This window comes from Gorilla gorilla, chromosome 19, assembly GCF_029281585.2.
Source record: "Gorilla gorilla gorilla isolate KB3781 chromosome 19, NHGRI_mGorGor1-v2.1_pri, whole genome shotgun sequence".
NCBI classification, from domain to species: domain Eukaryota; kingdom Metazoa; phylum Chordata; class Mammalia; order Primates; family Hominidae; genus Gorilla; species Gorilla gorilla.
In genome coordinates this window covers 114299359-114371447 of record NC_073243.2, presented here as the reverse complement: position 1 = coordinate 114371447, position 72089 = coordinate 114299359, and positions in this window count along the sequence as shown.

Genomic DNA, 72089 nt, shown 5'->3' with positions numbered 1-72089 from the left:
GCCTTGCATTTGTTTATTTGCTTTTAAGAACCTTTAGAGAACAATAATTACTAATACAATATGCAGTAGCACAGCATAAACGAGGGAAGCTAACTCTCTCCCTTTTCCCAGGACCTGGAACAGCTAAAGATCCTAAGCATTGTCAGCTTTGGTATCTGACATAGTTTGGATGTTTGTCCCCTTCAAATCTCACGTTAAAATGTGATCCCCAATGTTGGAGACAGATGCCTCCTGAATGGCTTGGTGCTGTCCTCTTGGTAATGAATGAGTTCTTACCCTGTGAGTTCATGCGATATCTGGTTGTTTAAAAGAGACTGACATCTCCTCCTTGTCTCTCTTGCTTCCTCTCACACCATGTGATATGCTGGTTTCCCTTCACCTTCCACCATGCTTGGAAGGTTCCTGAGGCCCTCCCTGGAAGCAGGTGCCAGTACTATGCTTCATGTACAGCCTTCAGAACAAGGAGCCAAATAAACCTCATTTCTTTATAAACCACCCAGCCTCAGGTATTTCTTTATGACAATGCAAATGGGCTAACAGAGAATCATTCATGGACAGTGAGTGTATAGGTCAATTTTCATGCTGCTGATAAAGATATACCCAAGACTGGGTAATTTATAAAGAAGAAGAGGTTTAATGAATTCACATATCTGCACCGCTACCTGTATAAATATGGAAATGTCTTCACCGCTACCTGTACAAACATGGAAATATCTACACCGCCATCTCTATAAAAATGGAAATATCTACACCGCAATCTGTATAAACATGGAAATATCTATACCGCCATCTCTATAAACATGGAAATATCTAAACCGCCATCTGAAGGAACATGGAAACATCTACACCGCTATCTCTATAAAGGTTGAAATATCAACACTGCCATCTGTATAAACATGGAAATATCTACACAGCTATCTGTATAAAGATGGAAATATCTACACCACCATCTCTATAAACGTGGGAATATCTACACCGCTATCTGTATGAACATGGAAATATCTACACCGCCGTCTGTATGAACATGGAAATATCTACACTGCCATATCAAGGAATATGGAAATATCTACACCGCCATCTGTATGAACATGAAAATATCTACACTACTATCTGTATGAACATGGAAATATCTACACCGCTATCTGTACGAACATGGAAATATCTTCACCGCCATCTGTATGAACATAGATATATCTACACTGCCATCCATACGAAAATGGAAATATCTACACCGCCATCTGTATGAACATGGAAATATCTACACCGCCATTTGTATGAACATGGAAATATCTACACCGCCATCTGTACGAACATGGAAATATCTACACCGCCATCTGTATGAACATGTAAATATCTACACCGCCATCTGTATGAACATGGAAATATCTACACCGCTAACTGTATGAACATGGAAATATCTACACCGCTATCTGTATGAACATGGAAATATCTACACCGCTATCTGTATGAAAATGGAAATATCTACACCGTTATCTGTATGAATATGGAAATATCTACACCGCTATCTGTATGAACATGCAAATATCTACACAGCTATCTGTATATCAATGGAAATATCTACACTGCTATCTCTATAAACATGGAAATATCTACACTGCTATCTGTATAAACATGGAAATATCTACACCGCCACCTGTATGAACATGGAAATATCTACACTGCCATCTGTACGAACATGGAAATATCTGCAGAGTCATCTCTATGAACATGGAAATATCTACACTGCCATCTGTATGAACGTTTAAATATCTACACCGCTAACTTTATGAACAGGGAAGTACCTACACCTCTATCTGTATGACCATGGAAATATCTACACCGCTATCTGTACGAACATGGAAATATCTACACCGCTATCTGTATGAACATGGAAATATCTACACCGCTATGTGTATGAACATGCTAATATCTACACAGCTATCTGTATACAAATGGAAATATCTACACTGCTATCTCTATAAACATGGAAATATCTACACTGCTATCTCTATAAACATGGAAATATCTACACCACCATCTCTATGAACATGGAAATACCTACACCGCTATCTGTATGAACATGGAAATATCTACACCGCTATCTGTATGAACATGGAAATATCTACACCGTTATTTGTATGAACATGGAAATATCTACACAGCTATCCGTATATCAATGGAAATATCTACACTGCTATCTCTATAAACATGGAAATAACTACACTGCTATCTGTATAAACACGGAAATACATACACCGCCAACTGTATGAACATGGAAATATCTACACTGCCATCCGTACGAACATGGAAATCTCTACACCGCCATCTGTATGAACATGTAAATATCTGCACCGCTAACTGTATGAACATGGAAATATCTACACCGCCATCTGTATGAACATGGAAATATCTACACCGCTATCTGTATGAACATGGAAATATCTACACTGCTATCTGTATGAACATGGAAATATCTACACTGCTCTCTGTATGAACATGGAAATATCTACACCACTATCTGTATGAACATGCAAATATCTACACAGCTATCTGTATATCAATGGAAATATCTACACTGCTATCTCTATAAACATGGAAATAACTACACTGCTATCTGTATAAACTTGGAAATATCTACACTGCCACCTGTATGAACATGGATATATCTACACTGCCATCCATACGAACATGGAAATATCTACACCGCCATCTCAATGAACATGGAAATATCTACACTGCCATCTGTATGAACCTGGAAATATCTACAACGCTAACTGTATGAACACGGAATTACCTACACCGCTATCTGTATGAACATGGAAATATCTACACCGCTATCTGTATGAACACGGAAATATCTACACCGCTCTCTGTATTAACATGGAAATATCTACACCGCTCTCTGTATGAACATGGAAATATCTACACCGCTATGTGTATGAACATGCAAATATCTACACAGCTATCTGTATATCAATGGAAATATCTACACTGCTATCTCTATAAACATGGAAATACCTACACTGCTATCTGTATAAACATGGAAATATCTACACCACCATCTCTATGAACATGGAAATACCTACACCGCTATCTGTATGAACATGGAAATATCTACACCGCTATCTGTATGAACACGGAAATATCTACACCGTTATCTGTATGAACATGGAAATATCTACACCGCTATCTGTATGAACATGGAAATATCTACACAGCTATCTCTATATCAATGGAAATATCAACACTGCTATCTCTATAAACATGGAAATATCTACACTGCTATCTGTATAAACATGGAAATATATACACCGCCACCTGTATGAACATGGAAATATCTACACCGCCATCTCTATGAACATGGAAATATCTACACCGTTATCTGTATGAACATGGAAATATCTACACCGCTATCTGTATGAACATGGAAATATCTACACCGCCATCTCTATAAACGTGGAAATATCTACACCGCTATCTGTATGAACTTGGAATTATCTACACTGCCCTCGGTATAAATTTGAAATTATCTACACCACTATCTCTATAAACATGGAAATAACTACACTGCTATCTGTATAAACATGGAAATATCTACACTGCTATCTGAATAAACATGTAAATATCTTCACCGCTATCTGTATAAAAATGGAAATATCTACAACGCTGTCTCTCTAAACTTGGAAATAACTACACCGCTATCTCTGTAAACATGGAAATATCTAGACAGCCATCTCTACAAACATGGAAATATCTACACCACCATCTGTATAAACATGGAAATATCTATACCGCTATCTGCATAAACATGGAAATGTCTACACCGCCATCTCTATGAACATGGAAATATCTACACCGCCTTCTGTACAAACATGGAAATATCTACACCGCCATCTCTATGAACGTGTAAATATCTACACCGCCATCTGTATGAACTTGGAAATATCTACACCGCTAACTGTATGAACATGGAAATATCTACACCACTATTGGTATGAACATGGAAATATCTACACCGCCATCTGTATGAACATGGAAATATCTACACAGCTATCTGTATGAACATGGAAATACCTACACCGCTATCTGTATGAACATGGAAATATCTACACCGCCATCTGTATGAACATGGAAATATCTACACCGCCATCTGTATGTACATGTAAATATCTACACCGCCATCTGTATGAACATGGAAATATCTACACCGCTAACTGTATGAACATGGAAATATCTACACCGCTATCTGTATGAACATGGAAATATCTACACCGCTATCTGTATGAACATGGAAATATCTACACCGTTATCTGTATGAATATGGAAATATCTACACCGCTATCTGCATGAACATGCAAATATCTACACAGCTATCTGTATATCAATGGAAATATCTACACTGCTATCTCTATAAACATGGAAATAACTACACTGCTATCTGTATAAACATGGAAATATCTACACCGCCACCTGTATGAACATGGAAATATCTACACTGCCATCCGTACGAACATGGAAATATCTACACCGCCATCTCTATGAACATGGAAATATCTACACTGCCATCTGTATGAACCTGGAAATATCTACACCGCTAACTGTATGAAACGGGAAATAGCTACACCGCTATCTGTATGAAAATGGAAATATCTACACCACTATCTGTACGAACATGGAAATATCTACACCGCTATCTGTATGAACATGGAAATATCTACACCGCTATGTGTATGAACATGCAAATATCTACACAGCTATCTGTATATCAATGGAAATATCTACACTGCTATCTCTATAAACATGGAAATATCTACACTGCTATCTGTATAAACATGGAAATATCTACACCACCTTCTCTACGAACATGGATATACCTACACCGCTATCTGTATGAACATGGAAATATCTACACCGCTATTTGTATGAACATGGAAATATCTAGACCGTTATCTGTATGAAAATGGAAATATCTACACCGCTATCTGTATGAACATGGAAATATCTACACCGCTATCTGTATAAACATGGAAATATCTACAACGCCGTCTCTATAAACTTGGAAATAACTACACCACTATCTCTATAAACATGGAAATATCTAGACCGCCATCTCTATAAACATGGAAATATCTACACCACCATCTGTATAAACATGGAAAAATCTATACCGCTATCTGCATAAACATGGAAATATCTACACCGCCATCTCTATGAACTTGGAAATATCTACACCGCCATCTGTAAGAACATGGAAATATTTACACCGCCATCTGTATGAACACGTAAATATTTAAACCGCCATCTGTATGAACATGGAATTATCGACCCCGCTATCTGTATATCAATGGAAATATCTACACTGCTATCTGTATAAACATGGAAATAACTACACTGCTATCTGTATAAACATGGAAATATCAACACCGCCATCTCTATGAACATGGAAATATCTACACCGTCATTTGTATGAACATTGAAATATCTACACCGCCATCTCTATGAACATGGAAATATCTACACCGCCATTTGTATGAACATGGAAATATCTACACCGCCATCTGTATGAACATGGAAATATCTTCACCGCCATCTGTATGAACATGGATATATCTACACCGGCATCGGGATGAACATGGAAATATCTACACCGCTTTCTGCATGAACATTTAAACATCTACACAGCTATCTGCATATACATGGAAATATCTACAGAGCTTTCTCTATAAATATTGAAATAACTACAGCCCTATCTCTATAAACTTCGAAATATCTACACCGCCATCTCTATGAACATGGAAATATGTACAACGCCATCTGTACGAACATGGACATATCTACACCGCCATCTGTATTAAGATGGAAATATCTACACCGCTATCTGTATAAACATGGAAATATCTGCCCAACTATCTGTATAAACAAGGAAATATCCGCACCGCTATCTGTATAAACATGGAAATATCTACACCGCTATCTCCATAAACATGGAAATATACACACCGCTATCTGTGTAAACACGGAAATGTCTACACCGCTATCTGTGTAAACACGGAAATATCTACACCGCCATCTGTGTAAACATGAAAATATCTTCACCGCCATCTCTATAAACATGGAAATATCTACACCGCCATCTGTATGAACATGGAAATATCTACACCGCCATCTCTATAAACGTGGAAATAACTTCACCGCTATCTGTATAAACATGGAAATATCTACAACGCTGTCTATATAAACTTGGAAATAACTACACCACTATCTCTATAAACATGGAAATATCTAGGGCGCCATGTCTATAAACATGCAAATACCTACACCACCATCTGTATAAACATGGAAATATCTATACCGCTATCTGCATAAACATGGAAATATCTACACCACCATCTCTATGAACATGGAAATATCTACACCGCCATCTGTAAGAACAAGGAAATATGTACACCGCTATCTGTATGAACATGCAAATATCTACACAGCTATCTGTATATCAATGGAAATACCTACACTGCTATCTCTATAAACATGGAAATAACTACACTGCTATCTTTATAAACAGGGAAATATCTACACCGCCATCTGTATGAACATGGAAATATCTACACCGCTAACTGTATGAACATGGAAATATTTACACCGCTATTGGTATGAACATGGAAATATCTACACCGCTATCTGTATGAACATGGAAATATCTACACCGGTATCTGTATGAACATGGAAATATCTACACCGCTAACTGTATGAACATGGAAATATCTACACCGCTATCTGTATGAACATGGAAATATCTACACCGTTATCTGTATGAACATGGAAGTATCTACACCGCTATCTGTAGGAACATGGAAATATCTACACCGCTATCTGTACCAACATGGAAATATCTACACCGATATCTGTATGAACATGGAAATATCTACACCGCTATCTGTACCAACATGGAAATATCTACACCGCTATCTGTATGAACATGCAAATATCTACACAGCTATCTGTATATCAATGGAGATATCTACACAGCTATCTCTATAAACATGGAAATAACTACACTGCTATCTGTATAAACATGGAAATATCTACACCGCCACCTGTATGAACATGGAAATATCTACACTGCAATCCGTACGATCATGGAAATATCTACACCGGCATCTGTATGAACATGTAAATATCAACACCGCCATTTGTATGAACATGGAAATATCTACACCGCTAACTGTATGAACATGGAAATATCTACACCGCTATTGGTATGAACATGGAAATATCTACACCGCTATCTGTATGAACATGGAAATATCTACACCGTTATCTGTATGAATATGGAAATATCTACACCGCTATCTGCATGAACATGCAAATATCTACACAGCTATCTGTATATCAATGGAAATATCTACACTGCTATCTCTATAAACATGGAAATAACTACACTGCTATCTGTATAAACATGGAAATATCTACACCGCCACCTGTATGAACATGGAAATATCTACACTGCCATCCGTACGAACATGGAAATATCTACACCGCCATCTCTATGAACATGGAAATATCTACACTGCCATCTGTATGAACCTGGAAATATCTACACCGCTAACTGTATGAAACGGGAAATAGCTACACCGCTATCTGTATGAAAATGGAAATATCTACACCACTATCTGTACGAACATGGAAATATCTACACCGCTATCTGTATGAACATGGAAATATCTACACCGCTATGTGTATGAACATGCAAATATCTACACAGCTATCTGTATATCAATGGAAATATCTACACTGCTATCTCTATAAACATGGAAATATCTACACTGCTATCTGTATAAACATGGAAATATCTACACCACCTTCTCTACGAACATGGATATACCTACACCGCTATCTGTATGAACATGGAAATATCTACACCGCTATTTGTATGAACATGGAAATATCTAGACCGTTATCTGTATGAAAATGGAAATATCTACACCGCTATCTGTATGAACATGGAAATATCTACACCGCTATCTGTATAAACATGGAAATATCTACAACGCCGTCTCTATAAACTTGGAAATAACTACACCACTATCTCTATAAACATGGAAATATCTAGACCGCCATCTCTATAAACATGGAAATATCTACACCACCATCTGTATAAACATGGAAAAATCTATACCGCTATCTGCATAAACATGGAAATATCTACACCGCCATCTCTATGAACTTGGAAATATCTACACCGCCATCTGTAAGAACATGGAAATATTTACACCGCCATCTGTATGAACACGTAAATATTTAAACCGCCATCTGTATGAACATGGAATTATCGACCCCGCTATCTGTATATCAATGGAAATATCTACACTGCTATCTGTATAAACATGGAAATAACTACACTGCTATCTGTATAAACATGGAAATATCAACACCGCCATCTCTATGAACATGGAAATATCTACACCGTCATTTGTATGAACATTGAAATATCTACACCGCCATCTCTATGAACATGGAAATATCTACACCGCCATTTGTATGAACATGGAAATATCTACACCGCCATCTGTATGAACATGGAAATATCTTCACCGCCATCTGTATGAACATGGATATATCTACACCGGCATCGGGATGAACATGGAAATATCTACACCGCTTTCTGCATGAACATTTAAACATCTACACAGCTATCTGCATATACATGGAAATATCTACAGAGCTTTCTCTATAAATATTGAAATAACTACAGCCCTATCTCTATAAACTTCGAAATATCTACACCGCCATCTCTATGAACATGGAAATATGTACAACGCCATCTGTACGAACATGGACATATCTACACCGCCATCTGTATTAAGATGGAAATATCTACACCGCTATCTGTATAAACATGGAAATATCTGCCCAACTATCTGTATAAACAAGGAAATATCCGCACCGCTATCTGTATAAACATGGAAATATCTACACCGCTATCTCCATAAACATGGAAATATACACACCGCTATCTGTGTAAACACGGAAATGTCTACACCGCTATCTGGGTAAACACGGAAATATCTACACCGCCATCTGTGTAAACATGAAAATATCTTCACCGCCATCTCTATAAACATGGAAATATCTACACCGCCATCTGTATGAACATGGAAATATCTACACCGCCATCTCTATAAACGTGGAAATAACTTCACCGCTATCTGTATAAACATGGAAATATCTACAACGCTGTCTATATAAACTTGGAAATAACTACACCACTATCTCTATAAACATGGAAATATCTAGGGCGCCATGTCTATAAACATGCAAATACCTACACCACCATCTGTATAAACATGGAAATATCTATACCGCTATCTGCATAAACATGGAAATATCTACACCACCATCTCTATGAACATGGAAATATCTACACCGCCATCTGTAAGAACAAGGAAATATGTACACCGCTATCTGTATGAACATGCAAATATCTACACAGCTATCTGTATATCAATGGAAATACCTACACTGCTATCTCTATAAACATGGAAATAACTACACTGCTATCTTTATAAACAGGGAAATATCTACACCGCCATCTGTATGAACATGGAAATATCTACACCGCTAACTGTATGAACATGGAAATATTTACACCGCTATTGGTATGAACATGGAAATATCTACACCGCTATCTGTATGAACATGGAAATATCTACACCGGTATCTGTATGAACATGGAAATATCTACACCGCTAACTGTATGAACATGGAAATATCTACACCGCTATCTGTATGAACATGGAAATATCTACACCGTTATCTGTATGAACATGGAAGTATCTACACCGCTATCTGTAGGAACATGGAAATATCTACACCGCTATCTGTACCAACATGGAAATATCTACACCGATATCTGTATGAACATGGAAATATCTACACCGCTATCTGTACCAACATGGAAATATCTACACCGCTATCTGTATGAACATGCAAATATCTACACAGCTATCTGTATATCAATGGAGATATCTACACAGCTATCTCTATAAACATGGAAATAACTACACTGCTATCTGTATAAACATGGAAATATCTACACCGCCACCTGTATGAACATGGAAATATCTACACTGCAATCCGTACGATCATGGAAATATCTACACCGGCATCTGTATGAACATGTAAATATCAACACCGCCATTTGTATGAACATGGAAATATCTACACCGCTAACTGTATGAACATGGAAATATCTACACCGCTATCTGTATCCACATGGAAATATCTACACCGCTATCTGTATGAGCATGGAAATATCTACACCGCTATCTGTATGAACATGGAAATATCTACACTGCTATCTGTTTGAACATGGAAATATCTACACCGCTGTCTGCATGAATATGGAAATATCTACACAGCTATCTGCATACACATGGAAATATCTACACAGCTATCTCTTAACACATGGAAATAAGTACTCCGCTATCTCTATAAACATGGAAATATCTACACCGCCATCTGTATGAACATGGAAATATCTACACTGCAATCCGTACGATCATGGAAATATCTACACCGGCATCTGTATGAACATGTAAATATCAACACCGCCATTTGTATGAACATGGAAATATCTACACCGCTAACTGTATGAACATGGAAATATCTACACCGCTATTGGTATGAACATGGAATTATCTACTCCGCTATCTGTATGAACATGGAAATATCTACACCGCTATCTCTATGAACATGGACATATCTAAACCGCTATCTGTATGAACATGGAAATACCTTCACCGCTGTCTGTATGAACATGGAAATATCTACACCATTATCTGTATGAACATGGAAATACCTACACCGCTATCTGTATGAACATGCAAATATCTACACAGCCATCTGTATATCAATGGAAATATCTGCACAGCTATTTCTACTAACATGGAAATAACTACACTGCTATCTACATAAACATGGAAATATCTACACCGCCATCTCTATGAACATGGAAATATCTACATTGCCATCCGTACAAACATGGAAAGACCTATACCGCCATCTGTATGAACATGGAAATATCTACACCGCTTAATGTATGAACATGGAAATGTCTACACCGCTATCAGTATGAACATGGAAATATCTACACCGCCATATCTATGAACATGGAAATATCTACACCGCTATCTGTATGGACATGGAAATATCTACACAGCTATCTGTATGAACATGGAAGTATCTACACTGCCATCTGTATGAACATGGAAATATCTACACCGCTATCTGTGAACATGGAAATATCTACACCGCTATCTGTATGAACATGGAAATATCTACACCGCTATCTGTATGAACATGCAAATATCTACACAGCTATCTGTATATCAATGGAAATATCCACACTGCTATCTCTATAAACATGGAAATAACTGCACGGCTCTCTGTATAAACATGGAAATAACTACACCGCCACCTGTATGAACATGGAAATATCTACACTGCCATTCGTACGAACATGGAAATATCTACACCGCAATCTGTATGAACATGTAAATACCTACACCGCCATCTGTATGAACATGGAAATATCTACACCGCTAACTGTATGAACATGGAAATATCTACACCGCTATCTGTATGAACATGGAAATATCTACATCGCTATCTGTATGAACATGGAAATATCTACACCGCTATCTGTATAAACATGGAAATATCTGCACGCCTATCTGTATAAACATGGAAATAACCGCACCGCTATCTGTAGAAACATGGAAATATCTACAATGCTGTCTCTGTAAACTTTGAAATAACCACACCACTATCTCTATAAACATGGAAATATCTAGACCGCCATCTCTATAAACATGGAAATATCTACACCACCATCTGTATAAACATGGAAATATCTTTACCACTATCTACATAAAAATGGAAATATCTACACCGCAATCTCTATGAACATGGAAATATCTACACCGCCATCTGTAAGAACAAGGAAATATGTACACCGCCATCTGTATGAACATGGAAATAACTACACCGCTATCTGTATGAACATGCAAATATCTACACAGCTTTCTGTATATCAATGGAAATATCTACACTGCTATCTCTGTAAACATGGAAATAAGTACACTGTTATCTGTATAAACATGGAAATATCTACACCGTCACCTGTATGAACATGGAAATATCTACACTGCCATTCGTACGAACATGGAAATATCAACACCGCTATCTGTATGAACATGGAAATATCTACACCGCCATCTGTATGAACATGGAAATATCTACACCGCTAACTGTATGAACATGGAAATATCTACACCTCTATCTGTATGAAAATGGAAATATCTACACTGCTGTCTGTATGAACATGGAAATATCTACACCGCTATCTGTATGAACATGGAAATATCTACACCGCTATCTGTATGAACATGGATTTATCTACAACGCCGTCTCAATAAACTTGGAAGTAACTACACTACTATCTCTATAAACATGGAAATATCTAGACCGCCATCTCTATAAACATGGAAATATCTACACCACCATCTGTATAAACATGGAAATATCTACACCACCATCTGCATAAACATGGAAATATCTACACCCCCATCTGTATGAACATGGAAATATCTACACCGTTATCTGTATGAACATGGAAATATCTACACCGCTATCTGTACGAACATGGAAATATCTACACCGCTATCTGTATGAACATGCAAATATCTACACAGCTATCTGTACATCAATGGAAATATCTACACTGCTATCTCTATAAACATGGAAATAACTGCACTGCTATCTGTATAAACATGGAAATATCTACACCGCTATCTGCATAAACATGGAAATACCTACACCGCTATCTGTATAAACATGGAAATATCTACAATGCTGTCTCTATAAACTTGGAAATAACTACACCACTATCTCTATAAACATGGAAATATCTAGACCGCCATCTCTATAAACATGGAAATATCTACCCCACCATCAGTATAAACATGGAAATATCTATACCGCTATCTGCATAAAAATGGAAACACCTACACCGCCTTCTCTATGAACATGGAAATATCTACACTGCCATCTGTACGAACATGGAAATATCTACACCGCCATCTGTATGAACATGTAAATATCTACACTGCCATCTGTATGAACATTGAAATATCTACACCGCTAACTGTACGAACATGGAAATATCTGCACCGCTATCTGTATGAACATGGAAATATCTACACCGTTATCTGTATGAACATGGAAATATCTACACCGCTATCTGTATGAACTTGGAAATATCTACACCGCTATCTGTATAAACATGGAAATAGCTACACTGCTATCTGTATGAACATGCAAATATCTTCACAGCTATCTGTATATCAATGGAAATATCTACACTACTATCTCTATAAACATGGAAATATCTACACTGCTATCTGCATAAACATGGAAATATCTACACCGCCATCTCTATGAACATGGAAATATCGACACCGCCATTTGTATTAACATGGAAATATCTACACCGCCATCTCTATGAACATGGAATTATCTACACCGCCATTTGTATGAACATGGAAATATCAACACCGCCATCTGTATGAACATGGACATATCTTCCCCGCCATCTGTATGAACATGGATATATCTAAACCGGCATCTGGATGAACATGGAAATAACTACACCGCTATCTGCATGAACAGGGAAATATCTACACAGCTGTCTGCATATGCATGGAAATATCTACACACATTTCTCTATAAATATGGAAATAACTACAGCGCTATCTCCATAAACTTCGAAATATCTACAACGCCATCTGTATCAACATGGAAATATCTACACCGCCATCTGTACGAACATGGACATATCTACACCGCCATCAGTATTAAGATGGAAATATCTACACCGCTATCTTTATAAACATGGAAATATCTGCACCACTATATGTATATACATGGAAATACCCGCACCGCTATCTGTATATACATGGAAATATCTACACGGCTATCTGCATAAACATGGAGATATCCACACCGCTATCTGTGTAAACATGGAAATGTCTACACCGCTATCTGTATAAATATGGAAATATCTAGACCGCTATCTCTATAAACATGGAAATATCTACACCACCATCTGTATAAACATGGAAATATCTACACCGCTATCTGCATAAACATGGAAATACCTACACCGCTATCTGTATAAACATGGAAATATCTACAATGCTGTCTCTATAAACTTGGAAATAACTACACCACTATCTCTATAAACATGGAAATATCTAGACCGCCATCTCTATAAACATGGAAATATCTACCCCACCATCTGTATAAACATGGAAATATCTATACCGCTATCTGCATAAACATGGAAATATCTACACCGCCTTCTCTATGCACATGGAAATATCTACACCGCCATTTGTATGAACATGTGAATATCTACACCGCCATCTGTATGAACAAGGAAATATCTACGCCGCTAACTGTATGAACATGGAAATATCTACACCACTATCTGTATGAACATGGAAATATCTACACCGTTATCTGTATGAACATGGAAATAACTACACCGCTATCTGTATGAACATGGAAATAACTACACCGCTATCTGTATGAACATGGAAATATCTACACCGCTATCTGTATGAACATGCAAATATCTACACCGCTATCTGCATGAACATGGAAATATCTACACCTCTATCTGTATGAACATGGAAATCTCTACACCGTTATCTGTATGAACATGGAAATAACTACACTGCTATCTGTATGAACATGGAAATATCTACACCGCCATCTGTATGAACATGGAAATATCTACACCGCCATCTGTACAAACATGGACATATCTACACCGCCATCTGTATTAAGATGGAAATATCTACACCGTTATCTGTATAAACATGGAAATATCTGCCCATCTTTATAAACATGGAAATATCCGCACCGCTATCTGTATAAACATGGAAATAACTACACCGCTATCTGTATGAACATGGAAATGTCTACACCGCTATCTGTATGAACATGGAAGTATCTACACCGCTCTCTGTATGAACATGGAAACATCTACACCGCTATCTGTATGAACATGGAAATATCTACACCGCTATCTGTATGAACATGCAAATATCTACACATCTACCTGTATATCAATGGAAATATGTACACTGCTATCTCTGTAAACATGGAAATAACTACACTGTTATCTGTATAAACATGGAATTATCTACACCGCCATCTCTATGAACATGGAAATATCTACACTGCCATCTGTATGAACATGCAAATATCTTCACCGCCATCTGTATGAACATGGATGTATCTACACCGGCATCTGGATGAACATGGAAATAACTACACCGCTATCTCCATGAACATGGAAATATCTACACAGCTATCTGCATATACATGGAAATGTCTACACAGATTTCTATATAAATAAAGAAATAACTACAGCGCTATCTCTATAAACCTCGAAATATCCACAACGCCATCTGTATGAACATGGAAATATCTACACCACCATCTATATAAACATGGAAATATCTATACCGCCATCTGCATAAACATGGAAATATATACACCACCATCTGTATAAACATGCAAATATCTATACCGCTATCTGCATAAACATGGAAATATCTACACCGCCATCTGTATTAAGATGGAAATACCTACACCGCTATCTGTATAAACATGGAAATATCTGAACCACTATCTGTATAAACATGGAAATTTCCGCAACGCTATCTGTATAAACAAGGAAATATCTACACCGCTATCTGCATAAACATGGAAATATCCACACCGCTATCTGTGTAAACATGGAAATGTCTACACCGCCATCTGTGTAAACGTGAAAATATCTACACTGCCATCTCTATAAACATGGAAATATCTACAACGCCATCTCTATAAACGTGGAAATATCTACACCACTATCTCTATCAACATGGAAATATCTACACCGCTATCTGTATCAACATGGAAATATCTACACCGCTATCTGTATAAACCTGGAAATATCTTCACCGCTATCTCTATAAACATGGAAATAACTACAACGCTGTCTCTATAAACATGGAAATATCTACAACGCTGTCTCTATAAACTTGGAAATAACTACACTACTATCTCTATAAACATGGAAATATCTAGACCGCCATCTCTATAAACATGGAAATATCTACACCACCATCTGTATAAACATGGAAATATCTATACCGCTATCTGCAAAAACATGGAAATATCTACATTGACATCTCTATGAACATGGAAATATCTACACCGCTATCTGTATGAACATGGAAATATCTACACCGCTATCTGTATGAACATGGAAATATCTACACCGCAATCTGTATGAACATGGAAATATCTACAACGCTGTCTCAATAAACTTGGAAATAACTACACCACTATCTCTATAAACATGGAAATATCTAGACCGCCATCTCTATAAACATGGAAATATCTACACCACCATCTGTATAAACATGGAAATATCTATACCGCTATCTGCATAAACATGGAAATATCTACACCGCCATCTCTATGTACATGGAAATATCTACACCGCCATCTGTAAGAACATGGAAATATCTACACCGACATCTGCATGAACATGTAAATATCTATACCGCCATCTGTGTGAACATGGAAATATCTACACCACTAACTGTATGAACATGGAAATATCTACACCGCTATCTGTATGAACATGGAAATATATACACCGCTATCATTATGAACATGGAAATATCTACACCGCTATCTGTACGAACATGGAAATATCTACAGCGCTATCTGTATGAACATGCAAATATCTACACAGCTATCTGTATATCAATGGAAATATCTACACTGCTATCTCTATAAACATGGAAATAACTACACTGCTATCTCTATAAACATGGAAACATATACACCGCCACCTGTATGAACATGGAAATATCTACACTGCCATCTGCACGAACATGGAAATATCTACAGCGCTATCTGTATGAACATGGAAATATCTACAACGCTATCTGTACGAACATGGAAATATCTACACCGCTATCTGTATGAACATGCAAATATCCACACAGCTATCTGTATTTCAATGGAAATATCTACACTGCTATCTCTATAAACATGGAAATAACTACACTGCTATCTGTATAAACATGGAAATATCTACACCGCCATCTCTATGAACATGGAAATGTCTACACCGCCATTTGTATGAACATGGAAATATCTACACCGCCATCTCTATGAACATGGAAATATCTTCACCGCCATCTGTATGAGCATGGATATATCTACAGTGGCATCTGCATGAACATGGAAATATATACACCGCTACCTGTATGAACATGGAAATATCTATACCGCTATCTGTATGAACATGCAAATATCTACACCGGCATCTGGATGAACATGGAAATATCTACACCGCTATCTGCATGAACATGGAAATATCTACACAGCTATCTGCATATACATGGAAATATCTACACAGATTTCTCTATAAATATGGAAATAACTACAGCGCTATCTCTGTAAACTTCGAAATATCTACACCGCCATCTGTATGAACATGGAAATATCTACACCGCCATCTGTACGAACATGGACATATCTACACCGCCATCTGTATTAAGATGGAAATATCTACACCGCTATCTTTATAAATATGGAAATATCTGCACCACTATCTGTATAAACATGGAAATACCCGCACCGCTATCAGTATATACATGGAAATATCTACACCGCTATCTGCATAAACATGGAGATATCCACACCGCTATCTGTGTAAACATGGAAATGTCTACACCGCTATCTGTATAAATATGGAAATATCTAGACCGCCATCTCTATAAACATGGAAATATCTACACCACCATCTGTATAAACATGGAAATATCTACACCGCTATCTGCATAAACATGGAAATACCTACACCGCTATCTGTATAAACATGGAAATATCTACAATGCTGTCTCTATAAACTTGGAAATAACTACACCACTATCTCTATAAACATGGAAATATCTAGACCGCCATCTCTATAAACATGGAAATATCTACCCCACCATCTGTATAAACATGGAAATATCTATACCGCTATCTGCATAAACATGGAAATATCTACACCGCCTTCTTTATGCACATGGAAATATCTACACCGCCATATGTAAGAACATGGAAATATCTACACCGCCATCTGTATGAACATGTGAATATCTACACCGCCATCTGTATGAACAAGGAAATATCTACGCCGCTAACTGTATGAACATGGAAATATCTACACCACTATCTGTATGAACATGGAAATATCTACACCATTCTCTGTATGATCATGGAAATAACTACACCGCTATCTGTATGAACATGGAAATAACTACACCGCTATCTGTATGAACATGGAAATATCTACACCGCTATCTGTATGAACATGCAAATATCTACACGGCTATCTGTATGAACATGCAAATATCTACACAGCTATCAGTATATCAATGGAAATATCTACACTGCTATCTCTATAAACATGGAAATAACTACACTGCTATCTGTGTAAACATGGAAATATCTACACCGCCATCTCTATGAACATGGAAATGCCTACACCGCCATTTGTATGAACATGGAAATATCTACACCGCCATCTCTATGAACATGGAAATATCTACACCGCCATTTGTATGAACATGGAAATATCTACACCGCCATCTGTATGAACATGGAAATATCTTCACTGCGATCTGTATGAGCATGGAAATATCTACACCGATATCTGTATGAACGTGGAAATATCTACACCGCTATCTGTATGAACATGGAAATATCTACCCCGCTATCTGTATGAAGATGGAAATATCTACACCGCTATCTGTATGAACATGCAAATATCTACACTGCTATGTGTATATCAGTTGAAATATCTACACTGGTATCTCTATAAACATGGAAATCACTACACTGCTATCTGTATAAACATGGAAATATCTACACCGCCATCTCTATGAACATGGAAATATCTACACCGCCATTTGTATGAACATGGAAATATCTACACCACCATTTCTATGAACATGGAAATATCTACACCGCCATTTGTATGAACATGGAAATATCTACACCGCCATCAGTATGAAGATGGAAATATCTACACCGCCATCTCTATAAACGTGGAAATATCTACATCGCTATCTGTATGAACTTGGAAATATCTACACTGCTCTCGGTATAAAATTGAAATTATCTACACCACTATCTCTATAAACACGGAAATACCTACACTGCTATCTGTATAAACATGGAAATATCTACACAGCTATCTGTATAAACATGGAAATATCTTCACCGCTATTTGTATGAACATGCAAATATCTACACCGGCATCTGGATGAACATGGAAATATCTACACCGCTATCTGGATGAACATGGAAATATCTACACCGCTATCTGAATGAACATGGAAATATCTACACATCTATCTGCATATACATGGAAATATCTACACAGATTTCTCTATAAATATGGAAATAACTACAGCGCTATCTCTATAAACTTCGAAATATCTACACCGCCATCTGTATGAACATGGAAATATCTACACCGCCATCTCTATGAACATGGAAATATCTACACCGCCATTTGTATGAACATGGAAATATCTACACCGCCATCTCTATGAACATGGAAATATCTACACCGCCGTTTGGATGAACATGGAAATATCTACACCGCCATCAGTATGAACATGGAAATATCTACACCGCTATCTCTATAAACGTGGAAATATCTACACCGCCATCTCTATAAACGTGGAAATATCTACATCGCTATCTGTATGAACTTGGAAATATCTACACTGCTCTCGGGAAAATTGAAATTATCTACACCACTATCTCTATAAACATGGAAATATCTACACTGCTATCTGTATAAACATGGAAATATCTACAACGCTATCTGTATAAACATGGAAATATCTTCACCGCTATCTGTATATACATGGAAATATCTAGACCGCCATCTCTATAAACATGGAAATATCTACAACACCATCTATATAAACATTTAAATATCTATACCGCTATCTGCATAAACATGGAAATACCTACACCGCTATCTGTATAAACATGGACATATCTACACCGCTATCTGTATAAACATGGAAATATCTACACCGCCATCTCTATAAACGTGGAAATATCTACACCGCTATCTCTATGAACTTGGAAATATCTACACTGCTATCTGTATAAAATTAAAATTCTCTGCACCACTGTCTCTATATACATGGAAATAACTACACTGTTATCTGTATAAAAATGGAAATATCTACACAGCTATCTGTATAAACATGGAAATATCTTCACCGCTATCTCTATAAACATGGAAATATCTACAACGCTGTCTCTATAAACTTGGAAATAACTACACCACTATCTCTATATACATGGAAATATCTAGACAGCCATCTGTATAAACATGGAAATACCTACACCACCATCTGCATAAACATGGAAATATCTATACCGCTATCTGCATAAACAAGGAAATATCTACACTGCCATCTCTATGAACATGGAAATATCTACACCGCTATCTGTATGAACATGGAAATAACTTCACCGCTATCTGTGTGAACATGGAAATATCTACACCGCTATCTGTATGAACATGGAAATATCTACACCGCTATCTGTATAAACATGCAAATATCTACACAGCTATCTGTATATCAATGGAAATATCTACACTGCAATCTCTATAAACATGGAAATAACTACACTGCTATCTGTATAAACATGGAAATATGTACACCGCCATCACGATGAACATGGAAATGTCTACACCGCTATCTGTGTAAACACGGATATACCTACACCGCCATCTTTGTAAACATGAAAATACCTACACTCCCCTCTCTATAAACATGGAAATATCTACACCGCCATCTGTATGAACATGGAAATATCTACACCGCCATCTCTATAAACGTGGAAATATCTACACCACTATCTCTATCAACATGGAAATATCTACACCGCTATCTGTATCAACATGGAAATATCTACACCGCTATATGTATAAACATGGAAATATCTTCACCGCTATCTCTATACACATGGAAATATCTACAACGCTGTCTCTATAAACATGGAAATATCTACAACGCTGTCTCTATAAACTTGGAAATAACTACACTACTATCTCTATAAACATGGAAATATCTAGACCGCCATCTCTATAAACATGGAAATATCTACACCACCATCTGTATAAACATGGAAATATCTATACCGTTATCTGCATAAACATGGAAATATGTACATCGCCATCTCTATGAACATGGAAATATCTACACCGCTATCTGTATGAACATGGAAATATCTACACCGCTATCTGTATGAACATGGAAATATCTACACCGCTATCTGTATGAACATGGAATTATCTACAACGCTGTCTCAATTAACTTGGAAATAACTACACCACTATCTCTATAAACATGGAAATATCTAGACCGCCATCTCTATAAACATGGAAATATCTACACCACCATCTGTATAAACATGGAAATATCTATACCGCTATCTGCATAAACATGGAAATATCTACACCGCTATCTGTATGAACATGGAAATATCTACAACGTTATCTGTATGAACATGGAAATATCTACACCGCTATCTGTATGAACTTGGAAATATCTACACCGCTATCTGTACGAACATGGAAATACCTACACCGCTATCTGTATGAACATGCAAATATCTACACAGCTATCTGTACATCAATGGAAATATCTACACTGTTATCTCTATAAACATGGAAATAACTGCACTGCTATCTGTATAAACATGGAAATATCTACACCGCTATCTGCATAGACATGGAAATACCTACACCGCTATCTGTATAAACATAGAAATATCTACAATGCTGTCTCTATAAACTTGGAAATATCTACACCACTATCTCTATAAACATGGAAATATCTAGACCGCCATCTCTATAAACATGGAAATATCTACCCCACCATCAGTATAAACATGGAAATATCTATACCGCTATCTGCATAAACATGGAAACATCTACACCGCCTTCTCTATGAACATGGAAATATCTACACTGCCATCTATACGAACATGGAAATATCTACACCGCCATCTGTATGAACATGTAAATATCTACACTGCCATCTGTATGAACATTGAAATATCTACACCGCTAACTGTACGAACATGGAAATATCTGCACCGCTATCTGTATGAACATGGAAATATCTACACCGCTATCTGTATGAACTTGGAAATATCTACACCGCTATCTGTATAAACATGGAAATATCTACACTGCTATCTGTATGAACATGCAAATATCTTCACAGCTATCTGTATATCAATGGAAATATCTACACTACTATCTCTATAAACATGGAAATATCTACACTGCTATCTGTATAAACATGGAAATATATACACCGCCATCTCTATGAACATGGAAATATCGACACCGCCATTTGTATGAACATGGAAATATCTGCACCGCCATCTCTATGAACGTGGAATTATCTACACCGCCATTTGTATGAACATGGAAATATCTACACCGCCATCTCTATGAACGTGGAATTATCTACACCGCCATTTGTATGAACATGGAAATATCTACACCGCCATCTGTATGTACATGGAAATATCTTCCCCGCCATCTGTATGAACATAGATATATCTAAACCGGCATCTGGATGAACATGGAAATAACTACACCGCTATCTGCATGAACAGGGAAATATCTACACAGCTGTCTGCATATGCATGGAAATATCTACACAGATTTCTCTATAAATATGGAAATAACTACAGCACTATCTCTATAAACTTCGAAATATCTACACCGCCATCTGTATCAACATGGAAACATCTACACCGCCATCTGTACGAACATGGACATATCTACACCGCCATCTGTATTAAGATGGAAATATCTACACCGCTATCTTTATAAACATGGAAATATCTGCACCACTATCTGTATAAACATGGAAATACCCGCACCGCTATCTGTATATACATGGAAATATCTACACCGCTATCTGCATAAACATGGAGATATCCACACCGCTATCTGTGTAAACATGGAAATGTCTACACCGCTATCTGTATAAATATGGAAATATCTAGACCGCCATCTCTATAAACATGGAAATATAAACACCACCATCTGTATAAACATGGAAATATCTATACCGCTATCTGCATAAACATGGAAATAACTACACCGCTATCTGTATAAACATGGAAATATCTACAATGCTGTCTCTGTAAACTTGGAAATAACTACACCACTATCTCTATAAACATGGAAATATCTAGACCGCCATCTCTATAAACATGGAAATATCTACCCCACCATCGGTATAAACATGGAAATATCTATACCGCTATCTGCATAAACATGGAAATATCTACACTGCCTTCTCTATGCACATGGAAATATCTACACCGCCATATGTAAGAACATGGAAATATCTACACCTCCATCTGTATGAACATGTGAATATCTACACCGCTATCTGTATGAACAAGGAAATATCTACGCCGCTAACTGTATGAACATGGAAATATCTACACCACTATCTGTATGAACATGGAAATATCTACACCATTATCTGTATTAAGATGGAAATATCTACACCGTTATCTGTATAAACATGGAAATATCTGCCCATCTTTATAAACATGGAAATATCCGCACCGCTATCTGTATAAACATGGAAATACCTACACCGCTATCTGTATGAACATGGAAATATCTACACCGCTATCTGTATGAACATGGAAGTATCTACACCGCTCTCTGTATGAACATGGAAATATCTACAACGCTATCAGTATGAACATGGAAATATCTACACAGCTATCTGTATGAACATGCAAATATCTACACAGCTATCTGTATAACAATGGAAATATGTATACTGTTATCTCTGTAAACATGGAAATAACTACACTGTTATCTGTATAAACATGGAAATATCTACACCGCCATCTCTATGAACATGGAAATATCTACACTGCCATCTGTATGAACATGCAACTATCTTCACCGGCATCTGTATGAACATGGATGTATCTACACCGGCATCTGGATGAACATGGAAATAACTACACCGCTATCTCCATGAACATGGAAAAATCTACACAGCTATCTGCATATACATGGAAATGTCTACACAGATTTCTATATAAATATAGAAATAACTACAGCGCTATCTCTATAAACTTCGAAATATCCACAACGCCATCTGTATGAACATGGAAATATCTACACCACCATCTATATAAACATGGAAATATCTATACCGCCATCTGCATAAACATGGAAATATCTACACCACCATCTGTATAAACATGGAAATATCTATACCGCTATCTGCATAAACATGGAAATATCTACACAGCCATCTGTATTAAGATGGAAATATCTACACCGCTATCTGTATAAACATGGAAATATCTGAACCACTATCTGTATAAACATGGAAATATCCGCAACGCTATCTGTATAAACATGGAAATATCTACACCGCTATCTGCATAAACATGGAAATATCCAAACCGCTATCTGTGGAAACATGGAAATGTCTACACCGCTATCTGCGTAAACACGGATATAACTACACCGCCATCTGTGTAAATGTGAAAATATCTACACTGCCATCTCTATAAACATGGAAATATCAACACTGCCATCTCTATAAACCTGGAAATATCTACAACACTATCTCTATCAACATGGAAATATCTACACCGCTATCTGTATCAACATGGAAATATCTACACCGCTATCTGTATAAACCTGGAAATATCTTCACCGCTATCTCTATAAACATGGAAATAACTACAACGCTGTCTCTATAAACATGGAAATATCTACAACGCTGTCTCTATAAACTTGGAAGTAACTACACTACTATCTCTATAAACATGGAAATGTCTAGTCCGCCATCTCTATAAACATGGAAATATCTACACCACCATCTGTATAAACATGGAAATATCTATACCGCTATCTGCATGAACATGGAAATATCTACATCGCCATCTCTATGAACATGGAAATATCTACACCGCTATCTGTATGAACATGGAAATATCTACACCGCTATCTGTATGAACATGGAAATATCTACACCGCTATCTATATAAACATGGAAATATCTACACGGCTATCTGTATAAACATGGAAATAACTTCACCGCTATCTGTATAAACATGGAAATATCTACAACGCTGTGTCTATAAACTTGGAAATAACTACACCACTATCTCTATAAACATGGAAATATCCAGACCGCCATCTCTATAAACATGGAAATACCTACACCACCATCTGTATAAACATGGAAATATCTTTACCGCTATCTCCATAAACATGGAAATATGTACACCACCATCTCTATGAACATGGAAATATCTACACCGCCATCTGTACGAACTTGGAAATATCTACACCGCCATCTGTATGAACATGTGAATATCTACACCGCCATCTGTATGAACATGGAAATATATACAACGCTAACTGTATGAACATGGAAATATCTACACCGCTATCTATATGAAAAGGGAAATATCTACACCGTTATCTGTATGAACATAGAAATATCTACACTGCTATCTGTATGAACATGGAAATATCTACACCGCTATCTGTACGAACAGGGAAATATCTACACCGCTATCTGTATGAACATGCAAATATCTACACAGCTATCTGTATATCAACGGAAATATCTACACTGCTATCTCTACAAACATGGAAATAACTACACTGTTACCTGTATAAACATGGAAATATATACACCGCCACCTGTATGAACATGGAAATGTCTACACTGCCATCTGTACGAACTTGGAAATATCTACACCGGCATCTGTATGAACATGTAAATATCTACACTGCCATCTGTATGAACATGGATATATGTACACCGGCATCTGGATGAACATGGAAATATCTTCACCGCTTTCTGCATGAACATGGAAATATCTACACAGCTATCTGAATATACATGGAAATATCTACACAGATTTCTCTATAAATATGGAAATAACTACAGCGCTATCTCTATAAACTTCGAAATATCTACACCGCCATCTGTATGTACATTGAAATTCCTACACCGCCATCTGTACGAACATGGACATATCTACATCGCCATCTGTATTAAGATGGAAATATCTACCCCACCATCTGTATAAACATGGAAATATCTATACCGCTATCTGCATAAACATGGAAATAACTACACCGCCATCTGTGTAAACGTGAAAATATCTACACTGCCATCTCTATAAACATGGAAATATCTACACCGCCATCTCTATAAACGTGGAAATATCTACACCACTATCTCTATCAACATGGAAATATCTACACCGCTATCTGTATCAACATGGAAATATCTACACCGCTATCTGTATAAACCTGGAAATATCTTCACCGCTATCTCTATAAACATGGAAATAACTACAACGCTGTCTCTATAAACATGGAAATATCTACAACGCTGTCTCTATAAACTTGGAAATAACTACACTACTATCTCTATAAACATGGAAATGTCTAGACCGCCATCTCTATAAACATGGAAATATCTACACCACCATCTGTATAAACATGGAAATATCTATACCGCTATCTGCATGAACATGGAAATATCTACATCGCCATCTCTATGAACATGGAAATATCTACACCGCTATCTATATGAACATGGAAATATCTACACCGCTATCTGTATGAACATGGAAATATCTACAACGCTGTCTCAATAAACTTGGAAATAACTACACCACTATCTCTATAAACATGGAAATATCTAGACCGCCATCTCTATAAACATGGAAATATCTACCCCACCATCTGTATAAACATGGAAATATCTATACCGCTATCTGCATAAACATGGAAATATCTACACCGCCTTCTCTATGCACATGGAAATATCTACACCGCCATATGTAAGAACATGGAAATATCTACACCTCCATCTGTATGAACATGTGAATAACTACACCGCCATCTGTATGAACAAGGAAATATCTACGCCACTAACTGTATGAACATGGAAATATCTACACCACTATCTGTATGAACATGGAAATATCTACACCGTTATCTGTATGAACATGGAAATAACTACACTGCTATCTGTATGAACATGGAAATATCTACACCGCCATCTGTATGAACATGGAAATATCTACACCGCCATCTGTACAAACATGGACATATCTACACCGCCATCTGTATTAAGATGGAAATATCCACACCGTTATATGTATAAACATGGAAATATCTGCCCATCTGTATAAACATGGATATATGTACACCGGCATTTGGATGAACATGGAAATACCTACACCGCTATCTGTATGAACATGGAAATATCTACACCGCTATCTGTATGAACATGGAAGTATCTACACCGCTCTCTGTATGAACATGGAAATATCTACAACGCTGTCTCAATAAACTTGGAAATAACTAACCCACTATCTCTATAAACATGGAAATATCTATACCGCTATCAGCATAAACATGGAAATATCTACACCGCCATCTCTATGTACATGGAAATATCTACACCGCCATCTGTAAGAACATGGAAATATCCACACCGACATCTGCATGAACATGGAAATATCTACACCGCCATCTGTATGAACATGGAAATATCTACACCGCTAACTGTATGAACATGGAAATATCTGCACCACTATCTGTATGAACATGGAAATATCTACACCGTTATCTGTATGAACATGGAAATATCTACACCGCTATCTGTATGAACATGGAAATATCTACACCGCTATCTGTACGAACATGGAAATATCTACACCGCTATCTGTATGAACATGCAAATATCTACACAGCTATCTGTATATCAATGGAAATATCTACACTGCTGTCTCTATAAACATGGAAATAACTCCACTGGTATCTGTATAAACATGGAAATATCTACACCGCCCCCTGTATGATCATGGAAATATCTACACTGCCATCCGCACGAACATGGAAATACCTACAACGCCATCTATATGAACATGTAAATATCTACACCGCCATCTGTATGAACATGGAAAAATCTACACCGCTAACTGTATCAACAGCGAAATACCTACACCGCTATCTGTATGAACATGGAAATATCTACACCGCTATCTGTATGAGCATGGAAATATCTACAACGTTCTCTGTATGAACATGGAAATATCTACACCGCTATCTGTGTGAACTTGGAAATATCTACACCGCTATGTGTATGAACATGCAAATATCTACACAGCTATCAGTATATCAATGGAAATATCTACACTGCTATCTCTATAAACATGGAAATAACTACACTGCTATCTGTGTAAACATGGAAATATCTACACCGCCATCTCTATGAACATGGAAATGTCTACACCGCCATTTGTATGAACATGGAAATATCTACACCGCCATCTCTATGAACATGGAAATATCTACACCGCCATCTGTATGAACATGGAAATATCTTCACTGCGATCTGTATGAGCATGGAAATATCTACACCGTTATCTGTATGAACGTAGAAATATCTACACCGCTATCTGTATGAACATGGAAATATCTACCCCGCTATCTGTACGAAGATGGAAATATCTACACTGCTATCTGTATGAACATGCAAATATCTACACTGCTATGTGTATATCAGTTGAAATATCTACACTGCTATCTCTATAAACATGGAAATCACTACACTGCTATCTGTATAAACATGGAAATATCTACACCGCCATCTCTATGAACATGGAAATACCTACACCGCCATTTGTATGAACATGGAAATATCTACACCACCATTTCTATGAACATGGAAATATCTACACCGCCATTTGTATGAACATGGAAATATCTACACCGCCATCAGTATGAAGATGGAAATATCTACACCGCCATCTCTATAAACGTGGAAATATCTACATCGCTATCTGTATGAACTTGGAAATATCTACACTGCTCTCGGTATAAAATTGAAATTGTCTACACCACTATCTCTATGAACACGGAAATACCTACACTGCTATCTGTATAAACATGGAAATATCTACACAGCTATCTGTATAAACATGGAAATATCTTCACCGCTATTTGTATGAACATGCAAATATCTACACCGGCATCTGGATGAACATGGAAATATCTACACCGCTATCTGGATGAACATGGAAATATCTACACCGCTATCTGAATGAACATGGAAATATCTACACATCTATCTGCATATACATGGAAATATCTACACAGATTTCTCTATAAATATGGAAATAACTACAGCGCTATCTCTATAAACTTCGAAATATCTACACCGCCATCTGTATGAACATGGAAATATCTACACCGCCATCTCTATGAACATGGAAATATCTACACCGCCATTTGTATGAACATGGAAATATCTTCACCGCCATCTGTATGAACATGGATGTATCTACACCGCCATGTGGATGAACATGGAAATATCTACACCGCTATCTGTATGAACATGGAAATATCTACACAGCTATCTGCATATACATGGAAATAACTACACCGCTATCTGTATAAACATGGAAATATCTACAATGCTGTCTCTGTAAACTTGGAAATAACTACACCACTATCTCTATAAACATGGAAATATCTAGACCGCCATCTCTATAAACATGGAAATATCTACCCCACCATCTGTATAAACATGGAAATATCTATACCGCTATCTGCATAAACATGGAAATAACTACACCGCCATCTGTGTAAACGTGAAAATATCTACACTGCCATCTCTATAAACATGGAAATATCTACACCGCCATCTCTATAAACGTGGAAATATCTACACCACTATCTCTATCAACATGGAAATATCTACACCGCTATCTGTATCAACATGGAAATATCTACACCGCTATCTGTATAAACCTGGAAATATCTTCACCGCTATCTCTATAAACATGGAAATAACTACAACGCTGTCTCTATAAACATGGAAATATCTACAACGCTGTCTCTATAAACTTGGAAATAACTACACTACTATCTCTATAAACATGGAAATGTCTAGACCGCCATCTCTATAAACATGGAAATATCTACACCACCATCTGTATAAACATGGAAATATCTATACCGCTATCTGCATGAACATGGAAATATCTACATCGCCATCTCTATGAACATGGAAATATCTACACCGCTATCTATATGAACATGGAAATATCTACACCGCTATCTGTATGAACACGGAAATATCTACAACGCTGTCTCAATAAACTTGGAAATAACTACACCACTATCTCTATAAACATGGAAATATCTAGACCGCCATCTCTATAAACATGGAAATATCTACCCCACCATCTGTATAAACATGGAAATATCTATACCGCTATCTGCATAAACATGGAAATATCTACACCGCCTTCTCTATGCACATGGAAATATCTACACCGCCATATGTAAGAACATGGAAATATCTACACCTCCATCTGTATGAACATGTGAATAACTACACCGCCATCTGTATGAACAAGGAAATATCTACGCCACTAACTGTATGAACATGGAAATATCTACACCACTATCTGTATGAACATGGAAATATCTACACCGTTATCTGTATGAACATGGAAATAACTACACTGCTATCTGTATGAACATGGAAATATCTACACCGCCATCTGTATGAACATGGAAATATCTACACCGCCATCTGTACAAACATGGACATATCTACACCGCCATCTGTATTAAGATGGAAATATCCACACCGTTATCTGTATAAACATGGAAATATCTGCCCATCTGTATAAACATGGATATATGTACACCGGCATTTGGATGAACATGGAAATACCTACACCGCTATCTGTATGAACATGGAAATATCTACACCGCTATCTGTGTGAACATGGAAGTATCTACACCGCTCTCTGTATGAACATGGAAATATCTACAACGCTGTCTCAATAAACTTGGAAATAACTAACCCACTATCTCTATAAACATGGAAATATCTATACCGCTATCAGCATAAACATGGAAATATCTACACCGCCATCTCTATGTACATGGAAATATCTACACCGCCATCTGTAAGAACATGGAAATATCCACACCGACATCTGCATGAACATGGAAATATCTACACCGCCATCTGTATGAACATGGAAATATCTACACCGCTAACTGTATGAACATGGAAATATCTGCACCACTATCTGTATGAACATGGAAATATCTACACCGTTATCTGTATGAACATGGAAATATCTACACCGCTATCTGTATGAACATGGAAATATCTACACCGCTATCTGTACGAACATGGAAATATCTACACCGCTATCTGTATGAACATGCAAATATCTACACAGCTATCTGTATATCAATGGAAATATCTACACTGCTGTCTCTATAAACATGGAAATAACTCCACTGGTATCTGTATAAACATGGAAATATCTACACCGCCCCCTGTATGATCATGGAAATATCTACACTGCCATCCGCACGAACATGGAAATACCTACAACGCCATCTGTATGAACATGTAAATATCTACACCGCCATCTGTATGAACATGGAAAAATCTACACCGCTAACTGTATCAACAGCGAAATACCTACACCGCTATCTGTATGAACATGGAAATATCTACACCGCTATCTGTATGAGCATGGAAATATCTACAACGTTCTCTGTATGAACATGGAAATATCTACACCGCTATCTGTGTGAACTTGGAAATATCTACACCGCTATGTGTATGAACATGCAAATATCTACACAGCTATCAGTATATCAATGGAAATATCTACACTGCTATCTCTATAAACATGGAAATAACTACACTGCTATCTGTGTAAACATGGAAATATCTACACCGCCATCTCTATGAACATGGAAATGTCTACACCGCCATTTGTATGAACATGGAAATATCTACACCGCCATCTCTATGAACATGGAAATATCTACACCGCCATCTGTATGAACATGGAAATATCTTCACTGCGATCTGTATGAGCATGGAAATATCTACACCGTTATCTGTATGAACGTAGAAATATCTACACCGCTATCTGTATGAACATGGAAATATCTACCCCGCTATCTGTACGAAGATGGAAATATCTACACTGCTATCTGTATGAACATGCAAATATCTACACTGCTATGTGTATATCAGTTGAAATATCTACACTGCTATCTCTATAAACATGGAAATCACTACACTGCTATCTGTATAAACATGGAAATATCTACACCGCCATCTCTATGAACATGGAAATACCTACACCGCCATTTGTATGAACATGGAAATATCTACACCACCATTTCTATGAACATGGAAATATCTACACCGCCATTTGTATGAACATGGAAATATCTACACCGCCATCAGTATGAAGATGGAAATATCTACACCGCCATCTCTATAAACGTGGAAATATCTACATCGCTATCTGTATGAACTTGGAAATATCTACACTGCTCTCGGTATAAAATTGAAATTGTCTACACCACTATCTCTATGAACACGGAAATACCTACACTGCTATCTGTATAAACATGGAAATATCTACACAGCTATCTGTATAAACATGGAAATATCTTCACCGCTATTTGTATGAACATGCAAATATCTACACCGGCATCTGGATGAACATGGAAATATCTACACCGCTATCTGGATGAACATGGAAATATCTACACCGCTATCTGAATGAACATGGAAATATCTACACATCTATCTGCATATACATGGAAATATCTACACAGATTTCTCTATAAATATGGAAATAACTACAGCGCTATCTCTATAAACTTCGAAATATCTACACCGCCATCTGTATGAACATGGAAATATCTACACCGCCATCTCTATGAACATGGAAATATCTACACCGCCATTTGTATGAACATGGAAATATCTACACCGCCATCTCTATGAACATGGAAATATCTACACCGCCGTTTGGATGAACATGGAAATATCTACACCGCCATCAGTATGAACATGGAAATATCTACACCGCCATCTCTATAAACGTGGAAATATCTACACCGCCATCTCTATATACGTGGAAATATCTACATCGCTATCTGTATGAACTTGGAAATATCTACACTGCTCTCGGGAAAATTGAAATTATCTACACCACTATCTCTATAAACATGGAAATATCTACACTGCTATCTGTATAAACATGGAAATATCTACAACGCTATCTGTATAAACATGGAAATATCTACAACACCAACTGTATAAACATTTAAATATCTATACCGCTATCTGCATAAACATGGAAATACCTACACCGCTATCTGTATAAACATGGAAATATCTACACCGCTATCTGTAAAAACATGGAAATATCTTCATCGCTATCTCTATAAACATGGAAATATCTAAAATGCTGTCTCTATAAACTTGGAAATAACTACACCACTATCTCTATGAACATGGAAATATCTAGACCGCCATCTCTATAAACACGGAAATATCTACACCACCATCTGTATAAACATGGAAATATCTGTACCGCTATCTGCATAAACATGGAAATATCTACACCGCCTTCTCTATGAACATGGAAATATCTACACCGCCATCTGTACGAACATGGAAATATGTACACCGCCATCTGTATGAACATGTAAATATCTGCACTGCCATCTCAATGAACATTGAAATATCTACACCGCTAACTGTACGAACATGGAAATATCTGCACAGCCATCTGTATGAACATGGAAATATCTAAACTGTTATCTGTATGAACATGGAAATATCTACACCGCTATCTGTATGAACATGGAAATATCTAAACCGCTATCTGTATGAACATGGAAATATCTACAATGCTATCTGTATGAACATGCAAATACCTTCACAGCTATCTGTATATTAATGGAAATATCTAAACTGCTATCTCTATAAACATGGAAATAACTACACTGCTATCTGTATAAACATGGAAATATCTACACCGCCATCTCTATGAACATGGAAATATCTACACCGCCATTTGTAAGAACATGGAAATATCTACACCGCCATCTCTATGAACATGGAATTATCTACACCACCATTTGTATGAAAATGGAAATATCTACACCGCCATCTGTATGAACATGGAAATATCTTCCCCGCCATCTGTATGAACATGGATATATCTACACCGGCATCTGGATGAACATGGAAATAACTACACCGTTATCTGCATGAACATGGAAATATCTACACAGCTGTCTGCATATGCATGGAAATATCTACACAGATTTCTCTATAAATATGGAAATAACTACAGCGCTATCTCTGTAAACTTCGAAATACCTACACCGCCATCTGTATGAACATGGAAATATCTACACCGCCATCTGTACGAACATGGACATATCTACACCACCATCTGTTTTAAGATGGAAATATCTACACCGCTATCTTTATAAACATGGAAATATCTGCACCACTATCTGTATAAACATGGAAATACCAGCACCGCTATCTGTATAAAGATGGAAATATCTACACAGCTATCTGCATAAACATGGAAATATCCACACCGCTATCTGTGTAAACATGGAAATGTCTATACAGCTATCTGTGTAAAGATGGAAATATCTACACCGCCATCTGTGTAAACATGAAAATATCTACACCGCCATCTCTGTAAACATGGAAATATCTACACTGCCATCTGTATGAACTTGGAAATATCTTCACTGCTATCTGTATGAACTTGGAAATATCTACACTGCTATCTGTATGAACTTGGAAATATCTACACTGCTATCGGTATAAAATTGAAATTATCTTCACCACTATCTCTATAAACATGGAAATATCTACATTGCTATCTGTATAAACATGGAAATATCTACACCGCTATCTGTATAAACATGGAAATACCTTCACCGCTATCTGCATAAACATGGAAATAACTACCACACTGTCTCTATGAACTTGGAAATAACTACACCACTATCTCTATAAACATGGAAATATCTAGACCGCCATCTCTATAAACATGGAAATATCTACACCACCATCTGTATAAACATGGAAATACCTATACCGCTATCTGCATAAACATGGAAATATCTACACCGCCATCTCTATGAACATGGAAATATCTACACCGCCATCTGTATGAACATGGAAATATCTACACCGCCATCTGCATGAACATGTAAATATCTACACGGCCATCTGTATGAACATGGAAATATCTACACCGCTAACTGTTTGAACATGAAAATATCTACACCGCTATCTGAATGAACATGGAAATATCTACACCGCTATCTGTACGAACATGGAAATATCTACACCTCTATCTGTATGAACATGCAAATATCTACACAGCTATCTGTATATCAATGGAAATATCTACACTGCTATCTCTATAAACATGGAAATAACTACACTGCTATCTGTATAAACATGGAAATATCTACACCGCCATCTCTATGAACATGGAAATATCTACACCGCCATTTGTTTGAACATGGAAATATCTACACTGACATCTCTAAGAACATGGAAATATCTACACCGCCATTTGTATGAACATGGAAATATCTACACCGCCATCTGTATGAACATGGAAATACCTTCACCGCCATCTGTATGAACATGGAAATATCTACACCGGCAACTGGATGAACATGGAAGTATCTACACCGCTATCTGCATGAACATGAAAATATATACACAGCTATGTGCATATACTTGGAAATATCTACACATATTTCTCTATAAATATGGAAATAACTACCGCGCTATCTCTATAAACATCGAAATATCTACACCACCATCTGTATGAACATGGAAATATCTACACCGCCATCAGTACGAACATGGACATATCTACAGCGCCATCTGTATTAAGATGGAAATATCTACACCGCTATCTGTATAAACATGGATATATCTGCCTATCTGTATAAACATGGAAATATCCGCACCGCTATCTGTATAAACATGGAAATATCTACACCGCTATCTGCATAAACATGGAAATATCCACAATGCTATCTGTGTAAAGATGGAAATGTCTACACCGCTATTTCTGTAAACATGGAAATATCTACACCGCCATCTGTGTAAACATGAAAATATCTACACCGCCATCTCTATAAACATGGAAATATCTACACCGCCATCTGTATGAACATGGAAATATCTACACCGCCATCTCTATAAACGTGGAAATATCTACACCGCTATCTGTATGAACTTGGAAATATCTACACTGCTATCTGTATAAAATTGAAATTCTCTACACCACTGTCTCTATATACATGGAAATAACTACGCTGTTATCTGTATAAAAATGGAAATATCTACACCGCTATCTGTATAAACATGGAAATATCTTCACCGCTATCTCTATAAACATGGAAATATCTACAACGCTGTCTATATAAACTTGGAAATAACTACACCACTATCTCTATAAACATGGAAATATCTAGACAGCTATCTCTATAAACATGGAAATACCTACACCACCATCTGTATAAACATGGAAATATCTATACCGCTATCTGCATAAACAAGGAAATATCTACACCGCCATCTCTATGAACATGGAAATATCTACACCGCTATCTGTATGAACATGGAAATATCTTCACCGCTATCTGTATGAACATGGAAACATCTACACCGCTATCTGTATGAACATGGAAATATCTACACCGCTATCTGTATAAACATGCAAATATCTACACAACTATCTGTATATCAATGGAAATATCTACACTGCTATCTCTATAAACATGGAAATAACTAAACTGCTATCTGTATAAACATGGAAATATGTACACCGCCATCTCTATCAACATGGAAATACCTACACCGCCATTTGTATGAACATGGAAATATCTACACTGCCATTTCTATGAACATGGAAATATCTACACCGCCGTCTGTATGAACATGGAAATATCTTCACCGCCATCTGTATGAACATGGATATATGTACACCAGCATCTGGATGGACATGGAAATATCTACACCGCTATCTGCATAAACATGGAAATATCCACACCGCTATCTGTGTAAACATGGAAATGTCTACACCGCTATCTGTGTAAACATGGAAATATCTAAACCGCCATCAGTGTAAACATGAAAATATCTACACCGCCATCCCCATAAACATGGAAATACCTACACCACCATCTGTATAAACATGGAAATATCTATACCGCTATCTGCATAAACTTGGAAATATCCACACCGCCATCTGTATGAACATGGAAATATCTAAACTGCCATCTGTACGAACTTGGAAATATCTACACCGCCATCTGTATGAACATGTAAATATCTACACCACCATCTGTATGAACATGGAAATATCTACACTGCTAACTCTATGAACATGGAAATATCTACACCGCTCTTGGTAGGAACATGGAAATATCTACACCGCTAACTGTATGACCATGGAAATATCTACACCGCTATTGGTAGGAACATGGAAATATCTACACCGCTATCTGTATGAACATGGAAATATCTACACCGCCATCTGTATGAACATGGAAATATCTACACCGCCATCTGTACGAACATGGAAATATCTACACCGCTATCTGTATGAACATGCAAATATCTACACAGCTATCTGTATATCAATGGAAATATCTACACTGCTATCTCTATAAACATGGAAATAACTACACTGCTATCTGTATAAACTTGGAAATATCTACACCGTCATCTCTATCAACATGGAAATATCTACACCGCCATTTGTGTGAACATGGATATATCTACACCAACATCTCTATGAACATGGAAATATCTACACCGCCATTGGTATGAACATGGAAATATTTACACCGCCATCTGTATGAACATGGAAATATCTTCACCGCCATCAGTATGAACATGGGTATATGTACACCGGCATCTGGATGAACATGGAAATATCTACACCGCTTTCTGCATGAACATGGAAATATATACACAGCTATCTGAATATACATGGAAATATCTACACAGATTTCTCTATAAATATGGAAATTTCTACAGCTCTATCTCTATAAACTTCGAAATATCTACACCGCCATCTGTACAAACATGGACATATCTACACCGCCATCTGTATTAAGATGGAAATATCTACACCACTATCTGTATAAACATGGAAATATCCGCACCGCTATCTGTATGAACATGGAAATATCTACACTGCTATCTGCATAAACATGGAAATATCCACACCGCTATGTGCGTAAACATGGAAATGTCTACACCGCTATCTGTGTAAACATGGAAATATCTACACCGCTATCTGTATGAATATGGAAATATCTACACCGCTATCTGTATGAACATGGAAATATCTACAACGCTATCTGTATGAACATGCAAATATCTGCACAGCTAACTGTATATCAGTGGAAATATCTACACTGCTATCTCTGTAAACATGGAAATAACTACACTGCTATCTGTATACACATGGAAATATCTACACCGCCACCTGTATGAACATGGAAATATCTACACTGCCATCCGTACGAACATGGAGATATCTACACTGCCCTCTGTATGAGCATGTAAATATCCACACCGCCTTCTGTATGAACACGGAAATATCTACACCGCTAACTGTATGGACATGGAAATATCTACACCGCTATCTGTATGAAAATGGAAATATCTACACCGCTATCTATATGAACATGGAAATATCTACACCGCTCTCTGTATGAACATGGAAATATCTACACCGTCATCTGCATAAACATGGAAATATCTACACCACCATCGGTATAAACATGGAAATATCTATACCGCTATCTGCATAAACATGGAAATATCTACACCGCCATCAGTATTAAGATGGAAATATCTACACCGCCATCTGTATAAACATGGAAATATCTGCACCAATATCTGTATAAACATGGAAATATCTATACCGCAATCTGCATAAACATGGATATATCCACACCACTATCTGTGTAAACATGGAAATGTCTACACCGCTATCTGTGTAAACATGGAAATATCTACACCGCCATCTGTGTAAACATGAAAATATCTACACCGCCATCTCTATAAACATGGAAATATCTACACCGCCATCTGTATGAACATGGAAATATCTACACCGCCATCTCTATAAACGTGGAAATATCTACACCGCTATCTGTATGAACTTGGAAATATCTACACTGCTATCTGTATAAAATTGGAATTATCTACACCACTATCTCTATAAACATGGAAATATCTACACCGCTATCTGTATAAACATGGAAATATCTACACCTCTATCTGTATAAACATGGAAATATCTTCACCGCTAACTCTATAAACATGGAAATATCTACAACGCTGTCTCTATTAACTTGGAAATAACTACAACACTATCTCTATAAACATGGAAATATCTAGACCACCATCTCTATAAACATGGAAATATCTACACCGCCATCTGTATGAACATGTAAATATCTACACCGCCATCTGTATGAACATGGAAATATCTACACCGCCATCTGTATGAACATGTAAATATCTACACCGCCATCTGTATGAACATGGAAATATCTACACCGCTTACCGTATGAACATGGAAATATCTGCACCGCTATCTGTATGAAGATGTAAATATCTACACCGTTATCTCTATGAACATGGAAATATCTACACCGCTATCTGTATGAAGATGTAAATATCTACACCGTTATCTCTATGAACATGGAAATATCTACACCTCTCTCTGTATGAACATGCAAATATCTACACAGCTATCAGTATATCAATGGAAATATCTACACAGTTATCTCTATAAACATGGAAATAACTACACTGCTATCTGTATAAACAAGGAAATATCTACACTGCCATCTTTATGAGCATGGAAATATCTACACCGCCATCTGTATGAACATGGAAATATCTTCACCGCCATCTGTATGAACATGGATATATCTACACCGGCATCTGGATGAACATGGAAATATCTTCAACGCTATCTGCATGAACATGGAAATATCTACACAGATATCTGCATATACATATAAATATCTACACAGATTTCTCTATAAATATGGAAATAACTACAGCGCTATCTCTATAAACTTCGAAATAACTACACAGCCATCTGTATGAACATGGAAATATCTACACCACCATCTGTATAAACATGGAAATATCTATACCGCTATCTGCATAAACATGGAAATATATACACCGCCTTCTCTATGAACATCGAAATGTCTACACCGCCATCTGTACGCACATGGAAATATCTACACCGCTATCTGTAGGAAGATGGAAATATCTACAAAGCTATCTGTATGAACGTGGAAATAGCTACACCGCTATCTGTACGAACATGGAAATATCTACACCGCTATCTGTAGGAACATGCAAATATCTACACAGCTATCTGTATATCAATGGAAATATCTACACTGCTATCTCTATAAACATGGAAATAAATACACTGCAATCTGTATAAACATGGAAATATCTACACCACCACCTGTATGAACATGGAAATATCTACACTGCCATCCCTACGAACACGGAAATATCTACACCGCCATCTGTATGAACATGTAAATATCTACACCGCCATCTCTATGAACATGGAAATATCTTCACCGCTATTGGTATGAACATGGAAATATCTACAACGCTATCTGTATGAACATGGAAATATCTACACTGCTACCTGTATGAACATGGAAATATCTACACCGCTATCTGTATGAACATGCAAATATCTACACAGCTATCTGTATATCAATGGAAATATCTACACTGCTATCTCTATAAACATGGAAATAACTACACTGCTATCTGCATAAACATGGAAATATCTACACCGCCATCTCTATGAACATGGAAATATCTACACCGCCATTTGTATGAACATGGAAATATCTGCACCGCCATCTGTATGAACATGGAAATATGTTCACCGCCATCTGTATGAACATGGATATATCTACACCGGCATCTGGATGAACATGGAAATATCTACACCGCTTTCTGCATGAACATGGAAATATCTACAGAACTATCTGCATATACATGGAAATAGCTACAGAGATTTCTCTATAAATATGGAAATAACTACAGCGCTATCTCTATAAACTTCGAAATATCTACACCGCTATCTGTATGAACATGGAAATATCTACACCGCTATCTGTATGAACATGGAAATATCTACACCGCTATCTGTATGAAATTGGAAATATCTACACTGCTATCTGTATAAAATTGAAATTATCTACACCACTGTCTCTATAAACATGGAAATAACTACACTGTTATCTGTATAAACATGGAAATATCTACACCGCTATCTGTATAAACATGGAAATATCTTCACCGCTATCTGTATAAACATGGAAATATCTACAACGCTGTCTCTATAAACTTGGAAATAACTACACCACTATCTCAATAAACATGGAAATACCTACACCGCTAACTGTATGAACATGGAGATATCTACACCGCTATCTGTATGAACATGGAAATATCTACACCGCTATCTGTATGAACATGCAAATATCTACACAGCAATCTGTATTTCAATGGAAATATCTACCCTGCTATCTCTATAAACTTGGAAATAACTACACTGCTATCTGTATAAACATGGAAATATCTACACCGCCATCTCTATGAACATGGAAATATCTACACCGCCATTTGTATGAACATGGAAATATCTACACCGCCGTCTCTATGAACATGGAAATATCTACACCGCCATTTGTATGAACATGGAAATATCTACACCGCCATCTGTATGAACATGGAAATAACTTCACCGACAACTGTATGAACATGGATATATGTACACCGGCATCTGGATGAACATGGAAATATCTACACCGCTAACTGCATGAACATGGAAATATCTATACAGCTATTTGAATATACATGGAAATATCTACGGAGATTTCTCTATAAATATGGAAATAACTACAGCGCTATCTCTATAAACTTTGAAATATCTACACCGCCATCTGTATGAACATGGAAATATCTACACCGCCATCCGTACAAACATGGTCATATCTACAAAGCCATCTGTATTAAGATGGAAATATCTACACCGCTATCTGTATAAACATGGAAATATCTGCCCAACTATCTGTATAAACATGGAAATATCCGCACCGCTATCTGTATAAACATGTAAATATCTACCCCGCTATCTGCATAAACATGGAAATACCTACACCGCCATCTGTGTAAACATGAAAATATCTACACCGCCACCTCTATAAACATGGAAATATCTACACCGCCATCTGTATGTACATGGAAATATCTACACCGCCATCTCCATAAACGTGGAAATATCTACACCGCTATCTGTATGAACTTGGAAATATCTACACTGCTATCTGTATAAAATTGAAATTATCTACACCTCTATCTCTATAAACATGGAAATATCTACACTGTTATCTGCATAAACATGGAAATATCTACACCGCTATCTGTATAAAGATGGAAATACCTTCACCGCTATCTGTATAAACATGGAAATATCTTCAACGCTGTCTCTATAAACTTGGAAATAACTACACCACTATCTCTGTAAACATGGAAATATCTAGACCGCCATCTCTATAAACATGGAAATATCTACACCACCATCTGTATAAACATGGAAATATCTATACCGCTATCTGCATAAACATGGAAATATCTACACCGCCTTCTCTATGAACATGGAAATGTCTACACCGCCATCTATACGCACATGGAAATATCTACACCGCTATCTGTAGGAAGATGGAAATATCTACAAAGCTATCTGTATGAACGTGGAAATAGCTACACCGCTATCTGTACGAACTTGGAAATATCTACACCGCTATCTGTAGGAACATGCAAATAACTACACAGCTATCTGTATATCAATGGAAATATCTACACTGCTATCTCTATAAACATGGAAATAAATACACTGCAATCTGTATAAACATGGAAATATCTACACCACCACCTGTATGAACATGGAAATATCTACACGGCCATCCGTACGAACACGGAAATATCTACACCGCCATCTGTATGAACATGTAAATATCTACACCGCCATCTGTATGAACATGGAAATATCTACCCCAGCTAATTTTTTCTATTTTTTAGTAGAGATGGGGTTTCACCGTGTTAGCCAGGATGGTCTCGATCTCCTGACCTCGTGATCCACCCACCTCGGCCTCCCAATGTGCTGGGATTACAGGCTTGAGCCACCATGCCCAGCTGGCCTCTCCACATCTTTACTGTTATACTGATAACATGGGGATGAAAATAAATATTATTTGTATTTAAACTATTATTGTTATGTGAAAATTAAACAAATAACATACTATGATAACATCTGAGGTTCAAGAAATATTAAGTCCTGAAAATAGGAAAGATGAAAGGAAGGAAACAGGGAGTGGGGAGGAAAGTAGGAGAAAGGAGAGAATATAGGAATGAGAGAGGAGGAAAATAATAAGAAAGAAGTAGAAAGCTAGGTACAGTGGCTCATGACTGTAATCCCAGCGCTTTGGGAGGCCGAGTCAGGCAGATCACAAGGTCAGGAGTTCAAGACCAGCCTGGCCAATATGGTGAAACCTTGTCTCCACTAAAAATACAAAAATTAGCTGGGTGTGGTGGCAGGCACCTATAGTCCCAGCTACTCGGGAGGCTGAGGCAGGAGAATCACTTGACCCTGGGAGGCAGAGGTTGCAGTGAGCTGAGATCACACCACTGCACTCCAGCCTGGGTGACAGAGAAACATGCTGTCTCAAGAAAAAAAAAAAAAAAGAAAGAAGTAGAAAAAGATATAGTATTTCTTAATCAGCAGAAGCTACTCTTATTTTTCAATACTCTACCTTTCTAATGTGTCACTGACAAGGAAAGGTCTTGAATAATTGACTGAAGTCAGAATAGGTAAGGCACTCTACCTGTGGATACGTGAGAGGCCTTAAAAAGTTCATGGAAAATGTATATTATGAAAAAAACTATGCAAAGGTTTCAATATTGGCAGCAAAATAAACTCATACTAATTTATTATAGCATGTTTGAACAGGATCTAGTTTGAGACAGTAAGAAGGAGTAGACATTAGTTTGAAAAGAGCCCCTAGCAGAGCAATGTAAATTCTGCTAAAATTGAAGCAAGAACAAACATTAGATTATGATGAAGCTTGAGTGAAAGAATGGTGAAATCACTGATGCTTTACAAGAAGCTTGAGGGGACAATGCACCAAAGAAATCAGTAGTTCACAAGCGGACAGCTTTTTTAAAGAAGAAACGAGATGATGTGGAAGATGAAGTCCACAGGGACAGATCATCCATATCAATTTTCAAGGAAAAAAATTAATCTTGTTTGTGCCCTAATTGAAGAGGACTGATAATCAACAGCACAAACAATAGCCAACATCGTAGACATCTTAATTGGTTCAGCTTACACAGTTCTGACTAAAAAATTAAAGTTGAACCAACTTTCCACTGCATGGGTGCCAAAAGTGTTGTGCTCAGATCAGCTGCAGACAAGAGGAGAGCTCTCAATGGAAATTTTAAAGAACTAGGGTCAAGATCCTGAAGGATTTCTTTGAAGAATTGTAACAGAAGATAAAACATGGCTTTCCCAGTGTGATCCTGAGGGCAAAACACAATCAAAGCAATGGCTACCAAAGGTGGAAGTGGTCCAGTCAAAGCAAAAGGGGATCACTCAAGAGCAAAGGTCACGGCAACAGTTTTTTGGGGACATTCCAGGCATTTTGCTTGTTGACTTTGTGGAAGGTCAAAGAACAATAATATCTGCATATCATGAGAGTGTTTTGAATAAGTTAGCCAAAGTTTTAGGGCAAAATACCTGGGAAAGCTTTAGCAGACAGTCCTCTAACACCACAATGTTTCTGCTCATTCCTGTCATCGAGCAAAGGCAATTTTGTGAGAGTCTCAATGGGAAATTGTCAGGCATCCACCTTACAGCTCTGATTTGGCTCCTTCTGACTTCTTTTTGTTTCCCAATCTCAACAAATGTGGAAAGGGCACCCATTTTTCTTAAGTTAATAATGTATAAGAGACTGCATTGACATTGTTAAGTTCCCAGGACCATCAGTTCTTTAGGGATGAAAACCGAAGATCACATTTTCAATGTTTATCTTTTAACTTCATTTTTCCACAAACTTTTTGAAGTTTCTCCATACAAATGTCTCCATACAAATGAGCACTTGCAAAATAAGCAGAGAGTCTCATTCAATGGACAGAAAGTTCTGTGCCATCTAAAAATTATCTTAAGCAAGTTCAATGTGTAGCAACAGACTGTATTGATAAATATCAGTTAGGTTGACTTCTGCAATGACCATGATGGAGTAACAAGAACTAGACTTTCTCTCCCTCCTGAAACAACCAAAAAAATGGCCAAAATGTATGCCACAAAAGTTTGCAAGACCCTGTAAAGTCAGTCTCAAACAAGGTGAGCCTATCAACTGCCCTAATTTATGCCTGGAGAAAGTTTTCCAGCCCACTACTCCAGGAGAAGAGCCCAAGAGGAGCCCATTGTTCTCCCTGAGCTGAGGGGACAGAGCTGAGAGTCCACAGAAACCATGTTGACATGAGCTCTCAGGACAAGGTTTCCGAGAAGAAGGGGCTGCACAGAAAGAGAACTCCAGAGCTCTGCAAAGGGTCCCCCTAAAGTACATAGCTAAGTAATTGTTAGGACAGGCCTAGAGAAAAGCACCTACGGTTGGGGAAACAACACACAGATAAGATGAAAAGTAACAGTACACATGCTCACCAAGGTCCAGTAATAGTGCTTATTTTATCAGCCAACCCAGAAACACCTCAAGATTCCCAGGGATACCCAGAAGGATCTTGCCTCACTAGTTGGGAGTGATTAGCTCTAAAATGAGAACTGGTCTGATCCCACCTAATGAATTTTTAAAGCAAGACCAAAAAGAGTCAAACTCTTTCCAACTAAACTTAAATACATACCAATACAAAGATCAAGAATATTTATATATACTTCCAGCACTCAATAAGATAAAAGTCACCGTATCTGACATCCAGACACAGTTTAGCAGAGACGCAACAGTAACAACAAAAGACAGAAGAACGTGGCTCATAATAAGGAGAAAAATCACTGAGTCAGAACTGATCCAGAGTAAATCAAGGTGCCAGAGTTATCAGTTAAGAACATTAAAATGCTTATTGAAACAGTATTCTATATGTTCTAAAATAGAGACATGCAAGATACACTAAAGGAGGCTGGGCGCAGTGGCTCACGCCTGTAATCTCAGCATTTTGCGAGGCCGAGGCAGGTGGATCACGAAGTCAGGAGTTCAGGACCAGCCTGACCAATATGGTGAAATCCCATCTCTACTAAAAATACAAAAATTAGCGGGACATAGTAGCATGCGGCTGTAGTCCCAGCTACATGGTAGGCTGATAGCACATTAGTCATTAAAGAAGAAAAGATAGACACCTCTCAAAATAAAATATAGAGAGAAAATAAATTTTTAAAAAACATGAACAGAGCAATAGTAGACAGTACATTTCAAGTAACTGAATTTACGTGTAATCTCAGTTCCCAAAGGAGAGGAGAGGGAAGATGTGAAAACATTTGGGACTTTGAGTCAGGCAAAGCTTTCTTTGATATGACCCCACAGCATGATTTATATAATAATATATTGATAAGAAAAACTCATCAAATTTAAAAAAAAGAATCTGCTCTTCAAAAGAATCTATTAAGAGACTGAAAAGACAAGCTGCAGGCTGGGAGAAAATATTTGCAACTCATATATCTGATAAAGGGCTTGCATCAAAAATATATTTTAAAAGCTCAAAATTTAATAATGAAAAACAAACAACCCCATTTAAAACTTGGGTGAAAGACTGGAACAGACATTTCAAAGTAGACATTTGTTTGGTAAATAAGCACATATGCTCAACATAATTAATGCTTAGGGCAATGCAAATTAAAACCAAAATGAGACGCCACTATCTATTTTTAAATAGCTAAGATTAGCATGACTGATAATAGCCAAGCACTGGCTTGGATGTGGAGAAGCTGAAACTCTCATACACTGCTGATGGGAATACAAAAATGTGTAACATTTGAAAAACAGTTCAAGAGTCCCTTAAAATGTTAAACATACTTCTGCCGTAAGACTCAGCCATTGCACTCCTGGGTATTTACCCAAGAGAGATAAAAGTAGGTGTTCATATAATGATATCAACACAAATGTTCATAGCACATGTATTCATAATAGCCCAAACTAGAAACAGTCTAAATATCAATCAATACATTAATGAATTAACTTGCTTTATCCGAATTAATTATGGATACATACTATAACATGAATGAATCTCAAAATAATTATACTAAGTGAAACAAGGCAGACTCTAGAGGTAAAACATGCAGAGAAAAAAACATAAAATGTCAGACAAAAAAGTGCATAGTGTAAAATTGTATTTATATACATTTTTTGACTGTATAAATTACTGTCCAGTGACAGAAAGCAGTTTGGTGGTTTTTAAGGGCCAGGAATGAGGGGCCAGAGAAATGTATTATAAAGAGGCATCAGGAAACTGGAGGTGAAGTATATTTCCATCACCTCGATTGTGTGCTGATGGTTTCTAAACTTTCAATATTTTTAGTTTATTATATGTTATACAAAATAAAGCTTGTAATAAAAATCAAAAGATTGAGCCATCCTTATTTTCTCTATAAAAGAGCAGAATTCTCCTTTTAGAGATTTGGAAAGATTATTAAAAGATAAGTTACAAAATACAGTACCTGACACGTATAAAATATTAAATAAATATTAGCCATGCTTAATTATTTTGTTTTAAGTCTATATGAGTCAAGTTTAATAGAAATATGGGCTAGAAAAAAAAAAAAAGAAAGCGGGACTCTGTGATCCGACTTGGGCTTATAGAACAGACTGTACTAGTTTGTTCTCATGCTGCTAATAAAGTCCTACCCAAGACCGGGTAATTTATAAAGGAAAGAGGTTTAATGAACTCACAATTCCACATGGCTGGGGAGGCCTCACAGTCACGGCAGAAGGCAAAAAAGAAGCAAAGGCACATCTTAAATGGTAGCAGAGAAGAAAGCTTGTGTAGGAAAACTCCCATTTTAAAAGCATCAGATCTCGTGAGACTTATTCGCTACCAGGAGAACAGTAGGGGGAACCCGCCCCTATGATTCAATTATCTCCACCTGACTCCATCCTTGACATGCGGGGATAATTACAATCAAGGTGAGATTCGGCCGGAGACACAGCCGAATCATATCAATGACTAATGAGAGTTATGTCCAGAACCTAATGAAAACCTGTCTGAGGCCACATTCCCTGTAAAGCAGATTTGAGATAGAGATTTGTGTAGAGAACATTTAACTGGGTAAAATCCTAGGAACCAACAACTGTGGCGAAAAAGCTGAATTGGATAAAGGGAGTTGAGATGTGAGGCAGTCACAACAAATACCTCAGCTAATCTCAAGGGGGAGCTGAGAAGCTGGGGTGACCCTTCAGAGTTGCCCTAAATTGAGGCAGGAGTATGGAGTTTTAATACCTTTCACTGACCATTCTTCAGATACGAGTTGTCCCCAAGGATGGACATCAGCTTGACAAGTTATTAATTAGATCTCCTGAGAATAAATTCTAGAGAGAATCAGCTGAGAGGCATGAATTGCCAACACTCCCAATAGCTGGGCAAACTTCAGTTTTGAGGGAGGATTTGGGTCACACACAAAAGTCTCCACAACCAATTATTCATGGGAAATTCTATGTAGGCAGAGCTATTTCATGGCCAGTTAATCAAAACTACATAATCTATTTGGTTAAGCAAAAGAAATTAAAAAGATAAAATAAAATCTATGCATTAACACTCAAAAGTTTTTAATGCATTTGCCTTGCATTTCTTGTGTTTTGCCTTCCATTTCAAATGTTTTGCCTTGCATTTGTTTATTTGCTTTTAAGAACCTTTAGAGAACAATAATTACCAATATAATATGGAGTAGCACAGCATAGACGAGGGAAGCTAACTCTCTCCCTTTTCCCAGAACCTGGAACAGCTAAAGATCCTAAGGATTGTCAGCTTTGGTATCTGACATAGTTTGGATGTTTGTCCCCTTCAAATCTCACGTTAAAATGTGATCCCCAATGTTGGAGATAGATGCCTCCTGAATGGCTTGGTGCTGTCCTCTTGGTAATGAATGAGTTCTTACCCTGTGAGTTCATGCGATATCTGGTTGTTTAAAAGAGACTGACACCTCCTCCCTGTCTCTCTTGCTTCCTCTCTCACCATGTGATATGCTGGTTTCCCTTCACCTTCCACCATGATTGGAAGGTTCCTGAGGCCCTCCCTGGAAGCAGGTGCCAGTACTATGCTTCATGTACAGCCTTCAGAACAAGGAGCCAAATAAACCTCATTTCTTTATAAATTACCCAGCCTCAGGTATTTCTTTATAACAATGCAAATGGGCTAACAGAGTATCATTCATGGACAGTGAGTGTATTAGTCAATTTTCATGCTGCTGATAAAGACATACCCAAGACTGGGTAATTTATAAAGAAAAAGAGGTTTAATGAATTCACATATCTGCACCGCTACCTGTATAAATATGGAAATATCTTCACCGCTACCTGTACAAACATGGAAATATCTACACTGCTACCTGTATAAACATGGAAATATCTACACCACTATCTGTATAAACATGGAAATAACTACACCGCTATCTCTATAAATATAGAAATATCTACACCGCTGTCTCTATAAACATGGAAATATCTACCACGCTATCTGTAGAAACATGGAAATATCTACACCGCTATCTCTATAAACATGGAAATATCTACAGCACTATCTGTATAAACATGGAAACATCCACACCGCTATCTGTATGGACATGAAAATATCTACACCGCTATCTGTATAAACATGGAAATATCTACACCGCTATCGGTATAAACATCCATACTTGCTCTTAATTTATACCCAAGGCTGGGATGTTTCATATGATAAAAAGACCAAATACAGAATTAGTCTATATTTGGTCTGGCAATTGATCTCTGCAATAATCAAACCTCAAAGACAATCAAACCTGAAATCTAAGCTACATATTAAATAGCTTGGTTTTTAGGTTGCACGTTGCTGTGTATGCTGGCTTCATAGAAAATGCAAGTAGCAATGGCCATTTTTTAATAGTCATTAGCCTTGAAGCTCTCCTAGTTTTGAATCACATAGAAATAGAAATCAAATCTCACTAGATTTTTTTTTTTTGAAACAGGGTCTGGCTTCTTTGCCCAGGCTGAAGAGCAGGGCATGATCTTGGCTCACACCTCTGCCTCTTGGACTCAAGTCATCCTCCCACCTCAGCCTTGGAGTAGCTGGGACCACAGGCATGTGCCACCATATCCAGCTAATATTTTTATTTTTGTACAAATGGGGTTTGTCATCTCTCCCAGGCAGGCCTCAAACTCCAAGACTCAAGCAATCCACCTGCCTTGAATTCCCAAAGTACTAGGTTTACAGGCGACAGCCACTACGCCCAGCAACTAAACTTCTAAAAATCAATTTTACATAAAATTATCTAAGCGTGCAAGGAAAGATAAGAAGCCTAAGGAACCAGTGAGTTGAAGAATAAATGCAGTTTAAATCATACATGTAAACAACATTATGTGATGTGGTAGGAATCATCTAGCATGCTTTAAAGCATGAGTAAAAAGTCTTTTCTTAGAAAACTGGATCTTAGTTTAGGATATCTTTAGATAAGAGTATGAAAAGTCATATCATATTGATAAGTAAAGTGCTTCCTTTGGCTAATTTTAAGGATAGGACATTTACTTTCATATAATTCATAGGAATCTTAGACTTAAAAATAAAATTTCCCTTCTCAAATCCTTACTTTCATACATTTTTTGCATTTCTTTCACTTTTGTGTTAATGGCCTATGTCTCAACATATTCTATTAAGCCTTCTGGAAACACATACTTTGTTTCCAGCCTCTTCAGAGAACCATCACTCCACTTCCTAGGCTTCTGAAGAAGCAGACCCAAGCTTATAGTTATTACATATTTCTAAATCTAGGTGACCAAGAAAAATTGATACCTTTCCCATCATACCTTTAAGTTAATAATCAGGTGTATGCTGAGAGGTAAAGACCCAAGAGTGTTTGTTGTCTAATTGTGCAGCTGTATAAACAAATCTTAATGCTTGAAAATATTCAAAGGTTATTCTCACGTTGATTGTTGGTAACTATGTGTAACAACATGAAAAGAAAAAAAAATCAAAGAATTACGTCTGAGGATAATACACAATCTCTAAGTGTAAGAAGAGCAACAAAAATTCTGCTTCAATTACCACTGAAATAATATATTTATCCTGTAAAATCTATGGTGGCTGGTTGTAAAAATTAGGCATTAGCAAACTGATAAAGACTTTTTAATGAAAACAATATGAAACATAGTTTTTAAAAAGTTAAATACACCCACACCAGTTTTTCACATTCTTTGGCCTGCTTTAATGCTGCCATTAAATAATTGATTTAGTTGTGACATAGATCCTATGTTCCATTGAGTCTACCATTCATAAAGATGCAATGTAACGTAACAAAAATATAAATTGTGTGTGTGGGGGGGGGAGAAGTCAAGAGTATTTTTATGTGACAGAAGTTAAGTTGTTATCAGTGTAAAATAGTCTGTTACAAATACAGGACTCTGTATGTTAGTTTCACTAACCAGAAAGAAATAAATTACAGCAGATACACACACACACACCAAAAAAGGGAAAAGAAACAAAGCTTAGCACCACAGAAAACCACCAAACTAGAGAGATAAACAATAAGAAAGGAAGAAGTGAACAAGTAATCTAAAAAACAACTAATGAAATGGTAGAAGGAAGTCCTAATTTATCAATAATAAACTTCAATAGAAGTGGATTAAACTCTAGTTAAAAGATATAAAGTGGATGAATGGATTCAGATAGCAAAACCCACCTATATGCTGCCTACATGATACTTACCTCACTATTAAAGATAAATAGACTGAAAGTGAAGAGATGGAAAAATATATTTTATGCAAACAAATGAAAAGCAAGCAGGAGTAGCCACAGTCATGTCATATTTTAAAAGGCTTTAAATAAAAAAACTATATAAAAAAAGAATGTCACTGTATAATGAAATGATAAAAGGCCCAATTCAATAAGAGGACATAACATATATATTACTTAGGTGTAACTATATATGTACCCAACACCAGAACAACCAGATATATAAAGCAAATATTAGATTTAAAGGTAGAGATTGACTGCAATACAATATTAGTAGGAAATTTCAACACTCCACTTTAAAAATGGACAGATTATATGAAGAGAAAATCAACCAAAAAATGACAGACTCAAACTATACCATAGACCAAATGGACCTAGCAGGTAAAGAAGATCTCACCTGATATGGTTTGGCTGTATATCCCCACCGAAATCTCATCTTGATTATAGCTCCCATAATTCATACATGTTGTGGGAGGGAACCAGTGGGAGATAATTGAATCATGGGGGCGGTTTCCCCCATACTGTTCTTGTGGTAGTGAATACGTCTAACAAGATCTGATGGTTTTATAAGGGGGAACCCTTTCACTTGGTTCTCAATTCTATTTTGTTTGCTACCATGTAAGATGTGCCTTTCGCCTTCCATCATGATTGGGAGACCTCCCCAGCCACGTGGAACTATGAGTCCACTAAACCTCTTTTTCTCTGTAAATTACCCAGTCTCGGGTATGTCTTTATCAGCAGTATGAAAACAGACTAATACATCATCCAACAGCTGCAGAATACAAATTATTCTCAACTGTACACCAAACATTCTCTAGGACCAATCATACATTATGACACATAATAAGTCTTAACAAACTTAAGAAGACAGATATCATATGAAGTATCTTTTCTGATTACAGTGATATAAAGCCAGAAATCAACAACAGGAAAGCCCTTGGAAATTTTATAAAAACATGGAAATTAAATAGCATGCACCCAAGAAATCAATAGGTCTCATTAAGACATTAATAGGAAAATTTCAAAAGTCGCTGAGACAAGTAAGAATGAAAATCCAACATACCCAAACCTATGGAACATAGCAAAAGCAGTTCTAAGAGGGAAATTTATAGCAATAAAAGCCTACACCAAAAATGAAGAAAGATTTTCAAATCACAAAGCAAAATTATACACTTCAAGTAACTAGAACATCAAAAAGAAACTAAACCCAAAATTCGTAGAAGGAAGGAAATAATAAAGCTCACAGCAGATATAAAGGAAACAGACACTAAAAAATATTTCAAAAGATAAATAAGACAAAGTGTAAAGGTAAAACTGACAAACCTTTAGCTAAACTAAGACAAAAGGAGAGAAAATTCAAATAAATAAAAGATGAAAAAGGAGACATTACAACTGATACACCACAGAAATATAAGGGATTGTAAGACATTACTCATAACTATATGCCAACAAATTTGATAATGTAGAATAAAATGAATAAATTTCTGCACACATACAACTACCCAGATTAAATTGTGAGGAAATATAACATCTGAACACATCAATAATGAGTTTGGAAATTGAATCAATAATAAAACATCTTCCATCAAAACAACAACAACAACAACCAACACCCAGGACCTGATGTCTTCACTGCTGAATTCTACCAAACAGTTAAAGAATAACTACCAATTCTCCACAAACTTTTCCACAAAAGTAATGAGGAAGGAATACTTCCATACTCATCTTATGAGGCTCGCAATATCCTGATTCTAAAACCAGACAAAGACATGCACAAAATGAAAATAACAGGCCAATATTCCTGAAGAACATAGATACAAAAATTCTCAACAAGATACAAGTGAACTGACTTCGACAGCACACTAAAAAGAGTATTCACTATAATCAAGTGGGATTCATCCCAGGGATGAAAGGATGGCTTAACATGCACAAATCAGTAAATATGATACACCACCACAATAGAAAGAAAAACAAAAACCATGTGATCATTTCAACAGATGCAAAAAGAACACTTGACAAAAGTCAACATTCGTTTATGATAAAAACTGTCAAGAAAGTAGGTATAGGAGTGTACCTCAACGCAGTAAAGGCCATATGTGACAAACCCACAGCTAACATCTTATTTATGGTGAATAGTTAAATGCTTTTCCTCTATGATATGGAGGAAGACAAGGATGTCAACTTCTACCACTTCTATTTAGCATAGTACTGGAGGTCAGAGCCAGAGCAATTAGACAAAAGAAATAAATAAGAGGGATCCAAACTGGAAAGAAGGAAGTCAGATTGTTTCTGTTTGTAGAAAATGTGATCTCACATACATATGTATACATCTATATATATGATCATATAGATATATATGATCTCTCTCTCTTTAGGGTTCTTTCTATATATACTTATATAGAGTGAGAACCCTAAAGACTTGACCAAAAACTACTAGAAATCATAAATAAATTCAGTAAAGTTGTAGTATACAAAATCAACACAGAAAATTCAGTGGTGTTTCTATACACTAATAGTGAACTATCTGAAAAAGTCATCAAGAAAGGAATTCCATTTACAATAGCTACCAAGAAATCTGCAGATAAATTTAATCAAGGTCATGAAAGATCTCTTCAATGAAAACTATAACACACTGATGGAAAAATTTACGATACACAAAAAATGGACACTATATACTCATGGAATGGAAGAATTGATACTACTGAAATGACCATACTAACAAAATGTCCTACAGATTCAATGCAATCCCTATCAAAATAACAATGAAATTCTTCACAGAAATAGAAAAAAATACCCTAAAATTTGTATGAAACCAGAAAAGACCCCAAATAACCAAAGCAATCCTGTGCAAAAATAACAAAGCTGGAGGCACCACACTACCTGACTTCAAAATATACTACAAAGCCATAGTAAGCAAAACAGCATGGCACTGCCATAAAGCAAACACATAGACCAATGGAAGAGAATATACAGCTCAGAAATAAATTCTCATACCTAAAGTCAACTGATTTTCAAAAAAGGAGTCAAGAGCACACACAGGGGTAAAGACAGTGTCTTCATTAAATGGTACTGAGAAGATTGGATATCTATATGTGGGATAATGAAATCAGACCCCTATCTTTTACCTTATACAAAATCAACTCAAATGCGATTAAAGACCTAAAGGTAAGATTGAAAACTATGAAAAACTACTAGAAGATAACATGTGGGAAATTCTCTATAACTTTGGGTTGTACAAGGATTTTTTAAATGAGACGTCAAAAGCACAGGCAACAAAAGCAAAAATAGATAAATGGGGTTTCATCAAACTAAAATGCTTTTGCACAGCAAAGGAAACTTAACAGAGTGAAAAAACAACTTACAGAATGGGATACAATATTTGCAAACTATACATCTGCTAAGGAGTTAATGCCCAGATTATATAAGAAACTTAAACAACTCAACAGCAAAAACATAAGAAACTTATTTAAAAATGGGCAAAACTGGGAGGCTGAGGCAGGTGGATTGCCTGAGGTCAGGAGTTTGAGACCAGCCTGACCAATATGGTGAAATCATTTCTCTACTAAAAATACAAAAATTTAGCCAAACATGATGGCGTGTGCCTGTAACCCCGGCTACTCAGCAGGCTGAGGCAGGGGAATTGCTTGAAAGAGGGAGATGGAGGTTGCCGTGAGCCCCGATTGCACCACTGTACTCCAGCTTGGGCAACAGAGCAAGACTCCTTCTCAAAAAAAAAAAAAAGGACAAAATAAACTAAAAGACATGCCACAAGAGAAAATATAGAAATGGTCAAGACGAATATATAATAAAATCATGTTCAACATCACTAACCATCAGGGAAATGCAAATCAAAACCACAATGAGATACCAGTTCACCCATTAGAATGGCTATTACCAAAAAGGTAAAAGATAACAAGAGTTGGCAAGGAAGTGGAGAAAAGGGAACACTTACACACTGTTGATGGAGTTGTAAACTAGTACAACCATTAAGCAAAACTTTATGGAAGTTCGCTAAAAAATAAAAAAAAACAAAAAAAGATTATTCGATCACATAACCCAGCAATCCCACTACTGGGTATATATCCATAGGAAATGAAATCATTGTGTTTGAAAAATATCTGCACTCTTATGTTTACTGTAGCACTATTTCTAATAATCAGATATGGAATCAACCTATGTGTCTAAAAACAAAGAAGTGAATTATATATATATAATATATATTATGTATATTATATATAGTATATATTATGTATATTATATATAATATATATCATGTATATTATGTATAATATATATCATGTATAATATATATAATATATATCATGTACAATATATATAATATACGTTATGTATATTATATATAATATACGTTATGTATATTATATATTACATATAATATATATTATTATATATATAATTATATATAATTATAATTTAATTATATATAATTTTATGTGTAATTATAATTATACATAAAATTAATTATAATTATATATAATTTTATGTGTAATTATAATTATACATATTATTATATATAATATATATATATGGACACACACACAATGAAATACTATTCAGCAATAAAAAAAGAATGAAATTCTGCCAGTTGCAACAACATGGATGACCCTGTAGGATACAATGTTAGGTGAAATAAGCCAGACACAGAAAGCAAATACCGCATGATCTCTCTCATATGTGGAATCTTAAAAAAAAATGTTAATAGAGAAGTAGAGTAGAATAGTGGTTACCAAACAGCGAGGAAGAAGTGGGGAGGGCAAAATGGAGATAGATTGGTTAACAGTTATGAAATCACAATTATATAGGAAGAATAAGTTGAAGTGTTCTTTGCAAAGCAGGGTGACTATAGTTAAAAGTAAAGTATTGTATATTACAAAGTATCTAGAAGAAAGGATTTTGAAATTTCTTATGAAAAAGAAATGATAAATGCATGAGGTAATTAATACACTAAGTATCCTTATTGGATCATTAGACAACATACATATTCATTGAAACATCAAATTGTATCCTATAAATCTATATGATTACAATGTGAAAATTTTTTAAAAATAAATTAATGAATTAAATAACAATTTTAAAATGTTCTCAATCACCAATGCAAAGTTTAGGAGCTTTGTTCTTGACTCAGCCTTAAGACTGAAAACTAATGTGTTAGAAATATTTGTAGATCCTCTCAATTTTGAAAGAATCCTAGCTAAACTACTGAAATATAAAATATATTTTATGTAATATGCTCTTAGGTATATTCTTAGGTGAACTCTGCTTTTAGATGAAGTTTATAAAAATGAAAAACGTATCTGAAATAAAATTTTAAAGTATTTGGAAAATTACACCTTAATCTATTAAAGACAAATTTTCTATACAGTAACCTTTTTATGTGCTTTTGAAATGGGATATACAATTATTTTCCCTGATGTGAAACAAAATATAGAAAGTTGGCATTTTATCTAAGAAGTTAACTTAGGAAGAAAGAGTGAGAGGCAGAGGAATGAGGGAAGAAAGGAAGGCTGATGATGGGATACCTTATCAAGTTGCCTAATGCTGTATTGGAACCTAATAGGCCTTCTAAGGAGTTTTATTACATAATGCAAGACTCCTCAATCTGGGAGGAGGAAAGGGCTTTATTTTTGAGTGGTCACAGGTTGCCCCATGGGCATAAACTCTACCAAGCTTCTAGGTTACACCTACATGAGCATCCCACCTGCTTAAGTGAGAGCAGCCACAAACTGTGGGCCATTCCAGGTAAGTGTCATATCACACCTGCACCAACTAGTCAAAGCCTGGGTCAAAGCCTGTGCAGAACTGATTGCTACAGCAGAGGCTAAAATAAGAAATGGGGCTAAGAGAATGAAAAGCAGTGCCCATATGTATCCAAAAACAGGTTGAAGATATCTTTAGGAAGGAACAGATAATTTTTTTATTCATACAATAACAGATGCATATGAACTCCTCGAGTAGTCACCCATTCCTGTCAGCCCTTGGGCTTCATAACTAAATCACTCTTCCTTTGTAATCCAGTCCCACATTTTCAGCTATCTCTCTATGTTTATTATCCTAAATATTTCTTTGCTCTATACTCTTCCCCTAGTCTTCAACCAATTTCTTTCTTTATTGTCCCAACCCACAGACTGTTATTTCCACTTCGATGTCCCATAGAAGCTTCAAGGGTTTGAAAGACCTAAAAAACAACTCATCTTTCTCCCTAAAACTGCCTCTCCTTCTCCCACTTCAAAATTTCAACTAATGGCTCCCCCTGTTATCCCTACCAGAATCCTGAATGATCCCTGTTTCTCCTCATTCACTCCACACATGTAAATCTCATTAACGTTACTTTCTAGATATTTCATGAATCCTTTCCATTCATTCTGTACTAGAAAGTGTTCCCAGTTTAGACCCTGGTGGTTGGTGGCCTCTTACCTAGGCGCTCTCTCTCTCTCTCTCTCTGTGGGTGTGGGTGTGGGTGTGTGTGTCCTGAGAATTTATTTACTTCTGGTTTTTGTTTGTTTTTTAGTATCCAGAATCTACAGGGAACTTAAATCAATTAGAAAAAAAATAACCCAATTAAAAAATGGGCAAAGGACATGAACAAACTCATCTCAAAAGAGCACATACAAATGGCCAACAAATACAAAAAAAAAAATGATTAGAATCACTAATCATCAGAAAATTGCAAATCAAAACACAATGAGATACCATTTCATACCGGTTGGAATGGCTATTATTAAAAAGTCAAAATACAACAGATGCCAGCAGGGCTGTAGACAAGAGGAAGTGTCTGTATATTTTTAGCTATAGCCCTACTTCAAACGTGTCCCCCTTACAGCCAAAAGAGCGGCCTATCTAAAGGACTGTTCTGATCAGCTCACTTACCTGACTGAAACCTTCAGTGACTCCCATGGCCTGCAGGTCAATGCACTAATTCATGACTATAACATCTGAGATATCCTTGATCTGGCTACTGGTCTAGCCCTCTCTGACTCACGCTTTATAAACCATGCATTCTGGAACTTTTTAGTTGTTTCCCACATCAGCATGCTACTTCCCATCCATGTAGATTTGCAGAGATCTCCTCATCTTTTTAATTCCCAGTTCCCACTCTCAACATGGGCCATCTCCTACCCACACTTCAAAACCTAAGCAAAACAACACCTTCCGTGACACCTCCATGCTGAGTCAGATGCCATCCCCTTTGTATTGTAGTTCTTTGCTTGTGTGCCTTTGTCTCACTTTGTTCTCTTTAAAATAAACTCCATGAGGACAATGATCACCTGCTATTTGTGTTAATATCTGCACCAAGTGGCATAGTGTCTGGAGTATAGTAGGATCTATTTTCAAGGAACAAAAGATTATATCTATACCAATAGACATGAATTAGCGCTTTTTTTTTAAAGATAAGCTCCCTTTGAACTAAGTCAATGTTTACAAGAAGAGTTATACTAAAAGGTTCACTTTTGCTGCTTACGTTTCATTTATTTCAGGCAATTAATTCATTGTTATTGGTAAATCGATACTTTTTATTGATACTGAAAAGAGAGAAATAAACTAATGACTATCTCTGTTAGAGTAGATTTGTTCATATCTATCAGTAAAATGTTAATTATCTGAAAGTCAATAATAAAACATAAACTGTGATCTTAAATATTTTTAGGGGCTCAAAAATAATTAGAATTCATGTCAGCATATAAAAAAAGATCAGAGTATTTTTAAGATATGATAAAATTTTATTTTAGTTTCTTAATAGGGATTTTTGTGACCTTACAGAGTTCAACTAATTACAATTTTAAAAATAGGATTGATAGAGTTTTAGAATTAGAAACAATTTATAGATTATTTTATTTTTCTTTTGAGGAATCAGGTCATCAGAAGATCAAGGAACACCTATAATGTCACTAGATCCTAATTTAATTTAAATTTTAGAATCCAGGTATTCTAACTCTTGTCTTGATACTATTTCTACTTTATTATGTTGCTTCCCAGGGCTTTAAAAAATAAAAGCTGGGAAATTACATTTGCTTTGCACATACAGCACCAATTATCAAATTCAGCATAAAAGCATAACATGTATACATCAAAAAGAAAACATAAAAACTTCATATTAAAAGCATCTCAAAACAATTGAATATAATAGGGAAACCTTATACAAATGCAACACTCCCCCATTAATAAAAAGAAACCAATTGGAGAAAAAAGAAATTCAATATAAACATGTTGGAATATAACCTAATTCATTTTAATCCAATGCTTCAAATTGAAAAAAAATTAGCACTAGTGTTATTTTCCTTTATCATTACAATCTTGCTTTTCATTACATTATGCTATGTTTTGTATTAAACATAAAATCAATTTTTCACCTTAACACATGCTAGAAATACAGAGTCACCATGCTGGAAATCAGTAGAAAGTGTCTTTGTTTCTACTTTTTTTTTTCTTTGAAAAAACTTTGGGAAAAAAAATCATTTACAATGTTTAATTTTAATAACTTAAAGAATGTAATTGATTTTTGTTTGTTTTTGACATGGAGTTTCACTCTTGTCACTCAGGCTGGAGTACAATGGCATGATCTCGGCTCACTGTAACCTCCACCTCCCAGGTTCAAATGATTCTCCTGTCTCAGCCTCCCGAGTAGCTGGGATGACAGGCACTCGCCACCACACCTGGCTAATTTTTGTATTTTTAGTAGAGATGGGGTTTCATCATGTTGGCCAGGCTGGTCTCAAACTCCTGACCTCAGGCGATCCGCCCACCTCGGCCTCCCAAAGAGCTGGGACTACAGGCGTGAGCCACCGCGCCCAGCCAATTGAATAGTTTTTAACTCAGAGGATAAATGCTTGAGGTGATGGAAAGCCCATTCCTCATGATGTGATTATTTCACACTGCATGCCTGTATTAAAACATCTCATGTACCCCACAAATATATAAACCTCCTTTGTACCCACAAACATTTTATAAAATAATGAAAATATTTTAAAACTAAAAAAATTGTTTTTTAATTAAGCAACCTTAGTTAAATAAAATCATTCTTCCTCATCCTCAGTCCTGGGATCTACCAGAAAGAATTAGCAACATCTTAAAGATGACAAAGTGTTAAAGATAAGCTGCTATTAAGTAAAAGTGTGAAGTGTGGAGGGGACAAGCTGGATGCCTGAACCATTTTGTTCTATCTTTAGGACAGTGAAAGAGCAAGATGCAGGGTTGGGGAGGGGGACACTTATTCTGTTGAGCATTGTCACCAATATATTCACTGAAATTCATCTGCATGCTTGTATGTATACTGTTGATTCACCTGATACACTGAAAATTATATGAAATTGTTCTCTATTCTTTAGATAATTATAATCTAAGTGCTAATATGAAGCTTAGAATTTATATGAAATAATTATGCCCACAACAAGACATTTCAGCTAATTCCTAGATAATAATCTCACTTCACCCTGCACAAAACAGGCACATGATCATGTCACTCTGACCTGGTTTGAGTCCAAGGAGACTTTTGTTTTTAAAATAATTTAGGTTAGTAGTTAAAATATGAACTTTGGGCCAGGAGTGGTGGCTCATGCCTATAATCCCAGCACTTCGGGAGGCTGAGGCGGGTGGATGACTTGAAGTCAGGAGTTGGAGACTGGCCTGGCCAACATGCTGAAACCCCATCTCTACTAAAAAAAAAATACAAAAATTATCTGGGTGTGGTGGCAGGCACCTATAATCCGAGCTACTTGGGAGACTGAGGCAGGAGAATTGCTTGAGCCTGGGAAGTGGAGGTTGCAGTGAGCAGAGATCTTACCACTACACTCCAAAACAAACAACAAACAAAAAAATTCTAGAGTCACACTGAAAATCTTAACAACCTGCTTCTACTTCTCATTTTTTTTTATTTTGACCTGATTTTAGACTGATGGTAAAATGCACAAATAACACAAAGTGCCCCCTATGTCCCTCACCCTGCTTCCCCTACTACTAACATTTTCAGAGCCATCCTTATTTTCTCTATAAAAAAGCAGAATTCTCCTTTTAGAGATTTGGAAAGATTATTAAAAGATAAGTTAAAAAATACAGTACCTGACACGTATAAAATATTAAATAAATATTAGCCATGCTTAATTATTTTGTTTTGAGTCTTTATGAGTCAAGTTTTAGTAGAAATATGGGCTAGAAAAAAAAAGAAACAGAAAGCGGGACTCTGTGATCCGACTTCGGCTTATAGAACAGACTGTACTAGTTTGTTCTCATGCTGCTAATAAAGTCCTACCCAAGACCGGGTAATTTATAAAGGAAAGAGGTTTAATGAACTCACAATTCCACATGGCTGGGGAGGCCTCACAGTCACGGCAGAAGGCAAAAAAGAAGCAAAGGCACATCTTAAATGGTAGCAGAGAAGAAAGCTTGTGTAGGGAAACTCCCATTTTAAAAGCATCAGATCTGGTGAGACTTATTCGCTACCAGGAGAACAGTAGGGGGAACCCGCCCCTATGATTCAATTATCTCCACCTGACTCCATCCTTGACATGCGGGGATAATTACAATCAAGGTGAGATTCGGCCGGAGACACAGCCAAATCATATCAATGACTAATGAGAGTTATGTCCAGAACCTAATGAAAACCTGTCTGAGGCCACATTCCCTGTAAAGCAGATTTGAGATAGAGATTTGTGTAGAGAACATTTAACTGGGTAAAATCCTAGGAACCAACAACTGTGGCGAAAAAGCTGAATTGGATAAAGGGAGTTGAGATGTGAGGCAGTCGCAACAAATACCTCAGCTAATCTCAAGGGGGAGCTGAGAAGCTGGGGTGACCCTTCAGAGTTGCCCTAAATTGAGGCAGGAGTATGGAGTTTTAATACCTTTCACTGGCCATTCTTCAGATACGAGTTGTCCCCAAGGATGGACATCAGCTTGACAAGTTATTAATTAGATCTCCTGAGAATAAATTCTAGAGAGAATCAGCTGAGAGGCATGATTTGCCAACACTCCCAATAGCTGGGCAAACTTCAGTTTTGAGGGAGGATTTGGGTCACACACAAAAATCTCCACAAATAATTATTCATGGGAAATTCTATGTAGGCAGAGCTATTTCATGGCCAGTTAATCAAAACTACATAATCTATTTGGTTAAGCAAAAGAAATTAAAAAGATAAAATAAAATCTATACATTAACACTCAAAAGTTTTTAATGCATTTGCCTTGCATTTCGTATGTTTTGCCTTGTATATCATATGTTTTGCCTTGCATTTGTTTATTTGCTTTTAAGAACCTTTAGAGAACAATAATTACTAATACAATATGCAGTAGCACAGCATAAACGAGGGAAGCTAACTCTCTCCCTTTTCCCAGGACCTGGAACAGCTAAAGATCCTAAGCATTGTCAGCTTTGGTATCTGACATAGTTTGGATGTTTGTCCCCTTCAAATCTCACGTTAAAATGTGATCCCCAATGTTGGAGACAGATGCCTCCTGAATGGCTTGGTGCTGTCCTCTTGGTAATGAATGAGTTCTTACCCTGTGAGTTCATGCGATATCTGGTTGTTTAAAAGAGACTGACATCTCCTCCTTGTCTCTCTTGCTTCCTCTCACACCATGTGATATGCTGGTTTCCCTTCACCTTCCACCATGCTTGGAAGGTTCCTGAGGCCCTCCCTGGAAGCAGGTGCCAGTACTATGCTTCATGTACAGCCTTCAGAACAAGGAGCCAAATAAACCTCATTTCTTTATAAACCACCCAGCCTCAGGTATTTCTTTATGACAATGCAAATGGGCTAACAGAGAATCATTCATGGACAGTGAGTGTATAGGTCAATTTTCATGCTGCTGATAAAGATATACCCAAGACTGGGTAATTTATAAAGAAGAAGAGGTTTAATGAATTCACATATCTGCACCGCTACCTGTATAAATATGGAAATGTCTTCACCGCTACCTGTACAAACATGGAAATATCTACACCGCCATCTCTATAAAAATGGAAATATCTACACCGCAATCTGTATAAACATGGAAATATCTATACCGCCATCTCTATAAACATGGAAATATCTAAACCGCCATCTGAAGGAACATGGAAACATCTACACCGCTATCTCTATAAAGGTTGAAATATCAACACTGCCATCTGTATAAACATGGAAATATCTACACAGCTATCTGTATAAAGATGGAAATATCTACACCACCATCTCTATAAACGTGGGAATATCTACACCGCTATCTGTATGAACATGGAAATATCTACACCGCCGTCTGTATGAACATGGAAATATCTACACTGCCATATCAAGGAATATGGAAATATCTACACCGCCATCTGTATGAACATGAAAATATCTACACTACTATCTGTATGAACATGGAAATATCTACACCGCTATCTGTACGAACATGGAAATATCTTCACCGCCATCTGTATGAACATAGATATATCTACACTGCCATCCATACGAAAATGGAAATATCTACACCGCCATCTGTATGAACATGGAAATATCTACACCGCCATTTGTATGAACATGGAAATATCTACACCGCCATCTGTACGAACATGGAAATATCTACACCGCCATCTGTATGAACATGTAAATATCTACACCGCCATCTGTATGAACATGGAAATATCTACACCGCTAACTGTATGAACATGGAAATATCTACACCGCTATCTGTATGAACATGGAAATATCTACACCGCTATCTGTATGAAAATGGAAATATCTACACCGTTATCTGTATGAATATGGAAATATCTACACCGCTATCTGTATGAACATGCAAATATCTACACAGCTATCTGTATATCAATGGAAATATCTACACTGCTATCTCTATAAACATGGAAATATCTACACTGCTATCTGTATAAACATGGAAATATCTACACCGCCACCTGTATGAACATGGAAATATCTACACTGCCATCTGTACGAACATGGAAATATCTGCAGAGTCATCTCTATGAACATGGAAATATCTACACTGCCATCTGTATGAACGTTTAAATATCTACACCGCTAACTTTATGAACAGGGAAGTACCTACACCTCTATCTGTATGACCATGGAAATATCTACACCGCTATCTGTACGAACATGGAAATATCTACACCGCTATCTGTATGAACATGGAAATATCTACACCGCTATGTGTATGAACATGCTAATATCTACACAGCTATCTGTATACAAATGGAAATATCTACACTGCTATCTCTATAAACATGGAAATATCTACACTGCTATCTCTATAAACATGGAAATATCTACACCACCATCTCTATGAACATGGAAATACCTACACCGCTATCTGTATGAACATGGAAATATCTACACCGCTATCTGTATGAACATGGAAATATCTACACCGTTATTTGTATGAACATGGAAATATCTACACAGCTATCCGTATATCAATGGAAATATCTACACTGCTATCTCTATAAACATGGAAATAACTACACTGCTATCTGTATAAACACGGAAATACATACACCGCCAACTGTATGAACATGGAAATATCTACACTGCCATCCGTACGAACATGGAAATCCCTACACCGCCATCTGTATGAACATGTAAATATCTGCACCGCTAACTGTATGAACATGGAAATATCTACACCGCCATCTGTATGAACATGGAAATATCTACACCGCTATCTGTATGAACATGGAAATATCTACACTGCTATCTGTATGAACATGGAAATATCTACACTGCTCTCTGTATGAACATGGAAATATCTACACCACTATCTGTATGAACATGCAAATATCTACACAGCTATCTGTATATCAATGGAAATATCTACACTGCTATCTCTATAAACATGGAAATAACTACACTGCTATCTGTATAAACTTGGAAATATCTACACTGCCACCTGTATGAACATGGATATATCTACACTGCCATCCATACGAACATGGAAATATCTACACCGCCATCTCAATGAACATGGAAATATCTACACTGCCATCTGTATGAACCTGGAAATATCTACAACGCTAACTGTATGAACACGGAATTACCTACACCGCTATCTGTATGAACATGGAAATATCTACACCGCTATCTGTATGAACACGGAAATATCTACACCGCTCTCTGTATTAACATGGAAATATCTACACCGCTCTCTGTATGAACATGGAAATATCTACACCGCTATGTGTATGAACATGCAAATATCTACACAGCTATCTGTATATCAATGGAAATATCTACACTGCTATCTCTATAAACATGGAAATACCTACACTGCTATCTGTATAAACATGGAAATATCTACACCACCATCTCTATGAACATGGAAATACCTACACCGCTATCTGTATGAACATGGAAATATCTACACCGCTATCTGTATGAACACGGAAATATCTACACCGTTATCTGTATGAACATGGAAATATCTACACCGCTATCTGTATGAACATGGAAATATCTACACAGCTATCTCTATATCAATGGAAATATCAACACTGCTATCTCTATAAACATGGAAATATCTACACTGCTATCTGTATAAACATGGAAATATATACACCGCCACCTGTATGAACATGGAAATATCTACACCGCCATCTCTATGAACATGGAAATATCTACACCGTTATCTGTATGAACATGGAAATATCTACACCGCTATCTGTATGAACATGGAAATATCTACACCGCCATCTCTATAAACGTGGAAATATCTACACCGCTATCTGTATGAACTTGGAATTATCTACACTGCCCTCGGTATAAATTTGAAATTATCTACACCACTATCTCTATAAACATGGAAATAACTACACTGCTATCTGTATAAACATGGAAATATCTACACTGCTATCTGAATAAACATGTAAATATCTTCACCGCTATCTGTATAAAAATGGAAATATCTACAACGCTGTCTCTCTAAACTTGGAAATAACTACACCGCTATCTCTGTAAACATGGAAATATCTAGACAGCCATCTCTACAAACATGGAAATATCTACACCACCATCTGTATAAACATGGAAATATCTATACCGCTATCTGCATAAACATGGAAATATCTACACCGCCATCTCTATGAACATGGAAATATCTACACCGCCTTCTGTACAAACATGGAAATATCTACACCGCCATCTCTATGAACGTGTAAATATCTACACCGCCATCTGTATGAACTTGGAAATATCTACACCGCTAACTGTATGAACATGGAAATATCTACACCGCTATTGGTATGAACATGGAAATATCTACACCGCCATCTGTATGAACATGGAAATATCTACACAGCTATCTGTATGAACATGGAAATACCTACACCGCTATCTGTATGAACATGGAAATATCTACACCGCCATCTGTATGAACATGGAAATATCTACACCGCCATCTGTATGTACATGTAAATATCTACACCGCCATCTGTATGAACATGGAAATATCTACACCGCTAACTGTATGAACATGGAAATATCTACACCGCTATCTGTATGAACATGGAAATATCTACACCGCTATCTGTATGAACATGGAAATATCTACACCGTTATCTGTATGAATATGGAAATATCTACACCGCTATCTGCATGAACATGCAAATATCTACACAGCTATCTGTATATCAATGGAAATATCTACACTGCTATCTCTATAAACATGGAAATAACTACACTGCTATCTGTATAAACATGGAAATATCTACACCGCCACCTGTATGAACATGGAAATATCTACACTGCCATCCGTACGAACATGGAAATATCTACACCGCCATCTCTATGAACATGGAAATATCTACACTGCCATCTGTATGAACCTGGAAATATCTACACCGCTAACTGTATGAAACGGGAAATAGCTACACCGCTATCTGTATGAAAATGGAAATATCTACACCACTATCTGTACGAACATGGAAATATCTACACCGCTATCTGTATGAACATGGAAATATCTACACCGCTATGTGTATGAACATGCAAATATCTACACAGCTATCTGTATATCAATGGAAATATCTACACTGCTATCTCTATAAACATGGAAATATCTACACTGCTATCTGTATAAACATGGAAATATCTACACCACCTTCTCTACGAACATGGATATACCTACACCGCTATCTGTATGAACATGGAAATATCTACACCGCTATTTGTATGAACATGGAAATATCTAGACCGTTATCTGTATGAAAATGGAAATATCTACACCGCTATCTGTATGAACATGGAAATATCTACACCGCTATCTGTATGAAAATGGAAATATCTACACCGTTATCTGTATGAATATGGAAATATCTACACCGCTATCTGTATGAACATGCAAATATCTACACAGCTATCTGTATATCAATGGAAATATCTACACTGCTATCTCTATAAACATGGAAATATCTACACTGCTATCTGTATAAACATGGAAATATCTACACCGCCACCTGTATGAACATGGAAATATCTACACTGCCATCCATACGAACATGGAAATATCTACACCGCCATCTCTATGAACATGGAAATATCTACAGCGCTATCAGTATGAACTTGGAAATTTCTACACTCTTCTCGGTATAAAATTGAAATTTTCTACACCGCTATCTCTGTAAACATGGATATATCTATACCGCCATCTCTATAAACATGGAAATATCTAAACCACCATCTGTACAAACATGGAAATATCTATAACGCTATCTGCATAAACACGGAAATATCTACACTGCCATCTCTATGAACATGGAAATATCTACACCGCCATCTGTATGAACATGGAAATATCTACACCACTAACTGTATGAACATGGAAATATCTACACCGCTATTGGTATGAGCATGGAAATATCTACACTGCCATCTGTATGAACATGGAAATATCTACACCGCTAAATGTATGAACATGGAAATATCTAAACCGCTATCTGTATGAACTTGGAAATATCTACACCGCCATCTGTATGAACATGTAAATATCTACACCGCCATCTGTATGAATATGGAAATATGTACACCGCTATCTGTATGAACATGGAAATATCTACACTGCTATCTGTATGAACATGGAAATATCTACACCGCTATCTGTATGAACATGCAAATATCTACACAGCTATCTGTATATAAATGGAAATATCTACACTGCTATCTCTATAAACATGGAAATAACTACACTGCTATCTGTATAAACATGGAAATATCTACACCGCCATCCGTACGAACATGTAAATATCTACACTGCCATCTGTATGAACATGGAAATATCTACACCGCTAACTGTATGAACAGGGAAATACCTACACCGCTATCTGTATGAACATAGAAATATCTACACCGCTATCTGTATGTACATGGAAATATTTACACCGCTCTCTGTACGAACATGGAAATATCTACACCGCTATCTGTATGAACATGGAAATATCTACACCGCTACGTGTATGAACATGCAAATATCTACACAGCTATCTGTATATCAATGGAAATATCTACACTGCTATCTCTATAAACATGGAAATATCTACACTGCTATCTGTACAAACATGGAAATATCTACACCACCATCTCTATGAACATGGAAATACCTACACCGCTATCTGTATCAACATGGAAATATCTACACCGCTATCTGTATGAACATGGAAATATCTACACCGTTATCTGTATGAACATGGAAATATCTACACCGCTCTCTGTATGAACATGGAAATATCTACACAGCTATCTCTATATCAATGGAAATATCTACACTGCTATCTCTATAAACATGGAAATAACTACACTGCTTTCTGTATAAACATGGAAATATCTACACCGTCATCTCTATGAACGTGGAAATATCTACACCGCCATTTGTATGAACATGGAAATATCAACACCGCCATCTCTATGAACATGGAAATATCTACACCGCCATGTGTATGAACATGGAAATATCTACACCGCCATCTGTATGAACATGGAAATATCTTAACCGCCATCTGTATGATCATGGATATATATACACCGGCATCTGGATGAACATGGAAATATCTACACCGCTATCTGCATGAACATGAAAATATCTACACAGCTATCTGCATATACATGGAAATATCTACACAGATTTCTCTATAAATATGGAAATAACTACAGCACTATCTCTATAAACTTCGAAATATCTACACCGCCGTCTGTATGAACATAGAAATATCTGCCCAACTATCTGTATAAACATGGAAATATCCGCACCGCTATCTGTATAAACATGGAAATATCTACACTGCTATCTGCATAAACATGGAACTATCCACACCGCTATCTGTGTAAACATGGAAATGTCTACACCGCTATCTGTGTAAACATGGAAATATCTACACCGCCATCCGTGTAAACATGAAAATATCTACACCGCCATCCATATAAACATGGAAATATGTACACTGCCATATGTTTAAACATGGAAATATCTATACCGCTATCTGCATAAACATGGAAATATTTACTCCGCCATCTATATGAACATGGAAATATCTACACAGCTATCTGTATATCAATGAAAATATCTACACTGCTATCTCTATAAACATGGAAATAACTACGCTGCTATCTGTATAAACATGGACATATCTACACCGCAATCTCTATGAACATGGAAATATATACACCGCTATCTCTATAAACATGGAAATATATACAACGCTGTCTCTATAAACATGGAAATATCTACAACGCTGTCTCTATAAACTTGGAAATAACTACTCTACTATCTCTATAAACATGGAAATATCTAGACCGCCATCTCTATAAACATGGAAATATCTACACCACCATCTGTATAAACATGGAAATATCTATACCGCTATCTGCATAAACATGGAAATATCTACACCGCCATCTCTATGAACATGGAAATATCTACACCGCCATCTGTATGAACATGGAAATATCTACACCGCCATCTGTATGAACATGTATATATCTACACCGCCATCTGTATGAACATGGAATTATCTACACCGCTATCTGTATGAACATGGAAATATCTACACCGCTATCTCTATGAACATGGAAATATCTACACCGCTATCTGTATGAACATGCAAATATCTACAAAGCTATCTGTATATCAATGGAAATATATAAACTGCTATCTATATAAACATGGAAATAACTACACTGCTATCTGTATAAACATGGAAAGAGCTACACCGCCATCTCTATGAACATGGAAATATCTACACTGCCATCTGTACGAACTTGGACATATCTTCACCGCCATCTGTAATAAGATGGAAATATCTACACCGCTATCTGTATAAACATGGAAATATCTACACCGCTATCTGCATAAACATGGAAATATCCACACCGCTATCTGTGTAAACATGGAAATGTCTACACCGCTATCTGTGTAAACATGGAAATAACTACACCGCCATCTGTGTAAACATGAAAATATCTACACCGCCATCTCTATGAACATGGAAATATCTACACCGCTATCTGTATGAACATGGAAATATTTACACCGTTATCTGTATGAACATGGAAATATCTACACCGCTATCTGTATGAACATGGAAATATCTACACCGCTATCTGTACGAACATGGAAATATCTACACCGCTATCTGTATGAGCATGCAAATATCTAAACAGCTATCTACATATAAATGGAAATATCCACACTGATATCTCTATAAACATGGAAATAACTACACTGCTATCTGTATAAACATGGAAATATCTACACCGCCACCTGTATGAACATGGAAATATCTACACTGCCATCCGTACGAACATGGGAATATCTATACCGCCATCTGTATGAACATGGAAATATCTACACAGCCATCTGTATGGACATGGAAATATCTACACCGCTATCTGTATGAACTTA